This window comes from Nicotiana tomentosiformis, chromosome 11 (assembly GCF_000390325.3).
Source record: "Nicotiana tomentosiformis chromosome 11, ASM39032v3, whole genome shotgun sequence".
In the NCBI taxonomy this organism is placed as follows: Eukaryota; Viridiplantae; Streptophyta; class Magnoliopsida; order Solanales; family Solanaceae; genus Nicotiana; species Nicotiana tomentosiformis.
In genome coordinates this window covers 38551885-38623973 of record NC_090822.1, presented here as the reverse complement: position 1 = coordinate 38623973, position 72089 = coordinate 38551885, and positions in this window count along the sequence as shown.

Below are 72089 nucleotides of genomic sequence, written 5' to 3'. Positions count from 1 at the left end.
CCTAGCTGATCGGGTGGAGATCGGATACCATGTTGCACACATGGTGGTACTACTCTTGGTAATAACTTTCTTTCGCATCACCTGTCAAATCACATTGTTTATGGGGAGATGGCCTAGCCGTTCGGACGTGATCGGACTTCGTGCTAACAAAGAGGTGGTATATCGGTGCTAATGATCTCCCAACCAAAATTGTATATGAAGTTCGTATTTTGAAAAATTATTATGTTTTAACTGGACATTTAGATATTGTTGATTATGACTTGTTGTTTCTATGTGTTGCCTTTTCTTGTATAGGCGTTCTATTTTGAAAGAGAAATTTTAGCTATACATACTAGTGTTATTCGATAGTACTAACGTCCCTTTTGTCGGGGGCACTGCATCTTTAATGGATGCAGGTGATTCTAAAGCAGGCGGCATTGATCAGTGATAGCAGTACATTCTTTTCAACTGATTTGGTGAGCCCCACTTCATTTCGGGGTCATATATCTTTTGTTTCTCATGTACTTGTTTTTGAGGTATAGCCCGGACCTTGTTGCCGGCATTCACATATTACTCTTCTATTGTACTTAGAGGCTCCATAGACAGGTTGTGGGTTGTGGTTGATGTTGAGAATTGAATTAGAAATGTTGGTATTTGGAAATCATGTTTTTCATTAATTCTATAAACTCATAATATTTTGGAAATTATGAATGAAGCTGCTAATGGGAATGAAAAGGAAGTTTTTAATAAAATATTTTCAGTGTTAGATTAATGGAGTATCTCCTCTTTATTCATGGATGAGTTTGGGTAGATGAAAATCTAACAAGCTTGCTCGGCCGGGTTCTCTCGGTTAAGCGTCGGTCGCGCTCCCCGAGTTTGGGGCGTGACAAACTTGGTATCAGAGCCTAAGGTTTTAAAGTGTCCTAGAATGTCTCAGAGCCATGTCTAGTAGAGTCCTTCTTATCGGTGTGTTGTCGACCACATCTATAATGAGGAGGCTACATAGACATTTAGGAATTTCATACTTCTTTGATACGCCAGATCGTGCGATAGAGCTCAAGATAGGAAGCTAAATTCCTCGTCATGTCTCATTTTCCATATGAGTAACCCACAAGTTTGAGGCATCGAGGAGGAAATGAAAGAACCAGTTTCTAGGGGAAATGTCCCTATTCCTATTAATGTCACCACGCCACTAGATCATATGGTGAGATAACCTAAGAAACGAAAGAGGGTTATTTGTACCAATAAGCTGGAATGTTTGATATGAAATAATAGCCACTCGAGTTTATGTTGGATGATTCTTGAAATATGTTATGGCTGTGGATATAGGGGGCACAAGAAGAACAAATGCCCTAGGTTGGATACACCCATCCCAATCTACCCAATGTGCGGGAATAAACATTTGGCGTCATGTTGTGAGTATGCTCAGAAGCGTGTTAGGGGTGGTAGATTTGGGAAATTCCAAAGGTCCATACAATGAGCTATTGTAGAGATTGTTACTCCTGCCATGAAGGCTGGGAGGAAGACTAAGGGGAATGCTTATGATGTATGCAAAAAGGGTAAATATCAGGTAAGTGGGGCGAGTCAATTTAGTGTACCCCATCCTCGTTGTGTGAAGTGTATGAGACGTCATCCGGGGGTGTGTCACTATGGTACTAATGTATGTTTTGGATGTGGAATAGAGGGGCATCAATTAAGGTACTGCCCTGTCAATCTAAAGTCATCAAGTAAGTCACTCCTTAGTACATCATTATGAACACCGCATTATTTTCCTTGTTGTATATGTACATCCATATTGAGGAGGCCTACATAAATATGGTCTTAACCAAAATGTTGAATCACAAAATATTGCATGTACTTACTTTCTGGATGAGACGCATTATTCATGAAGCCACTCTTTCACAAATTCTCTTATTTACAACCTCCTGTGGAATTACGCTCTATAATTATGTCCTTCAAATTGAGTTATAACTCTAGGATTAATACTTCCCACTTGCTTCCCTAAATTCTCAACAAGGGACTATACCTGATGAATTTCTTATAGAATGTTTTGATTCAAATGGATAACATCGGCTCACTTGTGCTTATGCATGGACAGTCATAAAGTTTACTTATGTGGTATCAAATCCAATGTAAAGCAGCCTAGTGTTGAGATCCTTCTTGAGCCAATCTTTTTCTCTCCGGTGTATGTGGCTCCTATGGTTTGAACAATCACTTTGTTCCTTTGTGTATATTATCATGAATCCTTTTCACCGTCTAGTAACATAAGAGCATATCTCAGCACCTATCATATGTGTAGCTGTCAATTGAAAGGGGTAACTTGTCCGCATAAAAGTTTCTGGGAAATTTGAGATTTTCACAAATTCGTCGTATATCTAGTCCTCTCATATAGGATCAACTATTGGCAAAGGTTAAGTTGTGAGAATGATAATAATCTCACAAGTGTTCGACTTCTTTTTCATCCTCATGGGCTTGTTGCATAGATCCCTTGTGCTAGAACCTGTTAAGAGAATAATGCAATTTCATGTATTTTAAAACCCATATCACATTCAGGGTACCAGAATATTCTCATTTCGAGTTAAATTGATTTTTCCTACATTATCAATGCCTACAAGGCAACTCTATGCTTCATTTGTTGAATCGATGATTTTGTCATAATGATTAATCGTGGAAGCACTATTAGTGGCCACCCTTATGTCTCTTAGAATATAACCTCTTAAAATACCCTTTTCGGCATGTTAATGGATTTTGAATAATTCCAGCCCAATCTCAGACCTCGTTGTTCCTATTTATAGTAAGCTATGGGGGTTGAAGGTTCAAACATGTCAAAGAAGCATCATCATCCAGTGATCAAATATAATGGATAGGAAGTTTTCTGGTCATATTCAAGCTAAGCACATCTTAGAGTAAGTGCTGGAGGTCGCCATAGGTTTAGTTTGGGTGTTCGGCGTAGGGGTTTAGAGTTGAAGAAAGTGAACAGGTTATTCTCAAGATTTTCACTATGAATATGTTGGGTGAATTGTTAAGGAAGGTAAAGTATGTGTAGTCACATTAGGCTTTATGAAATCTTGAAGGAAATAGGCCAAGCTATGAGTATGATATTTCCCCTATTATTGTCCACCGTGTACACGGTGTATCATATGTCTATGTCTATTAAAGTAGTTGTAAATCCTTTGTCTATCATTCCGGTGAAAGCTAGTGAAGGTGAAGTTAAAGGATAATTGGATTGTGAGGGGTATCTATTTTCCATCCTTGTTAGATAAGTCCGAGAGTTGAGATTTCCTCCGTTAACAGGTTATGACGAAGTCTGTAAGTCTAGGATGCCACCTTGAGGTCCAAAAGTGTTAAGGAAAAAAAATGTTCTCACTTGAGTGTATAGTCAAATGATTGTGGATCGAAAGGCACTTTATATGTGTTATGATTTAAATATGTGCAGCTCATGTCCAGATATCACTTTTGTTAATATGATGCATGTAATATTGAGATTAATGTTGTTGATATATATTGTGATGCTTTGTGGAGTTGTGGATATGTTGTTAGGACTGGTTTTGGTAATTCTCTAACAGGTAGATAGGCTCGAATACAAAGGAAACTTTGTCGAAAATTTTGAAAAATTTGGGAGTTAGTCAAATTTGGGAGTTTGAGATGTGCGAAAGAGGAGATGTGTTAAATTAAGTGTCTGGGGACGGATTCTACTCCTCATTCGAGGACGAATGATCCTAAGCGGAGGAGAATGTAAGGCCCCGTTAAAAATTTACTGATGATTGAAGATTTTAAAGTGCGCCAACGGTATTTGGGAATAACGTGTTCGAGCATTAAACGAGACCCATGGGATAGAACCACATTATTTTGAAATGAAAAATATATGTTTAAGGTGTGTTGAAACATACTAAGGAGTTTTGTGAATGGCAAGAATTCGTGTGGATCAAGTTGGAAACATTAAGTGGAAAGGATGTCTCAATTCGCACAAGATACTACTTCAAACACATGCTGCTACCAGACTATAGCGACTTTGGAGGTGATCTACCTATAAAATTAAATCTCTTTGAGTCTAGTTTCTAACGCTTCAAACCGTTTATCATTTTGACACTCTTACAAGAAGTTATGTTCAAATTCAGAAAGACTGGAAGAATGTGACTGTGCTATAACCCTCGCGAAGCCAAGTCTGTAGTGTGCTAGACCGTGCTATAACCCTCGCGAAACCAGGTCTGTAGTGCGCTAGACCATGCTATATCGCTCGTGAATCCTGGTCTATAGCTCGCTATAGACCGTGCCTAGCCTGGTCTGTAGCCCGGTCCGGATGTTTTAGGGTCCGTTTTTCTAATTTCATAACCTGACCCTAGTTCCTATAGAACGATATTAGGGTCATTTTGGAGGGATAATCTAATTGTTTTAGAGAGGGGAAAGTTCCCTAGAGTGAGAGGAGTAATTCCTAAGCCCTTGTTTATCAAATCTTGCTCAGGCCTTGAAATCCAACAAGAAATCCCGCAAGTTCTTCATCTAAGAGGTAATGTTCCATACCCTAGTTTTTAATTTCGAATTTGGGTAGAAGATGGTTGATTAAGAGTATCATTCTTGGGTTTAAGAGTATTATTTATACATGCATGTACCAATAAGGTTTGTGGGAAGATTGTTGAGCTCAAATGGGTAAAGATTGGGTTGTGAAGTGAAGGAAGTCTTATGGAAGAACCTTATAACCAATTTGCACACATAGTTTTTGATAAAATGCTCAAATGAGCTGAAGCCACGAATATCTTCCTAACTATGGTTCAATTTTGTTATGTCTCAAACTAGATTGGGATTTCTAGGATTTTCGGAACGTCGTAGTAATTTAAGGAAAGATCAAAGCGAGGTATGTTGGCTAAACTTTCTCTCTTGGTATTGAATTACATGATGTTCCTGTAAGTTCCAAGTATGGTTGTCTCAAGTTCCTTATTCTATGTTCCGAGTTGTTCCCAATAAATTCGATTGTTCTAAATAAGCAAAGTGATGAGAATTGTGTAATCAAAACTTGTCCCGAATGTTCCTATCACATTATGTTATCCTTTGGGAATGTGTTCAAGAATGATATATGTATTAAAATGCTATATCTTTGAGTCGTGTTCCAAATGAAGGTTATGAAGCCAAATTGTGTGAGAAAATCTCAATATTCCTAAGACTCTTAATTGCTCATATGTGTACCTAAAGTCTTGATTTAGAATTGTTAATAATCTATAAAGATGGATGGAAGTGAAATACGTAAACTGGGGATATAAAGTGTGAGAAACGTGCCAAGAATTTAAGTTATGATTGTGGCTAGTAGTGCAAATGATTTGAGAGGATGCGATAAAGAATATGAAATGAGACTCGACTCAATTGTTTATAAACGATTTCGAAAATAGAATTGCCTAAAAGCTTTTGTACTCAATTCATGCCCAAAGTAGCTGCTTTAACTAATGCTTTGCTTTATAAATATATCCAGTGTGATTCGAGTTCTTACATACTCATATGTTGAAGTTGTACATTATTTTTTGGGGGGAAGAGTATTGCAAGAATAAATGGTGTATTGATTGTTTTTTATTTTGATGTGTGTTTCTATTGCTCGTTGGTATGCCCCATTCTTTGGGAAGAAATAATTTGTGTTTAAATTTCCATTACAAATGGATTTGAAGTATATAATTTCTGAAATATTCTATATGTTGGTATTTGATAGTGATCTTTGAAATTGAAAGAGGTGAAAGTGTGGAATATAAAATACGGCTATCGTGCCAGGAATAAAAACAAAATCTTGTGAATGGCCAAATGAGCCAAGGAAATATTGTCGTTGTGAATGACTAGAAATACTAATGAGAATTTATACAATGTCAAAGATGTTGAGGTGAGTACAATTGTATTTATGTTACCTCTATGTCCAAATCAAATCAAAAATATTTTTGGGATCATCATTAGCAAAACCGAGGAAGGGTGGGTCATAAGGCCCACACCTGAAACTACATGTGCCGGTGTAGCGGTGGATTGTGATTATTCCCCTTATTTGGGATGAAATTGAAATATTTGTAAAATTGTGATATTATTTCCCTTAATTGGGATGAAACTGGTAATAATTGTGGATTGAAAAAGTCAACCCACACGGCATATGCGGGAAAATGACCTAGCTGATCGGATAGAAATCGGATGCCATGTTGCGCACATAGTGGTACTACTCTTGGTAACAACTTTCTTTCGCATCACCTGTCAAACCCCATTGTTCGTGGGGAGATGGCCTAGCTGATTGGGTGTGATCGGACTCCGTGCTAACAAAGACGGTGGTATATCGGTGCTAATGATCTCCCAACCAAAATTATATATGAAGTTTGTATTTTGAAAAATTATTATGTTTTAACTGGACATTTGGATATTGTTGATTATGACTTGTTGTTTCCATGTGTTGTCTTTTCTTGTATGGGCATTCTATTTTGAAAGAGGACTTTTAGCTATACATACTAGTATTATTTGACAGCACTAACATCCCTTTTCCCGGGGGAACTGCATCTTTAATGAATGCAAGTAGTTCTACAGCAGGCAGCATTGATCAGTGATAGCAGTACACTCTTTTCAGCGGATTTGGTGAGCCTCACTTCATTTCGGGGTCGTGTATCTTTTGTTTCTCATGTACTGTATTTTGAGGTATAGCCGGGGCCTTGTTGCCCGCATTCACATATTACTCTTCTATTGTACTTAGAGGCTCTGTAGACAGGTTGTGGGTTGTGGTTGATGTTGGGAATTGAACTAGAAATATTGGTATTTGAAAATCCTGTTTTTCATTAATTCTATAAATTCATAATATTTTGAAAATTATGAATGAAGCTGCTAATGGGAATGAAAAGAAAGTTGTTAACAAAATATTTTTAGTGTTTGATTAATGGAGTATCTCCTCTTTATTCATGGATGAGTTTGGGTAGAAGGAAATCTAACAGGCTTGCTCGGCCGGGTTCTCTCGGTTGAGAGCCGGTCGTGCTCCCCTAGTTTGGGGCGTGACATTAACTACAGAACAAATTTAAGAACTCTCCAATACTTTATATGTCCAACTTTCGGAAAATGAGCTCAAAATCTTCTAAGAATCTCGAAATTCAAATCCGAAAATATGACTAAGTGTTCCAATTCACTCCCGAACCCTATGAAAGCCAAATTGCCCATCCCCGAAAGTCACAAATCATCAAATACATGTATGGGAAACATCAAATAGGGGAATGTGGTTCAAAAACTCAAAACGACCGGTCGAGTCGTTACATTCTCCGCCCCTTAAACAAATGTTCGTCCTCTGACGAGTTTAGAAATGTACCTGAACTGCTGAAAAGATGAGAAAATCTGCTCTGCATATATGATTCGGTCTCCCACGTAGCCTCCACGATATATTGGGATTTCCACTGAACCTTCACCAATGCAATATCTTTAGACCTCAACTTCTGAACCACTCTACAAAAATGACCACTTGTTCTTCTTAGTAAGCCAGACTCTCATCTAATTGCACTATGTTGAGTACATGCGACCTATCTTCATGATACCTCTGAAGAATAGAAACATGAAACACCTATAAACCCCTGAAATATTAGGAGGCAAAGCAAGTCTTTAAAAAACCTCGCCAACTCTCTCCAATATGCCAAATGGACCAATAAACCTCAGGCTCAACTCTCCCTTCTTCCCAAACCTCATCACATCCTTCATAGGTGAAACTCAAAGAAGAACCTTCTCACCTTCCATAAATGCCACATCGTGAACCTTCTAGTCACATAAATCTTCTGTCTGGATTGAGCTGTGTAAAGCCTCTCCTGAATCAACTTCATCTTATCCAAAGCATCAAACACCAAATCTGTCCCCAACAACTTAGCCTCCCTAGGGTCAAACCAACAAATAAAACAATGACACCGCCTTCCATATAAGGCCTCATATGGAGCCATTTGGATGCTACACTGGTAGATGTTGTTGTAGGCAAACTCCCCTAAAAGTAGAAACTGATCCCACTGGCTTCCGAAATCAACAACACATTCCCTAAATATATCTTCAATTATCTAATTGGTCCGCAAGGATTACCCATCTATCTAAGGGTGAAACGCAGTGTTGAGTTATGCCCGTGTGGCCAACTCACTCTGAAACGCTCTACAAAAGTGTGATCTAAACTGAGTGACGCGGTCTAAAATAATATAGATAGGTACACATGCAAGCGAGCAATCTATATGATGTAGGTCTGAGCCAACTTTTCTGAAATGTAAGAAGTTATAACCGGAATGAAATGCGCCAACTTGGTAAACAAAACAATAATGACCTAAATGGCATCAAACTTCCTCAAAGACTGTGTCAAACCTACCATAGATTCCATAGTAATACGCTCTCACTTTCACTCGGTATATCAATCTTTTAAAGCAAACCACCCAATTTTTGATGCTCGTACTTGACCTGTTGATAGTTCAAACACCGTGAAACATGCCCAATAATGTATATATGCATCCTCATCCACCAATAATGCTGCTTCAAATCACGATACATCTTCGTAACACCTGGGTTAATAGAATACTGTGAACTGTAAGCCTTCTCAAGAATCAACTCGCTTAAGCCAACAATGTTAGGAACACAAAATCCGACCCTGAATTCACAATACACCATCATTACCAATAGTCACCTCCTTAGCACCACTTTGATGCACCGTATCCATAAAGACAAGCAAATGGAGCATCATACTGGAAAGCCTTAATGCGCTCAAACAAGAACGACAACAACGACACAAGCAAGGACTCTACTAGGCTTAGAAACATCCAATATCACCAATCTATTGGCCAATGCTTGAACATCCATAGCTAAAGGCCTCTCCATAGCTGGAATAAATGCCAAACTCCCCATACTGTGCACCTTTCTACTTAAGGCATCTGCTACCACATTTTCCTTCCCCATATGATACAAGATGGTGATATCATAATCCTTTAACAACTCCAACCACCTCTGATGCCACAAATTCAAATCCTTTTGGTTGAAAAAATGTTTAAGACTCTAATGAAGATAGTGTAAACCTCACATGACACGCCATTTAAGTTATGCCTCCAAATCTTGAGCGTGTGCACAATAGTTGCTAACTCCAATTCATGAACCGCACGATTCTTCTCATGGGGCTTCAACTGGCGTGATGCATAGGCAATTACCTACAGTCTTCCATCAACACACAACCAAGGCCAACGTGTGAAGCATCTCAATAGATATTGTACGTCCCCAATATTGAAGGCAAAACCACACTAGAATTGTTGTCAAAATTGTTTTGAGCTTCTGAAAGCTCTCCTCACACTCGTCAGGCCATCTGAACGGAGAGCCCTTCTGAGCCAACTTGGTCCATGGAGCTATAATAGAAGAGAACCCCTCTAAAAAGCGATGATAGTAGCTAACCAAACCCAAGAAACTCTTAATCTCAAGAGTGGTATAAGGCCTAGGACAACTCTAAACTACCTCAATCTTCTTCATATCCACCTTGATCCTATCACTAGAAACCATGTGGCCAAGAATGCTAGTGAATCCAAAAATTTCATGATATGGAGATAAGCATGATATGGAGATAAGCAATCCATACCCAAGATTACCTCAAAATCCAGAATATCTAATAACAATAGATTCATCCTCGTCTCGTAACCACAAATAGTGACCACACAAGATCGATAAACTCGATCCACAATAATAGAATCTACCACCGATGTGGACGCATAAATAGGAATATCAAGATAATCATGTTGCATATCCAGACAAGAAGAAAAATATGTTGACATATAAGAATAAGTGAAACCAAGGTCAAATAATACCATGTATCCATATGGCACATGGAAACAATACATGTGATCACATCATCTGAAGCAACTACCTGTAGCCTATCCGAGAATGTATAAAAATGGGCATGACCTCAACTTGACTGACCTCCCCTTCTTGGATGACCTAGAATAGACTAGGCTCCACTCATAGATGGTTGCATGGGTGATGTATCTATTGGCGCCGGAATCATGGACTGGGTGCGCTGACGTGGTACACTGCTCAAAATCCTGGGACAATCCCTCTTGAGATGACTCAAGTCTCCACACTAGAAGTAACCCTTCCTCTAGCAAGGTCGTGGCTCTGTGACTGTCCCTAAGGACCCAAAGAACCTTAAACAAATGGAGCACGGTATGAACTCTATGCTGCCAGTGCACTAAAAGACGGCTAGCATGGGCGAGCACTATATGAACCATGGCTGACTGACGATGAACCTAATGGGCTGACTGAACATGCCTAAAAGGACAGCCACTACTGTGATGCCTCTGGCCTCCAGATGAGGCACCACCAAAACTACCGGACCTTTTGGCATCTCGCTCCTCTCTCTCCCATCTACGAGTATGCTCTAAGCGCCTGGAAATCTCCACAACTAATGAAAAGTAGTATCAGTCTCGACCTCTCGGGTACCAAATTTGTGGCCTTCAATGAACCTTCTTATCCTCTCCCTCTCAGTAGGGATCAAGAACATATCTTGACATGCCAGCTCTGTGTACATCATTTCATACTGAGTCACAGTTATACCATCTTGGCATAGATGCTCAAACTCACTGCGCAGCTCATCTCTACGAGTCTGTTGAATAAACTTCTTCACGGAAAAGAACTGAGAACTAAAACCATGTGAGTAGTGTTGCGCCAACTAGCCCACTCAGCTCATAAATCTGTCACCATCTGTAAGCTGGCCCTTGCTAGATGGAAAGTAACGAAATAAACTACGTTTGAGTCCATTAAACCCAAACTACGAAGAATTCGATGACACTTATCAAAAAATCATGTGCATCCTCATAAGGCTCTCCACTAAAGTGGAGAGGATGAAGTCTCTCAAATCACTCCATCCTCTTTTGCTCCTCTAAAGTCAAGACTGGCCTAATCTTGGCCTGAACTACAATTATTGGTTGCACCGACAGAACTCCCGGTATCTGGTAACCATGAGCCAGCTTCTCTTGTGTACGTTCAGCAAGAGTTTGGGCTCTTCCCCAGCCTGTGAAGTAGCTGGTGCAATCGGGATCATACCCGCCTGAGTCAAACTCTAGTACACACTCGGAATATGATCCAAAGTCTCCTGGAGTGCAGGTGTAGCAATAGGTTCCTTAGGTACTTGAGCTAGTCCCACTGGCTCAACATGATCAGGAATCCGCTCCTTAATGGGAGCTACTAGTGGCTCCATGGTGGCTACTATAGCAGGGCCACTAACTGAGCCGCTTGCTCAACCCCTGCCTCTACCTCGACCCCGGCATCTCCCGGCCTAAGGTACTAGCGCCTGCTCTACTACTCCAGAAGATCGTATCCATATCGTCTGCAAGATAATAGAAGAGCAAAGATTCAAACTTCGAAATAAACAAACTTGCACGATGGAAAATGAAAGAAAGAGAAGTTTTCCTAGCAGCCTAGTAGCTTCTCGAAGATAAGTACAGACGTATTCGTACCAATCCACAAGACTCTACTAGACATGCTCATGACTCATAAGACCTAAGCAATCCAGGGCTCTGATATCTAGCTATCACGACCTAAAACCATCACCGGCCATGATTGCGCCTAACCTACTTATTAGGAAAGCCAATCAAAATACATTTTCAAAAAATAATAACAAATACATAAAAATTGAGTCTGAAAGTCCAATAAACATGGATATATATCGATCAATACAACAAATCCTTATAAACTAGTAACATTTAGTCATGAGCTGTAAAATATGAATACAAGTCCACTAATATAGTATACTGTCTGTAACAATAACATTAGTGAAAGAATTAAAAAGAGACGCCACATAACAACACCAACTCTCGATACTCAGTTGAGTCCCACACCTGGATTTGCACAGTTAAGTGCAGAGTTTAGTATGAGCATAATCGACCTCATATACTCAGTAAGTATCATGATTAACCTCGACGAGGTAGTAGCGAGAGTTATCAATGATACTCACAATCAAACATGTACATACATATATGGGTTCCGATCATGACCCGGTCGGCTAGGTTGTCTTATTCGAGACATCAATCTTTTTATATCAATCATCGCATTTCATACTTCTTTCACATCTTTTTATTTCATTGGCACTAGTGGCCATAATTATAAAATCATTCTTGGCATATTGGCCGTATATAGTATTTCATGCTCACCTTTTCACTTTCTAACATCTTCACCATCAACAATAATTCAAATCAAGGTATGTAGTACTTAGGTGAACAATTAAGAGTCTAAGGCACATAGAGATTCTTCACAAAATTTGGCATAATAGCCTTCGTTTGAACTTGACTTGAAGTCGAATATTTTTAATGCACAACACATATTTTTAACACATTCTCAATTGATAACATAACATAAATAAAGCATTTGGGATACTTATTGAACATATATCTTTCAACCCAATCTTACTCGGAATAGCCAATTTTATAATGAACCACTCGGGACTTACATAAATTACATGAATATTGTGGGATTCAATTCTAAGAGAAGAGTTTAGCCAACATACCTCAATTGGGCTTCCTTAAACTCTAAAATGTTCCGTAATTCTTAGCAACTTCAATCTATTGTACAAATATAACAAGTTGAACTAAAATTAGGAAGATGATCATGGTTCTAGCTCATTTGAGCATTTTATCAAACACTAGGTGTGCATTAAAGTTTCAAGGTCCTTTTATGGAGGATTCCATCATCCCAAACCCATTATCTACCATTCTGTCACGACCTAAACTAATGGGCCGCGATGGGCACCCAGTACCTTACTCAACCGAGTACCAACGTAACATATCTTTCATATCATTCTATCATTCTATCATAGGTAAATGAACCAGAATAAAGTATGAGGGAATACAAACTTATACATATGACATACTGGCCTATAAGACCAAAATGATCACTCGTACACTGAACATAGGCCGACAAGGCCATACAATCTTTCATATACATGACATATGTATACAAGCCTCTAAGAGTACATAATCATCATAAGGCCGGGACAAGGTCCCGACGTACCAATCGATACGTGTCCAATGCATACTGACCAAATAGGCAACTCCGGAGCAAATGGAGCGTACCAACACCTTCCGCTGAGCTGATAACTTACTTGGAGGGCTCTCAACTTGTCTATCGGGACCTGCGAGCATGAAACGTAGAGTCCCCGGGCAAAAAGACTCAACATGTAAGTCTGAATAACTCTGTAAATCATTAATATTTATAATGTCATGCATATGTGTATAAATGTCATACCATGCATAGATATATGCGTACATAACATAATCAAGCCTCTGAGGGCATCCCATCATATCATCTCGACCACTGTGGGCAAAATCATCAATGTATACCAGCTAATCAGGTGGTGGTGCATATATAATACCGTAACCTTTTCCCACATTCCATATATATATATATATATATACATATATATACGCGTATATAACTCTATCTGGTCATGGGTCAATGTACATGTAGGAATGAATGCAATGCATGAGAAGTACGTCAATAAAATCTCTCAGAATATCATAAGACCATTATACCTTTGATTAATGTCATGAAGTAAACTTTATCAATTTACGTATTTTCTGAGACCCATGAACAGATGATAGAACAATAGGACACATGAGGAATCAAGAACATAGGCATCTCTAGTATTTCTATGAATAGAGTCATTTATGAAAGTTGTGCATTTGCTTATTTCGTTTGCATCGTATGGATTATGCCAAAAGGAATGAAGGGATAGCCTTAACATACCTGAGCTAATTCTATTTACAATCCCTCTAATACACGTCAATTGCGATAAAACACATAACGACGGATCGAAGTAGGGGAGAATCCGTATGATATTCTTGAGAAAGATTGCACCGTACTCCCTTAAAACTGCAAAATCTCACGTTGCTAAGATTCTAAGAATTTTCGTTTGAATTTTGTTTCAAGAGATCAGTTATTACCACATGAATTCTCATATGAATTGGCTAAAGCCTTCCTTTCCTCCTATTATAGAGATATCCATCTCCTTAAGTGATTTATTATAGGGGTGGACCTCACTTTGCAAGATGACTAAGCCACTAACTCACCAATTTTTGCCACCTTGAAATGTGACTTAAAAGTCACTAATTTGGAATGGTGGGCTGCCATGTTGGGGCCTTTTAGGCTTTATCCAAGATCTTGATTTATTATTCACTAATTCCTTAATTAATTAATTAATCTTCCATTAACCAATAATTAACCAATTACCCACATAATTAAGAATTATCTCAAATTACTTAAAATACTACTCACTTTTAACACGGTTTATGTACCCTACTATCGTGGTTATGGGGTACCTTGTATGGTACTAGTCCATAAATATCGGGTATTATAGCTCGGACTATATTTTATCCCAAATTGACAAACTTCGATGAAACTCACTTTCTTCGATTCGCTTACCCTCTCACCTTCACGAATTTACTTATCACTTGTTTGAAATCGCGTAATACTTATAATCTTAAAATAATCTCATTCCCGAGCTTACGTCGATTAACTTACGACGAAACTTTAACATACAAAAATGCGGGATATAACATCTCATTTTCGAGATTCCATCAATTTACTTATGGAGTACTTTCATGTATGAAAACATGAGGTGTAACACATTCTTAGCTCAACAATCTACATGCATGCAAGATGGACAACTCACATGCCCAAAATTTATCTTACAAATTACCCAATTCTAGATAAAATTTCAGATGGGGGGTTAGGGTGTAGAATCTTACCTCTGGGATGAAGACTTTGTGAGTTTTCCTTGTTAATCCTTCAAGATTTGAGCAAAGATTGATGATAATTTAGCCTAGGGTTTCCTCTCTCTCTAAGACACTCTCCCTTCTCTCTAAAACATCAGATTTTAGCTCAAAATGGTAAAAATCGCTTATTTAACGAAGTAGGGTTGGGTTATAAAAATCCAAAAATGTTGCCCCGAAACAGGATCTACGGTCGCATATGCGACCGCATAATGTTTATGTTATCCGCGAAATGGCCCTCCGGAACTAGGTTGGTCTGCCTCACTTTGCGGCCGTTATTCAGTCCGCAGACCAGTTCTGCGGTCGCATAATGCGCCGCAAACCTGTTTTGCGGTCGCATAACGCGCTGCAGAATCTCTTTCCGCAAAATCCCAAGGATGATTATGCGATCAAAGTGCGGCCCGTGAAATGGTTATGCGGTCGCATAATTGGCCGCAAAATTGACATCAAAATTAGCCCAAATAGTTGCCTCACTCTGCGGCCATTATGCGGTCCGCAGAGTGATTCTGCGGCCGCAGAGTGGGTCGTAGAAGTGCATTTCTTCTGCCCAAATTTTTCCTTTACTTTCCGGTGCATTGTTCAACCCAAAAAGTCCGAGTCGCGGTGAGCTTGCGAGACATTATTTTTCCTTTGCAAAATTTTACGGGGCCTTACATTCTTCCCACTTAAGATCATTCGTCCTCGAATGAGGGTCAAAATCTGCTATTAGCATCAAATGTGGCCTAACTGTTAATTCTCACTCATCATTATTTTTAAAATTTGGCTAACTCCCTAAATTTCCAAAAATTTCGCTAGAGTCTCCCCTGTAACTAGGCCTATCCACCTGTCAGAGAATTCCAAAAATCAATCCTAACAAAATATACATAATCCGATGAATATAACAAAAGAACAACACCAGCCGTGGCCTCAGAAGCAATATTTTACAAGAAATGGAACACCCTTAACATCAAGTGTACAATGATACATAATTCATAGGAAGTAACTCTTAGAATTTTCATAGATTACAACTTTGTAAATACATAGCTGTTCAAACAAGTAAGGATACTTTTTCTTCATTTCTTTCTCGGCCTCCCAAGTAGCCTCTTCAATCTGTTGGTTTCGCCATAGCACTTTCATGGATGTAATTTCTTTATTTCTCAACTTTCGGACTTGTCGATCAATAATAAAAACTGGAATCTCTTCATAAGTCAATTCCTCATTAACCTCAATAGTCTCAACCGGAATAATGAGTGTCGGGTCTCCAACTACTTTCTTCAACATAGACACATGAAACACCGGTGCACTAGTGACATCTCAGGTGGTAGCTCAAGCTTGTATGCCACCTCATCGATCCTTTGAATGATTCCGTACGGTCCGACATACCTCAAACTCAATTTTCCTTTCTTACCAATCGCATTACACCTTTCATGGGGGAAACCTTCAAGAATACCCAATCATCTTCTTTGAACTCTAAATCCCTACGACGAACATCTGAATAGGAATTCTAATGACTTTGAGCAGTCTTCAACCACTCTTTAATGATTTTAACTTTTTTCCATAGCCTGATGTATGAGGTCTGGCCCTATCAACTCTGCTTCTCCAATTTCGAACCACCCAATGGGAGATCTACATCTCCTTCCATATAAAGTCTCGAACAGTACCATCTGAATTCTAGCATAATAACTATTGTTGTAGGCAAATTCTATGAGTGAAAAATTATCATCCCAGCTACCTTTGAAGTCTAGAACACAAGCACGCAATATATCCTCGAGCATTTGAATAGTCCACTCTGCATGCCCGTCTGTCTGTGGGTGAAAGACTGTACTAAGATTCACCTGAGTACCCAAACCTTGCTGAAATTTCTTCCAAAACTTAGCAGTGAATTGTGCTCCCTGATCAGAAATGATGAAAACTGGAGTGCCATGCAACCTGACTATTTCTTTGATATACAACTGGGCATATTGTTCTGCTGTGTCAGTAGACTTAACCGGCAAAAAGTATGCTGATTTCGTGAGTCGATCCACAATCACCCAAATTGAGTCAAACTTGTGCGGAGTGCGCGGCAGTCCTACCACAAAGTCTATATTAATCATTTCCCACTTTCATATTGGAATTTTTATGTTCTGTTCCAACCTACCGGGCCTTTAGTGTTCAGCCTTTACTTGCTGGCAATTTGGACATCACGCCACAAAGTCCGCTACATTTCTCTTTATATCATTCCACCAATAGACTTCCTTAAGATCATGATACATTTTTGTAGAACCCGGGTGCACGGAATACCTAGAAGTGTGAGCTTCAGTCATAATTCTTTCCCAGAGACCATCCATGTTTGGAACACATAGTCGTCCTTAGTACCTTAGTGTACCATCATCCATGTCAAGAGAAAAGGCCATGGTCATATGTTTATGAATCCCCTCTTTCAATTGTGCCAGCAATGGTTCGTTGTATTGTTTCTCTTTGACTTCCACAACAAGTGACGATTCAGCCCTATTTTGCACAATCACCCCTCCTTCACTAGAGTCTACAAGACGAACTCCCATACTAGCCAATCGGTGAACTTCCTTGGCCAATGGACTTTGATATGCCTCAAGTGTGCTAAACTGCCCATAGATTTCTGGCTAAGAGCATCCGCCATAACATTAGTCTTCCCCGGATGATATAGAATATCAATGTCGTAGTCCTTGAGTAACTCAAGCCATTTTCCCTGCCTCAGATTCAATTCCTACTGTTTGAAAATATACTGAAGGCTCTTATGGTCCGTGAATATATCCACATGGACCCCCATATAGATAATGACACCAAAATTTCAATGCAAGTACCACCGCCGCAAGTTCTAAGTCATGTGTTGGATAGTTTTTTTCATGTTTCTTGAGTTGCCTAGAAGCATAAGCTATCACCTTGCCCTGTTGCATTAATACCCAAGCCCAATTCATGAAACATCACAATATATCACAAATCCATCTGCACCCTCTGGCAAGGTCAACCCTCTGGCACAGGTGTCGTAGTCAACAGGGCAACAGATCAAAGTGCGGCCCGCGAAATGGTTATGCGGTCGCATAATTGGCCGCGAAATTAACATTAAAATTGGCCCAAATAGCTGCCTCACTCTGCGGCCATTATGCGGTCCGCAGAGTGGACCGCAAAAGTGCATTTCTTCTGCCTAAATTTTTCCTTTACTTTTTGGTGCATTGTTCAATCCAAAATATCCGAGCCACGGCGAGCAAGCTCGCCGCGAAGAATTTATACAATCCTCAAATACGTAAGCCAATTCGGTACCACGAAACATTATTTTTCCTTTGTGAAATTTTACAGGGCCTTACAATCATATAGAAAAAATATGCAAAAAGGCATGTATAAATTCTGAGACACATCGAAGGAGCTTGCATATAGATAAGATACACAAATTCCAAAAATTGTTCAATTTCTATAATCCACGTGCACGTCATCAAGGAAAAATACGAGAGGACGGCCCTAGGGGAGATGGATCCTTATCCACACGCTGTACGGAAAAATCACGTGGCATAATCATAACAACCGCATTGAAAACTCACGTGCTATCAATTCAGTCCGTCGCACATAAGGCACATACAAGACCACATGTACACGAACAATGGATATCAATACACCCATGGACTGAGGAAAATAGCATGCTAAGGTGTATGCATGTACGAAGTGTATAACTACAACTCAGATCAGATGGGTATGTTAAATAATAATGAGTATCATGCTAAAATAGGAAATGAAGCCTACACATAGCCTCTAGCATGATTCAAGAAACTCATGTAGTCATACAAAATATCAAAACATAAATCATAGGAAGCACACAATCTGAAAAAGGTATAATAGAAGCTTAAAGTCTAATTCAGTCGAAATCATGCATAGCACCTGCATATATGCTCGTCAACTCGCATATACATTACTTTTTATACATTTCAATTAGCGAAATAAGATTACATCATAAGGGTTATTCCCTCACAAAATGATTAGACAAGATACATACCTCAAACGAGCAAAGTCAATACTCCAAGAACGCCTTCCCTTGCAAATCGGCCTCCGAATGGCTCAAATCTAGTCAATTACAACTGAATAATGTCAAACAAAGTCATAAGAAATAATTAATAATGATAAAGCTTCAATATTTAATTAAATCCCTAAAAGTCAACAAAAATCAACTCGTCTTACATGGTCAAAACCCGAGTCAAGGAGTAGATCCCGACTACCTATAACCCCACGAGTCCAAATATGTATTTGGTTTTTTAATCTAAGACCAAATCAAAGCACACAATCTCAAATTTTACTCTACTAAGTTGTAGGAAAAACCCCCAAATTTATCTCAAAATTTCATATTTTAGGTATTCATAATCTATGTAAATTCTTGAAAAAATACCATAAATGGATAGAAATCACTTACCCCAAAGTCTTGTATAAAAATCTCCTTGCAAAATTGCCCCTCTCCAAGTGTAGGATTCAAAATATGCGATAATGGGCGAAATTCCTGAAATACAATATTTAAATATTCTGCCAAGACAAATCCTTCGCGAACACGGCTCATGCCTCGTGTTCGTGAAGCAAAAAGTATGCTTCTGCGAAAATAACTCTCTGCGAACGTGACATCATCCCCCATGAATGCGATGTTTTCCGCCCAGACTCCTTCGCAAACGAGAAGATACCCATTGCGAACGCAAACACTCACCTGCCCAGCCATTCTGCCAATGCGACCAGCCTTACGCGAACGTGAAGACTTCCTCTAGTTCCCAGCTCCTTCTTTGTGAACGCGAGACCACTTCCGTGAACGCGAAGAGTAACTGCCCCATCTCCAAAATACACTCCACGATCGCGATACTACCTTCGTGATCGCAATGAAGAACCTAACACCAGCAAAAATCTTCGACATCAAAAATTCTTCGGGTGATCCGAAACTCACCCGAACTACCCTGGTACTCACCCAATCATACCAACAAGTCCATAAACACCACCTGGACCTATCCAAAGCATTCAAACATATACAATAATATCACATCTACAAATCAAATATCAAATCACAAGTTGCATCTCTCTTAAGTTCAAGAACTACCAAGCTTCCAATCAAGCGTCCAGTTCAAACCTAAACAATTTGGATCACCACCAAACTTTGTACGCAAGCTCCATACAACAAAATGAACCTATACTAAGTTCTGGAGCAACAATCAAAATCCGATATCATCAGTGTCAACTATAGAACAAACTTAAGAACTCTCTGATACTTCAAATTGCCAACTTTTGATAAATAAGCTCAAAATTATTAGGAACCTCAAAATCCGGACATACTCCTAAGTCCAAAATCACCATATGAACCTATTGGAACCATCAAATCACCAATCTGTGGTCGTTCACCCAAAAGACAAACCTTGGTCAACTCTTCCAACTTAAAGTTTCAAAAATAAAATTAAGCATTCCAATTCACTCCCGAACCCCATGAAAATCAAACCACCAATTCCCACAAGTCACAAATTATCAAATACACGTATGGAAAATATTAAATAAGAAAACAGGGTTCAAATACTCAAATACACGTAATGAGCGTAAAATGCATTAATAACCATGCAAACCTCAATACTTATACACAAGATATGAGGCGAAAATATGCTAAAAATATGTAATTCTAGCCGAATATGAGCAATAGTTTAACTTAGTTTTAAATCCAATATCTCAATATTGGAATTCGTGAATAAGGATTGTCTGGCTGGATAGTTGGACTAGAAAATATCATCTTTTACCGGATCTTTTTAAACGGGGGGTCGATCAGATTATGACTAAAGACTATTTTTTATTTAGATCCACGTTGGACTGTTGGAGTGTGGAGGCTTTGCGTGGGATAATTTTCAAAAGATAAAAATGAAAAAATAAAATAAATCAACAAAACAAAAGAAAGATAATATAAACAAAGGCAGGGAAACAAAAAGAATTGAAACACACGTTTTGGCTAAAATTGAAAGGGGATAAGAGAATCAGTGTATTTTTTGAGGCTATGTTACAGATTAACTAAACTTTTAATGCTACAATATGTTTCTAGGAAATTTTAGTCAAAGGTAAAACTTCCCAATTTGTCAATCATGTCAAACAAAATGGGATGTAGGTGAACAACATCAAGAATTCTATACTCCAGATTTGAGGTTATCACTTTTCACTTTTCAGGGGAAAACATTAAGGAGCGTAAAGCTACGTAATAAAATTGAAAGTTGATAATGTTACATTATATTTGCCTCGTCTTTATTGTAAGAACGTAGACTTAAGAACAAAGTGTTCATTTAGGAGAAACAAACTTCTTGAAGTTCGCAAGCAAATCCCTCCCTCCTTCCCTCCGGTTCTTCCAAAGAGTTAAAGAAGGAAAAGGAAAAAGGGTAAAGAAATAGTGTGCGACTTTCAAGTCAAAATCAGAAATAACTTATTATCTCAGGCAAAAGCGATTATAGATTGAGAATAACGAAATAGTCACTAACTATTTTTTTTGGTCATTTACAGCTTATCATTGGTGTCTTCATAAGAAAAATAGCTCACATCTCCAAGTAAATGATAAAGGGAAAAAAAAAAAAAAAAAGAGTATGCGAGTCCAGAACCCATTTGTGATTTTTTTGGACAAGTGTGACGAAAATATGTGTTTAAAAAAAAAGTGACATTTTTATATATAGCGCTCTTTTAAAGAGCGTTATACTTTAACGGAGTTTGGCCGTTAAAGTATAGCGCTCTTTAAAAGAGCGCTATATATATATATATATATATATATATATATATATATATATATAACGCTCTTTTAAACCGCGCTATACAGGGCTGATAAGACAGTTATGCATAGCGCGGTATATAACCGCGCTATATATGTATAACGCAGTTATATACCACGCTATACATACATAAATAAACGGTCCCCCTCCTTCTTCCCCACACTCGAACCAGAGCCCCCCATTTTTAAACCCCCCCCCCCCCCCCCCCAAATTTTCTTCTAAAAAAATTATAGTGGACCCCACCCGTCACACAAAAAGAAAAGATTGTAGGTCCCACATCCTAGCCAAACCTTCTATTGTTGTGATTTCCTCGTTTCGGACTCAAATTTTCAATTCATCGACTTTCCGAAAAACATAAATCGAGGTATTCCGATTTAGTTTATGTCGAAACTCGTATAATAATTCATATTAGTTGTTTTGAATGTGGTTCCATGTTGTTTTGTGTTTTTTTTTTTTTTTGCAATTAAACTAGTGTGTTATTTTTATCCGGACTAAGATATTAGTGTTTTGTGTTTGTTTTGTGATTAAAATGTATTTGTTGTTTTTATCTAGTTTAGATTATTTATTTGCTTAAAGACTAGTGTCCTTTTAGCGTAGTAAAATGTAGAGCCTTTTAGCGTAGAATCCCTGTAGTTTAAGTATCTTTTATACTGATAGATACAAAACAAATATACAAAATTATGAAAATATTAAAATTGACACACACAAGAACACAGGATAGCTTGGTGCTACTGGGCCTCAAATATCGAGCCTGGAACCCATAGGTATATACTCTGTCTAATTAAATATGATAAAAATTAATTATTTAATTTACAAAACAAACATAAAAAATTATAAAAATATTAAAATTGACACACACAAGAATTAAGGATAGCTTGGTGCTACTGGGCCTCAAATATCGAGCTTCGAACCCATAGATATATACTCTGTCCAATTAAATATGATAAAAATTAATTATTTAATTTACAAAACAAACATACAAAATTATGAAAATATTAAAATTGACACATACAAGAACACATGATAGCTTGGTGCAACTGGGCCTCAAATATCGAGTCTCGAACCCATAGGTATATACTTTGTCTAATTAAAGATGATAAAAATTAATTATTTAATTTATAAAACAAACATACAAAATTATGAAAATATTAAAATTGACACACATAAGAACATAGAATAGCTTGGTGCTACTGGGCCTCAAGTATCGAGCTTGGAACCCATAGGCATATACTCTATCCAATTAAATATGATAAAAATTAATTATTTAATTTATAAAATAAACATACAAAATTATGAAAGTATTAAAATTGACACACACAAGAACACACAATAGCTTGGTGCTACTGGGATTCAAATATCGAGCTTGGAACCCATACGTATATGCTCTGTCCAATTAAAAATGATAAAAATTAATTATTTAATTTACAAAACAAACATACAAAATTATGAAAATATTAAAATTGACAACACAAGAACACAGGATAGCTTGGTGCTACTAAGCCACAAATATCGAGCCCGAACCCATAGGTATATACTCTGTCCAATTAAATATGATAAAAATTAATTATTTAATTTACAAAACAAACATACAAAATTATGAAAATATTAAAATTGACACACACAAGAACACAGGATAGCTTGGTGCTACTGGGCCTCAAATATTGAGCCTGGAACCCACAGGTATATACTCTGTCCAGTTAAATATGATAAAAATTAATTATTTAATTTACAAAACAAACATACAAAATTATAAAAATATTAAAATTGACACACACAAGAACACATGATAGCTTGGTGCTACTGGGCCTCAAATATTGAGCCTGGAACCCATAGGTATATACTCTGTCCAATTAAATATGATAAAAATTAATTATTTAATTTACAAAATAAACATACAAAATTATGAAAATATTAAAATTGACACACACAAGAACACAGGATAGCTTGTTGCCACTGGACCTCAAATATTGAGCCTGGAACCCATAGGTATATACTCTGTCCAGTTAAATATGATAAAAATTAATTATTTAATTTACAAAAATAACATACAAACTTATAAAAATATTAAAATTGACACACACAAGAACACAGGAGAGCTTGGTGCTACTAGGCCTCAAATATTGAGCCTGAAACCCATAGGTATATACTCTGTCCAATTAAATATGATAAAAATTAATTATTTAATTTATAAAACAAACATACAAAATTATGAAAATATTAAAATTGACACATACAAGAACACATGATAGCTTGTTGCAACTGGGCCTCAAATATCGAGCCTCGAACCCATAGGTATATACTCTGTCTAATTAAATATGATAAAAATAAATTATTTAATTTATAAAACAAACATACAAAATTATGAAAATACTAAAATTGACACACACAAGAATACAGGATAGCTTGGTGCTACTGGGCCTCATGTATCGAGCCTGAAACCCATAGGTATATACTCTGTCCAATTAAATATGATAAAAATTAATTATTTAATTTACATAACAAACATACAAAATTATGAAAATATTAAAATTGACACACACAAGAACACAGGATAGCTTGTTGCTACTGGGCCTCAAATATTGAGCCTAGAACCCATAGGTATATACTTTGTCTAGTTAAATATGATAAAAATTATTTATTTAATTTACAAAACAAACATACAAAATTATAAAAATATTAAAATTGACACACACAAGAATTCAGGATAGCTTGGTGCTACTGGGCCTCAAATATCGAGCTTCGAACCCATAGGTATATACTCTGTCCAATTAAATATGATAAAAATTAATTATTTAATTTACAAAACAAACATACAAAATTATGAAAATATTAAAATTGACACATACAAGAACACATGATAGCTTGGTGCAACTGGGCCTCAAATATCGAGCCTCGAACCCATAGGTATATACTTTGTCTAATTAAAGATGATAAAAATTAATTATTTAATTTAGAAAACAAACATAAAAAATTATAAAAATATTAAAATTGACACACACAAGAATTCAGGATAGCTTGGTGCTACTGGGCCTCAAATATCGAGCTTCGAACCCATAGGGATATACTCTGTCCAATTAAATATGATAAAAATTAATTATTTAATTTACAAAACAAACATACAAAATTATAAAAATATTAAAATTGACCCACACAAGAACACAGGATTGCTTGGTCCTACTGTGCCTCAAATATCGAGCCTAGAACCCATAGGTATATACTCTGTCCAGTTAAATATGATAGAAATTAATTATTTAATTTACAAAACAAACATACAAAATTATGAAAATATTAAAATTGACACACACAAGAACACACGATAGCTTGGTGCTACTGGGCCTCAAATATCGAGCCTGGAACCCATATGTATATACTCCGTCCAATTAAATATGATAAAAATTAAATATTTGATTTACAAAATAAACATACAAAATTATGAAAATTTTAAAATTGACGCACACAAGAACACATGATAGCTTGGTGCTACTGGGCCTCAAATATCGAGTCTGGAACCCATAGGTATATACTCTGTCCAGTTAAATATGATAAAAATTAATTATTTAATTTACAAAACAAACATACAAAATTATGAAAATATTAAAATTGACACACACAAGAACCCAAGATAGCTTGGTGCTACTGAACCTCAAATATCGAGCCTGGAATCCATAGGTATATAGTCTGTCCAATTAAATATGATAAAAATTAATTATTTAATTTACAAAACAAACATACAAAATTATGAAAATATTAAAATTGACACACACAAGAACACAGGATAGCTTGGTGCTACTGGGCCTCTAGTATCGAGCCTGAAACCCATAGGTATATACTCCGTCCAATTAAATATGATAAAAATTAATTATTTGATTTACAAAATAAACATACAAAATTATGAAAATATTAAAATTGACGCACATAAGAACACAGGATAGCTTGGTGCTACTGGGCCTCAAATATCGAGTCTGGAACCCATAGGTATATACTCTGTCAAATTAAAAATAAAAAAAATTAATTATTTAATTTACAAAATAAACATACAAAATTATGAAAATATTAAAATTGACACATACAAGAACACATGATAGCTTGGTGCAACTGGGCCTCAAATATCGAGTCTCGAACCCATAGGTATATACTTTGTCTAATTAAATATGATAAAAATTAATTATTTAATTTATAAAATAAACATACAAAATTATGAAAATATTAAAATTGACACACATAAGAACATAGAATAGCTTGGTGCTACTGGGCCTCAAGTATCGAGCTTGGAACCCATAGGCATATACTCTGTCCCATTAAATATCATAAAAATTAACTATTTAATTTACAAAATAAACATACAAAATTATGAAAGTATTAAAATTGACACACACAAGAACACACAATAGCTTGGTGCTACTTGGATTCAAATATCGAGCCTGGAACCCATAGGTATATACTCTGTCCAATTAAATATGATAAAAATTAATTATTTAATTTATAAAACAAACATACAAAATTATGAAAATATTAAAATTGACACACACAAGAACACAGGATAGCTTGGTGCTACTAAGCCACAAATATCGAGCCCGAACCCATAGGTATATAATCTGTCCAATTAAATATGATAAAAATTAATTATTTAATTTACAAAACAAACATACAAAATTATGAAAATATTAAAATTGACACGCACAAGAATTCAGGATAGCTTGGTGCTACTGTGCCTCAAATATCGAGCATGGAACCCATAAGTATATACTCTGTCCAATTAAATATAATAAAAATTAATTATTTCATTCACAAAACAAACATACACAATTATAAAAATATTAAAATTGACACACACAAGAACACATGATAGTTTGGTGCTACTGGGCCTCAAATATCGAGCCTGGAACCCATATGTATATACTCTGTCTAATTAAGTATGATAAAAATTAATTATTTAATTTACAAAACAAACATAGAAAATTATGAAAATTTTAAAGCTGACACACACAAGAACACAGGATAGCTTGGTGCTACTGGGCCTCAAATATCGAGCCTGAAACCATAGGTATATACTCTGTCCAATTAAATATAATAAAAATTAATTATTTAATTTAAAAAATAAACATACAAAATTATGAAATTATTAAAATTGACACACACAAGAACACACGATAGCTTGGTACTACTGTGCCTCAAATATCGAGCCTAGAACCCATAGTTATATACTCTGTCCAGTTAAATATGATAAAAATTAATTATTTAATTTACAAAACAAACATACAAAATTATAAAAATATTAAAATTGACACACACAAGAATACAGGATAGCTTGGTGCTACTGGGCCTCAAATATCGAGCCTGGAACCCATAGGTATATACTCTGTCCAATTAAATATGATAAAAATTAATTATTTAATTTACAAACCAAACATACAAAATTATGAAAATATTAAAATTGACACACACAAGAACACAGGATAGCTTGGTACTACTGGGCCTCAATTATCGAGCCTGAAACCCATAGGTATTTACTCTGTCCAATTAAATATGATAAAAATTAATTATTTAATTTACAAAACAAACATACAAAATTATGAAAATATTAAAATTGACACACACAAGAACACAAGATAGCTTGGTGCTACTGAACCTCAAATATCGAGCCTGGAATCCATAGGTATATAGTCTGTCCAATTAAATATGATAAAAATTAATTATTTAATTTACAAAACAAACATACAAAATTATAAAAATATTAAAATTGACACACACAAGAATTCAGGATAGCTTGGTGCTACTGTGCCTCAAATATCGAGCATGGAAAACATAAGTATATACTCTGTCCAATTAAATATAATAAAAATTAATTATTTCATTCACAAAACAAACATACACAATTATAAAAATATTAAAATTGACACACACAAGAATTCAGGATAGCTTGGTGCTACTGGGCCTCAAATATCGAGCTTCGAACCCATAGGTATATACTCTGTCCAATTAAATATGATAAAAATTAATTATTTAATTTACAAAACAAACATACAAAATTATGAAAATATTAAAATTGACACATACAAGAACACATGATAGCTTGGTGCAACTGGGCCTCAAATATCGAGCCTCGAACCCATAGGTATATACTTTGTCTAATTAAAGATGATAAAAATTAATTATTTAATTTAGAAAACAAACATAAAAAATTATAAAAATATTAAAATTGACACACACAAGAATTCAGGATAGCTTGGTGCTACTGGGCCTCAAATATCGAGCTTCGAACCCATAGGGATATACTCTGTCCAATTAAATATGATAAAAATTAATTATTTAATTTACAAAACAAACATACAAAATTATAAAAATATTAAAATTGACCCACACAAGAACACAGGATTGCTTGGTCCTACTGTGCCTCAAATATCGAGCCTAGAACCCATAGTTATATACTCTGTCCAGTTAAATATGATAAAAATTAATTATTTAATTTACAAAACAAACATACAAAATTATGAAAATATTAAAATTGACACACACAAGAACACAGGATAGCTTGGTGCTACTGGGCCTCAAATATCGAGCCTGGAACCCATAGGTATATACTCTGTCCAATTAAATAAGATAAAAATTAATTATTTAATTTACAAAATAAACATACACAATTATGAAAATTTTAAAATTGACGCACACAAGAACACATGATAGCTTGGTGCTACTGGGCCTCAAATATCGAGTCTGGAACCCATAGGTATATACTCTGTCCAGTTAAATATGATAAAAATTAATTATTTAATTTACAAAACAAACATACAAAATTATGAAAATATTAAAATTGACGCACACAAGAACACAGGATAGCTTGGTGCTACTGAACCTCTAGTATCGAGCCTGGAATCCATAGGTATATACTCCGTCCAATTAAATATGATAAAAATTAATTATTTGATTTACAAAACAAACATACAAAATTATAAAAATATTAAAATTGACGCACACAAGAACACAGGATAGCTTGGTGCTACTGGGCCTCAAATATCGAGTCTGAAACCCATCAGTATATACTCTGTCCAATTAAAAATGAAAAACATTAATTATTTAATTTACAAAACAAATATACAAAATTATTAAAATATTAAAATTGACACATACAAGAACATAGGATAGCTTGGTGCTACTGGGCCTCAAATATCGAGTCTGGAACCCATAGGTATATACTCTGTCCAATTAAAAATGAAAAAAATTAATTATTTAATTTACAAAACAAACATACAAAATTATGAAAATATTAAAATTGACACATACAAAAACACATGATAGCTTGGTGCAACTGGGCCTCAAATATCGAGCCTAGAACCCATAGGTATGTACTTTGTCTAATTAAATATGATAAAAATTAATTATTTAATTGATAAAACAAACATACAAAATTATGAAAATATTAAAATTGACACACATAAGAACATAGAATAGCTTGGTTCTACTGGGCCTCAAGTATCGAGCTTGGAACCCATAGGCATATACTCTATCCAATTAAATATGATAAAAATTAATTATTTAATTTACAAAATAAACATACAAAATTATGAAAGTATTAAAATTGACCCACACAAGAACACACAATAGCTTGGTGCTACTGGGATTCAAATATCGAGCCTGGAACCCATAGGTATATACTCTGTCCAATTAAATATGATAAAAATTAATTATTTAATTTACAAAACAAACATACAAAATAATGAAAATATTAAAATTGACAACACAAGAACACATGATAGCTTGGTGCTACTAAGCAACAAATATCGAGTCTGGAACCCATAGGTATATACTCTGTCCAATTAAATATGATAAAAATTAATTATTTAATTTACAAAACAAACATACAAATTATGAAAATATTAAAATTGACACACACAAGAATTCAGGATAGCTTACAAACATACACAATTATAAAAATATTTAAATTGACACACACAAGAACACATGATAGTTTGGTGCTACTGGGCCTCAAATATCGAGCCTGGAACCCATATATATATACTCTGTCTAATTAAGTATGATAAAAATTAATTATTTAATTTACAAAACAAACATACAAAATTATGAAAATATTAAAATTGACACACACAAGAACACAGGATAGCTTGGTGCTACTGGGCCTCAAATATCGAGCCTGAAACCCATAGGTATTTACTCTGTCCAATTAAATATGATAAAAATTAATTATTTAATTTACAAAACAAACATACAAAATTATGAAAATATTAAAATTGACACACACAAGAACACAAGATATCTTGGTGCTACTGAACCTCAAATATCGAGCCTGGAATCCATAGGTATATAGTCTGTCCAATTAAATATGATAAAAATTAATTATTTAATTTACAAAACAAACATACAAAATTATGAAAATATTAAAATTGACACACACAAGAACACAGGATAGCTTGGTGCTACTGGACCTCTAGTATCGAGCCTGAAACCCATAGGTATATACTCCGTCCAATTAAATATGATAAAAATTAATTATTTGATTTAAAAAACAAACATACAAAATTATGAAAATATTAAAATTGACGCACACAAGAACACAGGATAGCTTGGTGCTACTGGGCCTCTAGTATCGAGCCTGAAACCCATAGGTATATACTCCGTCCAATTAAATATGATAAAAATTAATTATTTGATTTACAAAACAAACATACAAAATTATGAAAATATTAAAATTGACGCACACAAGAACACAGGATAGCTTGGTGCTACTGGGCCTCAAATATCGAGTCTGGAACCCATAGGTATATACTCTGTCCAATTAAAAATGAAAAAAATTAATTATTTAATTTACAAAACAAACATACAAAATTATGAAAATATTAAAATTGACACATACAAGAACACAGGATAGCTTGGTGCTACTGGGCCTCAAATATCGAGTCTGGAACCCATAGGTATATACTCTGTCCAATTAAAAATGAAAAAAATTAATTATTTAATTTACAAAACAAACATACAAAATTATTAAAATATTAAAATTGACACATACAAGAACACATGATAGCTTGGTGCAACTGGGCCACAAATATCGAGCCTAGAACCCATAGGTATATACTTTGTCTAATTAAATATGATAAAAATTAATTATTTAATTGATAAAACAAACATACAAAATTATGAAAATATTAAAATTGACACACATAAGAACAGAGAATAGCTTGGGGCTACTGGGCCTCAAGTATCGAGCTTGGAACCCATAGGCATATACTCTATCCAATTAAATATGATAAAAATTAATTATTTAATTTACAAAATAAACATACAAAATTATGAAAGTATTAAAATTGACACACACAAGAATACACAATAGCTTGGTGCTACTGGGATTCAAATATCGAGCCTGGAACCCATAGGTATATACTCTGTCCAATTAAATATGATAAAAATTAATTATTTAATTTACAAAATAAACATACAAAATAATAAAAATATTAAAATTGACAACACAAGAACACAGGATAGCTTGGTGCTACTAAGCCACAAATATCGAGCCCGAACCCATAGGTATATACTCTGCCCAATTAAATATGATAAAAATTAATTATTTAATTTACAAAACAAACATACAAAATTATGAAAATATTAAAATTAACACACACAAGAACACAGGATAGCTTGGTGCTACTGGGCCTCAAATATTGAGCCTGGAAACCACAGGTATATACTCTGTCCAGTTAAATATGATAAAAATTAATTATTTAATTTACAAAACAAACATACAAAATTATAAAAATATTAAAATTGACACACACAAGAACACAAGAGAGCTTGGTGCTACTGGGCCTCAAATATTGAGCCTGGAACCTATAGGTATATACTCTGTCCAATTAAATATGATATAAATTAATTATTTAATTTACAAAATAAACATACAAAATTATGAAAATATTAAAATTGACACACACAAGAACACAGGATAGCTTGTTGCCACTGGACCTCAAATATTGAGCCTGGAACCCATAGGTATATACTCTGTCAAGTTAAATATGATAAAAATTAATTATTTAATTTACAAAAATAACATACAAAATTATAAAAATATAAAAATTGACACACACAAGAACACAGGAGAGCTTGGTGCTACTAGGCCTCAAATATTGAGCCTGGAACCCATAGGTATATACTCTGTCCAATTAAATATGATAAAAATTAATTATTTAATTTACATAACAATCATACAAAATTATGAAAATATTAAAATTGACACACACAAGAACACAGGATAGCTTGTTGCTACTGGGCCTCAAATATTGAGCCTAGAACCCATAGGTATTTACTCTGTCCAATTAAATATGATAAAAATTAATTATTTAATTTACAAAACAAACATACAAAATTATGAAAATATTAAATTTGACACACACAAGAACACAAGATAGCTTGGTGCTACTGGGCCTCTAGTATCGAGCCTGAAACCCATAGGTATATGCTCCGTCCAATTAAATATGATAAAAATTAAATATTTGATTTATAAAATAAACATACAAAATTATGAAAATATTAAAATTGACGCACACAAGAACACATGATAGCTTGGTGCTACTGGGCCTCAAATATCGAGTCTGGAACCCATAGGTATATACTCTGTCCAATTAAAAATGAAAAAAATTAATTATTTAATTTACAAAACAAACATACAAAATTATGAAAATATTAAAATTGACACATACAAGAACACATGATAGCTTGGTGCAACTGGGCCTCAAATATCGAGCCTGGAACCCATAGGTATATACTCTGTCCAATTAAATATGATAAAAATTAATTATTTAATTTACAAAGCAAACATACAAAATTATGAAAATATTAAAATTGACACATACAAGAACACATGATAGCTTGGTGTTACTGGGCCTCAAATATCGAGCATCGAACCCATAGGTATATACTCTGTCCAATTAGATATAATAAAAATTAATTATTTAATTTACAAAACAAACATACAAAATTATAAAAATATTAAAATTGACACACACAAGAATACAGGATGGCTTGGTGCTACTGGGCCTCAAATATCGAGCCTGGAACCCATAGGTATATACTCTGTCCAATTAAATATGATAAAAATTAATTATTTAATTTACAAAGCAAACATACAAAATTATGAAAATATTAAAATTGACACACACAAGAACACAGGATAGCTTGGTGCTACTGGGCCTCAAATATCAAGCCTGGAACCCATAGGTATATACTCTGTCCAGTTAAATATGATAAAAATTAATTATTTAATTTACAAAACAAACATACAAAATTATGAAAATATTAAAATTGACACACACAAGAACACAAGATAGCTTGGTGCTACTGAACCTCAAATATCAAGCCTGGAATCCATAGGTATATAGTCTGTCCAATTAAATATGATAAAAATTAATTATTTAATTTACAAAACAAACATACAAAATTATGAAAATATTAAAATTGATACACACAAGAACACACGATAGCTTGGTGCTACTGGGCCTCAAATATCGAGCCTGGAACCCATATGTATATACTCCGTCCAATTAAATATGATAAAAATTAATTATTTAATTTACAAAAAAAACATAGAAAATTATGAAAATTTTAAAGCTGACACACACAAGAACACAGGATAGCTTGGTGCTACTAGGCCTCAAATATCGAGCCTGAAACCATAGGTATATACTCTGTCCAATTAAATATGATAAAAATTAATTATTTAATTTAAAAAATAAACATACAAAATTATGAAATTATTAAAATTGACACACACAAGAACACACGATAGCTTGGTACTAATGTGCCTCAAATATCGAGCCTAGAACCCATAGTTATATACTCTGTCCAGTTAAATATGATAAAAATTAATTATTTAATTTACAAAACAAACATACAAAATTATAAAAATATTAAAATTGACACACACAAGAATACAGGATAGCTTGGTGCTACTGGGCCTCAAATATCGAGCCTGGAATCCATAGGTATATACTCTGTCAAATTAAATATGATAAAAATTAATTATTTAATTTACAAAACAAACATACAAAATTATGAAAATATTAAAATTGACACACACAAGAACACAGGATTGCTTGGTGCTACTGTGCCTCAATTATCGAGCCTGAAACCCATAGGTATTTACTCTGTCCAATTAAATATGATAAAAATTAATTATTTAATTTACAAAACAAACATACAAAATTATGAAAATATTAAAATTGACACACACAAGAACACAAGATAGCTTGGTGCTACTGAACCTCAAATATCGAGCCTGGAATCCATAGGTATATAGTCTGTCCAATTAAATATGATAAAAATTAATTATTTAATTTATAAAACAAACATACAAAATTATAAAAATATTAAAATTGACACACACAAGAATTCAGGATAGCTTGGTGCTACTGTGCCTCAAATATCGAGCATGGAAAACATAAGTATATACTCTGTCCAATTAAATATAATAAAAATTAATTATTTCATTCACAAAACAAACATACACAATTATAAAAATATTAAAATTGACACACACAAGAACACATGATAGCTTGGTGCTACTGGGCCTCTAGTATCGAGCCTGAAACCCATAGGTATATACTCCGTCCAATTAAATATGATAAAAATTAATTATTTGATTTACAAAACAAACATAAAAAATTATAAAAATATTAAAATTGACGCACACAAGAACACAGGATAGCTTGGTGCTACTGGGCCTCTAGTATCGAGCCTGAAACCCATAGGTATATACTCCGTCCAATTAAATATGATAAAAATTAATTATTTGATTTACAAAACAAACATACAAAATTATAAAAATATTAATATTGACGCACACAAGAACACAGGATAGCTTGGTGCTACTGGGCCTCAAATATCGAGTCTGAAACCCATAGGTATATACTCTGTCCAATTAAAAATGAAAAACATTAATTATTTAATTTACAAAACAAATATACAAAATTATTAAAATATTAAAATTGACACATACAAGAACACAGGATAGCTTGGTGCTACTGGGCCTCAAATATCGAGTCTGGAACCCATAGGTATATACTCTGTCCAATTAAAAATGAAAAAAATTAATTATTTAATTTACAAAACAAACATACAAAATTATAAAAATATTAAAATTGACACATACAAAAACACATGATAGCTTGGTGCAACGGGGCCTCAAATATCGAGCCTAGAACCCATAGGTATGTACTTTGTCTAATTAAATATGATAAAAATTAATTATTTAATTGATAAAACAAACATACAAAATTATGAAAATATTAAAATTAACACACATAAGAACATAGAATAGCTTGGTTCTACTGGGCCTCAAGTATCGAGCTTGGAACCCATAGGCATATACTCTATCCAATTAAATATGATAAAAATTAATTATTTAATTTACAAAATAAACATACAAAATTATGAAAGTATTAAAATTGACCCACACAAGAACACACAATAGCTTGGTGCTACTGGGATTCAAATATCGAGCCTGGAACCCATAGGTATATACTCTGTCCAATTAAATATGATAAAAATTAATTATTTAATTTACAAAACAAACATACAAAATAATGAAAATATTAAAATTGACAACACAAGAACACATGATAGCTTGGTGCTACTAAGCAACAAATATCGAGTCTGGAACCCATAGGTATATACTCTGTCCAATTAAATATGATAAAAATTAATTATTTAATTTACAAAACAAACATACAAATTATGAAAATATTAAAATTGACACACACAAGAATTCAGGATAGCTTACAAACATACACAATTATAAAAATATTTAAATTGACACACACAAGAACACATGATAGTTTGGTGCTACTGGGCCTCAAATATCGAGCCTGGAACCCATATATATATACTCTGTCTAATTAAGTATGATAAAAATTAATTATTTAATTTACAAAACAAACATACAAAATTATGAAAATATTAAAATTGACACACACAAGAACACAGGATAGCTTGGTGCTACTGGGCCTCAAATATCGAGCCTGAAACCCATAGGTATTTACTCTGTCCAATTAAATATGATAAAAATTAATTATTTAATTTACAAAACAAACATACAAAATTATGAAAATATTAAAATTGACACACACAAGAACACAAGATATCTTGGTGCTACTGAACCTCAAATATCGAGCCTGGAATCCATAGGTATATAGTCTGTCCAATTAAATATGATAAAAATTAATTATTTAATTTACAAAACAAACATACAAAATTATGAAAATATTAAAATTGACACACACAAGAACACAGGATAGCTTGGTGCTACTGGACCTCTAGTATCGAGCCTGAAACCCATAGGTATATACTCCGTCCAATTAAATATGATAAAAATTAATTATTTGATTTAAAAAACAAACATACAAAATTATGAAAATATTAAAATTGACGCACACAAGAACACAGGATAGCTTGGTGCTACTGGGCCTCTAGTATCGAGCCTGAAACCCATAGGTATATACTCCGTCCAATTAAATATGATAAAAATTAATTATTTGATTTACAAAACAAACATACAAAATTATGAAAATATTAAAATTGACGCACACAAGAACACAGGATAGCTTGGTGCTACTAGGCCTCAAATATCGAGTCTGGAACCCATAGGTATATACTCTGTCCAATTAAAAATGAAAAAAATTAATTATTTAATTTACAAAACAAACATACAAAATAATGAAAATATTAAAATTGACACACACAAGAATTCAGGATAGCTTGGTGCTACTGTGCCTCAAATATCGAGCATGGAACCCATAAGTATATACTCTGTCCAATTAAATATAATAAAAATTAATTATTTCATTCACAAAACAAACATACACAATTATAAAAATATTAAAATTGACACACACAAGAACACATGATAGTTTGGTGCTACTGGGCCTCAAATATTGAGCCTGGAACCCATATGTATATACTCTGTCTAATTAAGTATGATAAAAATTAATTATTTAATTTACAAAACAAACATAGAAAATTATGAAAATTTTAAAGCTGACACACACAAGAACACAGGATAGCTTGGTGCTACTGGGCCTCAAATATCGAGCCTGAAACCATAGGTATATATTCTGTCCAATTAAATATGATAAAAATTAATTATTTAATTTACAAAATAAACATACAAAATTATGAAATTATTAAAATTGACACACACAAGAAGACACGATAGCTTGGTGCTACTGGGCCTCAAGTATCGAGCTTGGAACCCATAGGCATATACTCTATCCAATTAAATATGATAAAAATTAATTATTTAATTTACAAAATAAACATACAAAATTATGAAAGTATTAAAATTGACACATACAAGAATACACAATAGCTTGGTGCTACTGGGCCTCAAATATCGAGCCTGGAACCCATAGGTATATACTCTGTCCAATTAAATATAGTAAAAATTAATTATTTAATTTATAAAACAAACATACAAAATAATTAAAATATTAAAATTGATAACACAAGAACACAGGATAGCTTGGTGCTAGTAAGCCACAAATATCGAGCCCGAACCCATAGGTATATACTCTGCCCAATTAAATATGATATAAATTAATTATTTAATTTACAAAACAAACATACAAAATTATGAAAATATTAAAATTGACACACACAAGAACACATGATAGCTTGGTGCTACTGGGCCTCAAATATCGAGCCTGGAATCCATAGGTATATAGTCTGTCCAATTAAATATGATAAAAATTAATTATTTAATTTACAAAACAAACATACAAAATTATGAAAATATTAAAATTGACACATACAAGAACACAGGATAGCTTGGTGCTACTGGGCCTCTAGTATCGAGCCTGAAACCCATAGGTATATACTCCGTCCAATTAAATATGATAAAAATTAATTATTTGATTTACAAAACAAACATACAAAATTATGAAAATATTAAAATTGACGCACACAAGAACACAGGATAGCTTGGTGCTACTGGGCCTCTAGTATCGAGCCTGAAACCCATAGGTATATACTCCGTCCAATTAAATATGATAAAAATTAATTATTTGATTTACAAAACAAACATACAAAATTATGAAAATATTAAAATTGACGCACACAAGAACACAGGATAGCTTGGTGCTACTGGGCCTCAAATATCGAGTCTGGAACCCATAGGTATATACTCTGTCCAATTAAAAATGAAAAAAATTAATTATTTAATTTACAAAACAAACATACAAAATTATGAAAATATTAAAATTGACACATACAAGAACACAGGATAGCTTGGTGCTACTGGGCCTCAAATATCGAGTCTGGAACCCATAGGTATATACTCTGTCCAATTAAAAATGAAAAAAATTAATTATTTAATTTACAAAACAAACATACAAAATTATTAAAATATTAAAATTGACACATACAAGAACACATGATAGCTTGGTGCAACTGGGCCACAAATATCGAGCCTAGAACCCATAGGTATATACTTTGTCTAATTAAATATGATAAAAATTAATTATTTAATTGATAAAACAAACATACAAAATTATGAAAATATTAAAATTGACACACATAAGAACAGAGAATAGCTTGGTGCTACTGGGCCTCAAGTATCGAGCTTGGAACCCATAGGCATATACTCTATCCAATTAAATATGATAAAAATTAATTATTTAATTTACAAAATAAACATACAAAATTATGAAAGTATTAAAATTGACACACACAAGAATACACAATAGCTTGGTGCTACTGGGATTCAAATATCGAGCCTGGAACCCATAGGTATATACTCTGTCCAATTAAATATGATAAAAATTAATTATTTAATTTACAAAACAAACATACAAAATAATAAAAATATTAAAATTGACAACACAAGAACACAGGATAGCTTGGTGCTACTAAGCCACAAATATCGAGTCCGAACCCATAGGTATATACTCTGCCCAATTAAATATGATAAAAATTAATTATTTAATTTACAAAACAAACATACAAAATTATGAAAATATTAAAATTAACACACACAAGAACACAGGATAGCTTGGTGCTACTGGGCCTCAAATATTGAGCCTGGAAACCACAGGTATATACTCTGTCCAGTTAAATATGATAAAAATTAATTATTTAATTTACAAAACAAACATACAAAATTATAAAAATATTAAAATTGACACACACAAGAACACAAGAGAGCTTGGTGCTACTGGGCCTCAAATATTGAGCCTCGAACCTATAGGTATATACTCTGTCCAATTAAATATGATATAAATTAATTATTTAATTTACAAAATAAACATACAAAATTATGAAAATATTAAAATTGACACACACAAGAACACAGGATAGCTTGTTGCCACTGGACCTCAAATATTGAGCTTGGAACCCATAGGTATATACTCTGTCCAGTTAAATATGATAAAAATTAATTATTTAATTTACAAAAATAACATACAAAATTATAAAAATATAAAAATTGACACACACAAGAACACAGGAGAGCTTGGTGCTACTAGGCCTCAAATATTGAGCCTGGAACCCATAGGTATATACTTTGTCCAATTAAATATGATAAAAATTAATTATTTAATTTACATAACAATCATACAAAATTATGAAAATATTAAAATTGACACACACAAGAACACAAGATAGCTTGTTGCTACTGGGCCTCAAATATTGAGCCTAGAACCCATAGGTATTTACTCTGTCCAATTAAATATGATAAAAATTAATTATTTAATTTACAAAACAAACATACAAAATTATGAAAATATTAAAATTGACACACACAAGAACACAAGATAGTTTGGTGCTACTGGGCCTCTAGTATCGAGCCTGAAACCCATAGGTATATGCTCCGTCCAATTAAATATGATAAAAATTAAATATTTGATTTACAAAATAAACATACAAAATTATGAAAATATTAAAATTGACGCACACAAGAACACATGATAGCTTGGTGCTACTGGGCCTCAAATATCGAGTCTGGAACCCATAGGTATATACTCTGTCCAATTAAAAATGAAAAAAATTAATTATTTAATTTACAAAACAAACATACAAAATTATGAAAATATTAAAATTGACACATACAAGAACACATGATAGCTTGGTGCAACTGGGCCTCAAATATCGAGCCTGGAACCCATAGGTATATACTCTGTCCAATTAAATATGATAAAAATTAATTATTTAATTTACAAAGCAAACATACAAAATTATAAAAATATTAAAATTGACACATACAAGAACACATGATAGCTTGGTGCTACTGGGCCTCAAATATCGAGCATCGAACCCATAGGTATATACTCTGTCCAATTAAATATGATAAAAATTAATTATTTAATTTACAAAACAAACATACAAAATTAAGAAAATATTAAAATTGACACACACAAGAACACACGATAGCTTGGTGCTACTGGGCCTCAAATATCGAGCCTGGAACCCATAGGTATATACTCTGTCCAATTAAATATGATAAAAATTAATTATTTAATTTACAAAGCAAACATACAAAATTATGAAAATATTAAAATTGACACATACAAGAACACATGATAGCTTGGTGCTACTGGGCCTCAAATATCGAGCATCGAACCCATAGGTATATACTCTGTCCAATTAGATATAATAAAAATTAATTATTTAATTTACAAAACAAACATACAAAATTATAAAAATATTAAAATTGACACACACAAGAATACAGGATGGCTTGGTGCTACTGGGCCTCAAATATCGAGCCTGGAACCCATAGGTATATACTCTGTCCAATTAAATATGATAAAAATTAATTATTTAATTTACAAAGCAAACATACAAAATTATGAAAATATTAAAATTGACACACACAAGAACACAGGATAGCTTGGTGCTACTGGGCCTCAAATATCAAGCCTGGAACCCATAGGTATATACTCTGTCCAGTTAAATATGATAAAAATTAATTATTTAATTTACAAAACAAACATACAAAATTATGAAAATATTAAAATTGACACACACAAGAACACAAGATAGCTTGGTGCTACTGAACCTCAAATATCGAGCCTGGAATCCATAGATATATAGTCTGTCCAATTAAATATGATAAAAATTAATTATTTAATTTACAAAACAAACATACAAAATTATGAAAATATTAAAATTGACACACACAAGAACACACGATAGCTTGGTGCTACTGGGCCTCAAATATCGAGCCTGGAACCCATATGGATATACTCCGTCCAATTAAATATGATAAAAATTAAATATTTGATTTACAAAATAAATATACAAAATTATGAAAATTTTAAAATTGACGCACACAAGAACACATGATAGCTTGGTGCTACTGGGCCTCAAATATCGAGTCTGGAACCCATAGGTATATACTCTGTCCAATTAAATATGATAAAAATTAATTATTTAATTTACAAAATAAACATACAAAATTATGAAAATATTAAAATTGACACATACAAGAACACAGGATAGCTTGGTGCTACTGGGCCTCAATTATCGAGCCTGAAACCATAGGTATATACTCTGTCCAATTAAATATGATAAAAATTAATTATTTAATTTACAAAATAAACATACAAAATTATGAAAATATTAAAATTGACACACACAAGAACACACGATAGCTTGGTACTACTGTGCCTCAAATATCGAGCCTAGAACCCATAGGTATATACTCTGTCCAGTTAAATATGATAAAACTTAATTATTTAATTTACAAAACAAACATACAAAATTATAAAAATATTAAAATTGACACACACAAGAACACAGGATAGCTTGGTGCTACTGGGCCTCAAATATCGAGCCTGGAACCCATAGGTGTATACTCTGTCCAATTAAATATGATAAAAATTAATTATTTAATTTACAAAATAAACATACAAAATTATGAAAATATTAAAATTGACACACACAAGAACACAAGATAGCTTGGTGCTACTGAACCTCAAATATCGAGCCTGGAATCTATAGGTATATAGTCTGTCCAATTAAATATGATAAAAATTAATTATTTAATTTACAAAACAAACATACAAAATTATAAAAATATTAAAATTGACACACACAAGAATTCAGGATAGCTTGGTGCTTGGAAAACATAAGTATATACTCTGTCCAATTAAATATAATAAAAATTAATTATTTCATTCACAAAACAAACATACACAATTATAAAAATATTAAAATTGACACACACAAGAACACATGATAGCTTGGTGCTACTGGGCCTCTAGTATCGAGCCTGAAACCCATAGGTATATACTCCGTCCAATTAAATATGATAAAACTTAATTATTTGATTTACAAAACAAACATACAAAATTATGAAAATATTAAAATTGACGCACACAAGAATACAGGATAGCTTGGTGCTACTGGGCCTCTTGTATCGAGCCTGAAACCCATAGGTATATACTCCGTCCAATTAAATATGATAAAAATTAATTATTTGATTTACAAAACAAACATACAAAATTATGAAAATATTAATATTGACGCACACAAGAACACAGGATAGCTTGGTGCTACTGGGCCTCAAATATCGAGTCTGAAACCCATAGGTATATACTCTGTCCAATTAAAAATGAAAAAAATTAATTATTTAATTTACAAAACAAACATACAAAATTATGAAAATATTAAAATTGACACATACAAGAACACAAGATAGCTTGGTCCTACTGGGCCTCAAATATCGAGTCTGGAACCCATAGGTATATACTCTGTCCAATTAAAAATGAAAAAAATTAATTATTTAATTTACAAAACAAACATACAAAATTATGAAAATATTAAAATTGACACACACAAGAACACAGGATAGCTTGGTGCTACTGGGCCTCAAATATCGAGCCTGAAACCCATAGGTATTTACTCTGTCCAATTAAATATGATAAAAATTAATTATTTAATTTACAAAACAAACATACAAAATTATGAAAATTTTAAAACTGACAAACATAAGAACACAGGATAGCTTGGTGCTACTGGGCCTCAATTATCGAGCCTGAAACCATAGGTATATACTCTGTCCAATTAAATATGATAAAAATTAATTATTTAATTTACAAAATAAACATACAAAATTTTGAAAATATTAAAATTGACACACACAAGAACACACGATAGCTTGGTGCTACTGGGCCTCTAGTATCGAGCCTGAAACCCATAGGTATATACTCCGTCCAATTAAATATGATAAAAATTAAATATTTAATTTACAAAATAAACATACAAAATTATGAAAATATTAAAATTGACGCACACAAGAACACATGATAGTTTGGTGCTACTGGGCCTCAAATATCGAGTCTGGAACCCATAGGTATATACTCTGTCCAATTAAAAATGAAAAAAATTAATTATTTAATTTACAAAACAAACATACAAAATTATGAAAATATTAAAATTGACACATACAAGAACACATGATAGCTTGGTGCAACTGGGCCTCAAATATCGAGCCTGGAACCCATAGGTATATACTCTGTCCAATTAAATATGATAAAAATTAATTATTTAATTTACAAAGCAAACATACAAAATTATGAAAATATTAAAATTGACACATACAAGAACACATGATAGCTTGGTGCTACTGGGCCTCAAATATCGAGCCTAGAACCCATAGGTATATACTCTGTCCAGTTAAATATGATAAAAATTAATTATTTAATTTACAAAATAAACATACAAAATTATAAAAATATTAAAATTGACACACACAAGAATACAGGATGGCTTGGTGCTACTGGGCCTCAAATATCGAGCCTGGAACCCATAGGTATAGACTCTGTCCAATTAAATATGATAAAAATTAATTATTTAATTTACAAAGCAAACATACAAAATTATGAAAATATTAAAATTGACACACACAAGAACACACGATAGCTTGGTGCTACTGGGCCTCAAATATCGAGCCTGGAACCCATATGTATATACTCCGTCCAATTAAATATGATAAAAATTAAATATTTGATTTACAAAATAAATATACAAAATTATGAAAATTTTAAAATTGACGCACACAAGAACACATGATAGCTTGGTGCTACTGGGCCTCAAATATCGAGTCTGGAACCCATAGGTATATACTCTGTCCAATTAAATATGATAAAAATTAATTATTTAATTTACAAAATAAACATACAAAATTATGAAAATATTAAAATTGACACATACAAGAACACAGGATAGCTTGGTGCTACTGGGCCTCAATTATCGAGCCTGAAACCATAGGTATATACTCTGTCCAATTAAATATGATAAAAATTAATTATTTAATTTACAAAATAAACATACAAAATTATGAAAATATTAAAATTGACACACACAAGAACACACGATAGCTTGGTACTACTGTGCCTCAAATATCGAGCCTAGAACCCATAGGTATATACTCTGTCCAGTTAAATATGATAAAACTTAATTATTTAATTTACAAAACAAACATACAAAATTATAAAAATATTAAAATTGACACACACAAGAACACAGGATAGCTTGGTGCTACTGGGCCTCAAATATCGAGCCTGGAACCCATAGGTGTATACTCTGTCCAATTAAATATGATAAAAAATAATTATTTAATTTACAAAATAAACATACAAAATTATGAAAATATTAAAATTGACACACACAAGAACACAAGATAGCTTGGTGCTACTGAACCTCAAATATCGAGCCTGGAATCTATAGGTATATAGTCTGTCCAATTAAATATGATAAAAATTAATTATTTAATTTACAAAACAAACATACAAAATTATAAAAATATTAAAATTGACACACACAAGAATTCAGGATAGCTTGGTGCTACTGTGCCTCAAATATCGAGCATGGAAAACATAAGTATATACTCTGTCCAATTAAATATAATAAAAATTAATTATTTCATTCACAAAACAAACATACACAATTATAAAAATATTAAAATTGACACACACAAGAACACATGATAGCTTGGTGCTACTGGGCCTCTAGTATCGAGCCTGAAACCCATAGGTATATACTCCGTCCAATTAAATATGATAAAACTTAATTATTTGATTTACAAAACAAACATACAAAATTATGAAAATATTAAAATTGACGCACACAAGAATACAGGATAGCTTGGTGCTACTGGGCCTCTTGTATCGAGCCTGAAACCCATAGGTATATACTCCGTCCAATTAAATATGATAAAAATTAATTATTTGATTTGCAAAACAAACATACAAAATTATGAAAATATTAATATTGACGCACACAAGAACACAGGATAGCTTGGTGCTACTGGGCCTCAAATATCGAGTCTGAAACCCATAGGTATATACTCTGTCCAATTAAAAATGAAAAAAATTAATTATTTAATTTACAAAACAAACATACAAAATTATGAAAATATTAAAATTGACACATACAAGAACACAAGATAGCTTGGTCCTACTGAGCCTCAAATATCGAGTATGGAACCCATAGGTATATACTCTGTCCAATTAAAAATGAAAAAAATTAATTATTTAATTTACAAAACAAACATACAAAATTATGAAAATATTAAAATTGACACACACAAGAACACAGGATAGCTTGGTGCTACTGGGCCTCAAATATCGAGCCTGAAACCCATAGGTATTTACTCTGTCCAATTAAATATGATAAAAATTAATTATTTAATTTACAAAACAAACATACAAAATTATGAAAATTTTAAAACTGACAAACATAAGAACACAGGATAGCTTGGTGCTACTGGGCCTCAATTATCGAGCCTGAAACCATAGGTATATACTCTGTCCAATTAAATATGATAAAAATTAATTATTTAATTTACAAAATAAACATACAAAATTTTGAAAATATTAAAATTGACACACACAAGAACACACGAAAGCTTGGTGCTACTGGGCCTCAAATATCGAGTCTGAAACCCATAGGTATATACTCTGTCCAATTAAAAATGAAAAAAATTAATTATTTAATTTACAAAACAAACATACAAAATTATGAAAATATTAAAATTGACACATACAAGAACACAAGATAGCTTGGTCCTACTGGGCCTCAAATATCGAGTCTGGAACCCATAGGTATATACTCTGTCCAATTAAAAATGAAAAAAATTAATTATTTAATTTACAAAACAAACATACAAAATTATGAAAATATTAAAATTGACACACACAAGAACACAGGATAGCTTGGTGCTACTGGGCCTCAAATATCGAGCCTGAAACCCATAGGTATTTACTCTGTCCAATTAAATATGATAAAAATTAATTATTTAATTTACAAAACAAACATACAAAATTATGAAAATTTTAAAACTGACAAACATAAGAACACAGGATAGCTTGGTGCTACTGGGCCTCAATTATCGAGCCTGAAACCATAGGTATATACTCTGTCCAATTAAATATGATAAAAATTAATTATTTAATTTACAAAATAAACATACAAAATTTTGAAAATATTAAAATTGACACACACAAGAACACACGATAGCTTGGTGCTACTGGGCCTCTAGTATCGAGCCTGAAACCCATAGGTATATACTCCGTCCAATTAAATATGATAAAAATTAAATATTTAATTTACAAAATAAACATACAAAATTATGAAAATATTAAAATTGACGCACACAAGAACACATGATAGTTTGGTGCTACTGGGCCTCAAATATCGAGTCTGGAACCCATAGGTATATACTCTGTCCAATTAAAAATGAAAAAAATTAATTATTTAATTTACAAAACAAACATACAAAATTATGAAAATATTAAAATTGACACATACAAGAACACATGATAGCTTGGTGCAACTGGGCCTCAAATATCGAGCCTGGAACCCATAGGTATATACTCTGTCCAATTAAATATGATAAAAATTAATTATTTAATTTACAAAGCAAACATACAAAATTATGAAAATTTTAAAATTGACACATACAAGAACACATGATAGCTTGGTGCTACTGGGCCTCAAATATCGAGCCTAGAACCCATAGGTATATACTCTGTCCAGTTAAATATGATAAAAATTAATTATTTAATTTACAAAATAAACATACAAAATTATAAAAATATTAAAATTGACACACACAAGAATACAGGATGGCTTGGTGCTACTGGGCCTCAAATATCGAGTCTGGAACCCATAGGTATATACTCTGTCCAATTAAATATGATAAAAATTAATTATTTAATTTACAAAGCAAACATACAAAATTATGAAAATATTAAAATTGACACACACAAGAACACACGATAGCTTGGTGCTACTGGGCCTCAAATATCGAGCCTGGAACCCATATGTATATACTCCGTCCAATTAAATATGATAAAAATTAAATATTTGATTTACAAAATAAATATACAAAATTATGAAAATTTTAAAATTGACGCACACAAGAACACATGATAGCTTGGTGCTACTGGGCCTCAAATATCGAGTCTGGAACCCATAGGTATATACTCTGTCCAATTAAATATGATAAAAATTAATTATTTAATTTACAAAATAAACATACAAAATTATGAAAATATTAAAATTGACACATACAAGAACACAGGATAGCTTGGTGCTACTGGGCCTCAATTATCGAGCCTGAAACCATAGGTATATACTCTGTCCAATTAAATATGATAAAAATTTATTATTTAATTTACAAAATAAACATACAAAATTATAAAAATATTAAAATTGACACACACAAGAACACACGATAGCTTGGTACTACTGTGCCTCAAATATCGAGCCTAGAACCCATAGGTATATACTCTGTCCAGTTAAATATGATAAAACTTAATTATTTAATTTACAAAACAAACATACAAAATTATAAAAATATTAAAATTGACACACACAAGAACACAGGATAGCTTGGTGCTACTGGGCCTCAAATATCGAGCCTGGAACCCATAGGTGTATACTCTGTCCAATTAAATATGATAAAAAATAATTATTTAATTTACAAAATAAACATACAAAATTATGAAAATATTAAAATTGACACACACAAGAACACAAGATAGCTTGGTGCTACTGAACCTCAAATATCGAGCCTGGAATCTATAGGTATATAGTCTGTCCAATTAAATATGATAAAAATTAATTATTTAATTTACAAAACAAACATACAAAATTATAAAAATATTAAAATTGACACACACAAGAATTCAGGATAGCTTGGTGCTACTGTGCCTCAAATATCGAGCATGGAAAACATAAGTATATACTCTGTCCAATTAAATATAATAAAAATTAATTATTTCATTCACAAAACAAACATACACAATTATAAAAATATTAAAATTGACACACACAAGAACACATGATAGCTTGGTGCTACTGGGCCTCTAGTATCGAGCCTGAAACCCATAGGTATATACTCCGTCCAATTAAATATGATAAAACTTAATTATTTGATTTACAAAACAAACATACAAAATTATGAAAATATTAAAATTGACGCACACAAGAATACAGGATAGCTTGGTGCTACTGGGCCTCTTGTATCGAGCCTGAAACCCATAGGTATATACTCCGTCCAATTAAATATGATAAAAATTAATTATTTGATTTGCAAAACAAACATACAAAATTATGAAAATATTAATATTGACGCACACAAGAACACAGGATAGCTTGGTGCTACTGGGCCTCAAATATCGAGTCTGAAACCCATAGGTATATACTCTGTCCAATTAAAAATGAAAAAAATTAATTATTTAATTTACAAAACAAACATACAAAATTATGAAAATATTAAAATTGACACATACAAGAACACAAGATAGCTTGGTCCTACTGGGCCTCAAATATCGAGTCTGGAACCCATAGGTATATACTCTGTCCAATTAAAAATGAAAAAAATTAATTATTTAATTTACAAAACAAACATACAAAATTATGAAAATATTAAAATTGACACACACAAGAACACAGGATAGCTTGGTGCTACTGGGCCTCAAATATCGAGCCTGAAACCCATAGGTATTTACTCTGTCCAATTAAATATGATAAAAATTAATTATTTAATTTACAAAACAAACATACAAAATTATGAAAATTTTAAAACTGACAAACATAAGAACACAGGATAGCTTGGTGCTACTGGGCCTCAATTATCGAGCCTGAAACCATAGGTATATACTCTGTCCAATTAAATATGATAAAAATTAATTATTTAATTTACAAAATAAACATACAAAATTTTGAAAATATTAAAATTGACACACACAAGAACACACGAAAGCTTGGTGCTACTGGGCCTCTAGTATCGAGCCTGAAACCCATAGGTATATACTCCGTCCAATTAAATATGATAAAAATTAAATATTTAATTTACAAAATAAACATACAAAATTATAAAAATATTAAAATTGACGCACACAAGAACACATGATAGCTTGGTGCTACTGGGCCTCAAATATCGAGTCTGGAACCCATAGGTATATACTCTGTCCAATTAAAAATGAAAAAAATTAATTATTTAATTTACAAAACAAACATACAAAATTATGAAAATATTAAAATTGACACATACAAGAACACATGATAGCTTGGTGCAACTGGGCCTCAAATATCGAGCCTGGAACCCATATGTATATACTCTGTCCAATTAAATAAGATAAAAATTAATTATTTAATTTACAAAGCAAACATACAAAATTATGAAAATATTAAAATTGACACATACAAGAACACATGATAGCTTGGTGCTACTGGGCCTCAAATATCGAGCCTAGAACCCATAGGTATATACTCTGTCCAGTTAAATATGATAAAAATTAATTATTTAATTTACAAAACAAACATACAAAATTATAAAAATATTAAAATTGACACACACAAGAATACAGGATGGCTTGGTGCTACTGGGCCTCAAATATCGAGCCTGGAACCCATAGGTATATACTCTGTCCAATTAAATATGATAAAAATTAATTATTTAATTTACAAAGCAAACATACAAAATTATGAAAATATTAAAATTGACACACACAAGAACACAGGATAGCTTGGTGCTACTGGGCCTCAAATATCAAGCCTGGAACCCATAGGTATATACTCTGTCCAGTTAAATATGATAAAAATTAATTATTTAATTTACAAAACAAACATACAAAATTATGAAAATATTAAAATTGACACACACAAGAACACAAGATAGCTTGGTGCTACTGAACCTCAAATATCGAGCCTGGAATCCATAGGTATATAGTCTGTCCAATTAAATATGATAAAAATTAATTATTTAATTTATAAAACAAACATACAAAATTATGAAAATATTAAAATTAACACACACAAGAACACACGATAGCTTGGTGCTACTAGGCCTCTAGTATCGAGCCTGAAACCCATAGGTATATACTCCGTCCAATTAAATATGATAAAAATTAAATAATTGATTTACAAAATAAACATACAAAATTATGAAAATATTAAAATTGACGCACACAAGAACACATGATAGCTTGGTGCTACTGGGCCTCAAATATCGAGTCTGGAACCCATAGGTATATACTCTGTCCAATTAAAAATGAAAAAAATTAATTATTTAATTTACAAAACAAACATACAAAATTATGAAAATATTAAAATTGACACATACAAGAACACATGATAGCTTGGTGCAACTGGGCCTCAAATATCGAGCCTAGAACCCATAGGTATATACTTTGTCTAATTAAATATGATAAAAATTAATTAATTAATTTATAAAACAAACATACAAAATTATGAAAATATTAAAATTGACACACATAAGAACATAGAATAGCTTGGTGCTACTGGGCCTCAAGTATCGAGCTTGGAACCCATAGGCATATACTCTGTCCCATTAAATATGATAAAAATTAATTATTTAATTTACAAAATAAACATACAAAATTATGAAAGTATTAAAATTGACACACACAAGAACACACAATAGCTTGGTGCTACTGGGATTCAAATATCGAGCCTGGAACCCATAGGTAAATACTCTGTCCAATTAAATATGATAAAAATTAATTATTTAATTTATAAAACAAACATACAAAATTATGAAAATATTAAAATTGACACACACAAGAACACAGGATAGCTTGGTGCTACTAAGCCACAAATATCGAGCCCGAACCCATAGGTATATAATCTGTCCAATTAAATATGATAAAAATTAATTATTTAATTTATAAAACAAACATACAAATTATGAAAATATTAAAATTGACACACACAAGAATTCAGGATAGCTTGGTGGTACTGTGCCTCAAATATCGAGCATGGGACCCATAAGTATATACTCTGTCCAATTAAATATAATAAAAATTAATTATTTCATTCACAAAACAAACATACACAATTATAAAAATATTAAAATTGACACACACAAGAACACATGATAGTTTGGTGCTACTGGGCCTCAAATATCGAGCCTGGAACCCATATGTATATACTCTGTCTAATTAAGTATGATAAAAATTAATTATTTAATTTACAAAACAAACATAAAAAATTATGAAAATTTTAAAGCTGACACACACAAGAACACAGGATAGCTTGGTGCTACTGGGCCTCAAATATCGAGCCTGAAACCATAGGTATATACTCTGTCCAATTAAATATGATAAAAATTAATAATTTAATTTACAAAATAAACATACAAAATTATGAAATTATTAAAATTGACACACACAAGAACACACGATAGCTTGGTACTACTATGCCTCAAATATCGAGCCTAGAACCCATAGGTATATACTCTGTCCAGTTAAATATGATAAAAATTAATTATTTAATTTACAAAACAAATATACAAAATTATAAAAATATTAAAATTGACACACACAAGAATACAGGATGGCTTGGTGCTACTGGGCCTCAAATATCGAGCCTGGAACCCATAGGTATATACTCTGTCCAATTAAATATGATAAAAATTAATTATTTAATTTACAAAGCAAACATACAAAATTATGAAAATATTAAAATTGACACACACAAGAACACAGGATAGCTTGGTGCTACTGGGCCTCAAATATCGAGCCTGAAACACATAGGTATTTACTCTGTCCAATTAAATATGATAAAAATTAATTATTTAATTTACAAAAAAAACATACAAAATTATGAAAATTTTAAAACTGACAAACATAAGAACACAGGATAGCTTGGTGCTACTAGGCCTCAATTATCGAGCCTGAAACCATAGGTATATACTCTGTCCAATTAAATATGATAAAAATTAATTATTTAATTTACAAAATAAACATACAAAATTATGAAAATATTAAAATTGACACACACAAGAACACACGATAGTTTGGTACTACTGTGCCTCAAATATCGAGCCTAGAACCCATAGGTATATACTCTGTCCAGTTAAATATGATAAAACTTAATTATTTAATTTACAAAACAAACATACAAAATTATAAAAATATTAAAATTGACACACACAAGAACACAGGATAGCTTGGTGCTACTGGGCCTCAAATATCGAGCCTGGAACCCATAGGTGTATACTCTGTCCAATTAAATATGATAAAAATTAATTATTTAATTTACAAAATAAACATACAAAATTATGAAAATATTAAAATTGACACACACAAGAACACACGATAGCTTGGTGCTACTGTGCCTCAAATATCGAGCCTAGAACCCATAGGTATATACTCTATCCAGTTAAATATGATAAAAATTAATTATTTAATTTACAAAACAAACATACAAAATTATAAAAATATTAAAATTGACACACACAAGAACACACGATAGCTTGTTACTACTGTGCCTCAAATATCGAGCCTGGAACCCATAGGTATATACTCTGTCCAATTAAATATTATAAAAATTAATTATTTAATTTACAAAATAAACATACAAAATGATGAAAATATTAAAATTGACACACACAAGAACACAGGATAGCTTGGTGCTACTGGGCCTCAAATATCGAGCCTGAAACCCATAGGTATTTACTCTGTCAAATTAAATATGATAAAAATTAATTATTTAATTTACAAAACAAACATACAAAATTATGTAAATTTTAAAACTGACAAACATAAGAACACAGGATAGCTTGGTGCTACTGGGCCTCAATTATCGAGCCTGAAACCATAGGTATATACTCTGTCCAATTAAATATGATAAAAATTAATTATTTAATTTACAAAAAAAACATACAAAATTATGAAAATTTTAAAGCTGACACACACAAGAACACAGGATAGCTTGGTGCTACTGGGCCTTAATTATCGAGCCTGAAACCATAGGTATATACTCTGTCCAATTAAATATGATAAAAATTAATTATTTAATTTACAAAATAAACATACAAAATTATGAAAATATTAAAATTGACACACACAAGAACACATGATAGCTTGGTACTACTGTGCCTCAAATATCGAGCCTAGAACCCATAGGTATGTACTCTGTCCAGTTAAATATGATAAAACTTAATTATTTAATTTACAAAACAAACATACAAAATTATAAAAATATTAAAATTGACACACACAAGAACACAGGATAGCTTGAGGCTACTGGGCCTCAAATATCGAGCCTGGAACCCATAGGTATATACTCTGTCCAATTAAATATGATAAAAATTAATTATTTAATTTACAAAATAAACATACAAAATGATGAAAATATTAAAATTGACACACACAAGAATTCAGGATAGCTTGGTGCTACTGGGCCTCAAATATCGAGCCTCGAACCCATAGGTATATACTCTGTCTAATTAAATATGATAAAAATTAATTATTTAATTTATAAAACAAACATACAAAATTATGAAAATATTAAAATTGACACACACAAGAACACAGGATAGCTTGGTGCTACTAAGCCACAAATATCGAGCCCGAACCCATAGGTATATACTCTGTCCAATTAAATATGATAAAAATTAATCATTTAATTTACTAAATAAACATACAAAATTATGAAAATATTAAAATTGACACACACAAGAATTCAGGATAGCTTGGTGCTACTGTGCCTCAAATATCGAGCATGGAACCTATAAGTATATACTTTGTCCAACTACATATAATAAAAATTAATTATTTCATTTACAAAATAAACATACAAAATTATGAAAGTATTAAAATTGACACACACAAGAACACACAATAACTTGGTGCTACTCGGATTCAAATATCGAGCCTGGAACCCATAGGTATATACTCTGTCCAATTAAATATGATAAAAATAAATTATTTAATTTACAAAACAAACATACAAAATTATGAAAATATTAAAATTGACACACACAAGAACGCAGGATAGCTTGGTGCTACTGGGCCTCAAATATCGAGCCTGAAACCCATAGGTATTTACTCTGTCCAATTAAATATAATAAAAATTAATTATTTAATTCACAAAACAAACATACAAAATTATGAAAATTTTAAAACTGACAAACATAAGAACACAGGATAGCTTGGTGCTACTGGGCCTCAATTATCGAGCCTGAAACCATAGGTATATACTCTGTCCAATTAAATATGATAAAAATTAATTATTTAATTTACAAAAAAAACATACAAAATTATGAAAATTTTAAAGCTGACACACACAAGAACACAGGATAGCTTGGTGCTACTGGGCCTTAATTATCGAACCTGAAACCATAGGTATATACTCTGTCCAATTAAATATGATAAAAATTAATTATTTAATTTACAAAATAAACATACAAAATTATGAAAATATTAAAATTGACACACACAAGAACACATGATAGCTTGGTACTACTGTGCCTCAAATATCGAGCCTAGAACCCATAGATATATACTCTGTCCAGTTAAATATGATAAAACTTAATTATTTAATTTACAAAACAAACATACAAAATAATAAAAATATTAAAATTGACACACACAAGAACACAGGATAGCTTGAGGCTACTGGGCCTCAAATATCGAGCCTGGAACCCATAGGTATATACTTTGTCCAATTAAATATGATAAAAATTAATTATTTAATTTACAAAATAAACATACAAAATGATGAAAATATTAAAATTGACACACACAAGAATTCAGGATAGCTTGGTGCTACTGGGCCTCAAATATCGAGCCTCGAACCCATAGGTATATACTCTGTCTAATTAAATATGATAAAAATTAATTATTTAATTTATAAAACAAACATACAAAATTATGAAAATATTAAAATTGACACACACAAGAACACAGGATAGCTTGGTGCTACTAAGCCACAAATATCGAGCCCGAACCCATAGGTATATACTCTGTCCAATTAAATATGATAAAAATTAATCATTTAATTTACTAAATAAACATACAAAATTATGAAAATATTAAAATTGACACACACAAGAATTCAGGATAGCTTGGTGCTACTGTGCCTCAAATATCGAGCATGGAACCTATAAGTATATACTTTGTCAAATTACATATAATAAAAATTAATTATTTCATTTACAAAATAAAGATACAAAATTATGAAAGTATTAAAATTGACACACACAAGAACACACAATAACTTGGTGCTACTCGGATTCAAATATCGAGCCTGGAACCCATAGGTATATACTCTGTCCAATTAAATATGATAAAAACTAATTATTTAATTTACAAAACAAACATACAAAATTATGAAAATATTAAAATTGACACACACAAGAACACAGGATAGCTTGGTGCTACTAAGCCACAAATATCGAGCCCGAACCCATAGATATATACTCTGTCCAATTAAATATGGTAAAAATTATTTATTTAATTTACAAAACAAACATACAAAATTATGAAAATATTAAAATTGACACACACAAGAATTCAGGATAGCTTGGTGCTACTGTGCCTCAAATATCGAGCATGGAATCTATAAGTATATACTCTATCCAATTACATATAATAAAAATTAATTATTTGATTTACAAAACAAACATACACAATTATAAAAATATTAAAATTGACACACACAAGAACACATGATAGTTTGGTGCTACTGGGCCTCAAATATCGAGCCTGGAACTCATAGGTATATACTCTGTCTAATCAAGTATGATAAAAATTAATTATTTAATTTACAAAACAAACATACAAAATTATGAAAATTTTAAAACTGACACACACAAGAACACAGGATAGCTTGGTGCTACTGGGCCTCAAATATCGAGCCTGAAATCATAGGTATATACTCTGTCTAATTAAATATGATAAAAATTAATTATTTAATTTACAAAATAAACATACAAAATTATAAATTTATTAAAATTGACACACACAAGAACACACGATAGCTTGGTACTACTGTGCCTCAAATATCGAGCCTAGAACCCATAGGTATATACTCTGTCCAGTTAAATATGATAAAAATTAATTATTTAATTTACAAAACAAAAATACAAAATTATGAAAATATTAAAATTGACACACACAAGAACACAGGATAGCTTGGTGCTACTAAGCCACAAATATCGAGCCCGAACCCATTGGTATATACTCTGTCCAATTAAATATGATAAAAATTAATCATTTAATTTACAAAACAAACATACAAAATTATGAAAATATTAAAATTGACACACACAAGAATTCAGGATAGCTTGGTGCTACTGTGCCTCAAATATCGAGCATGGAACCTATAACTATATACTCTGTCCAATTACATATAATAAAAATTAATTATTTCATTTACAAAATAAACATACAAAATTCTGATAGTATTAAAATTGACACACACAAGAACACACAATAGCTTGGTGCTACTCGGATTCAAATATCGAGCCTGGAACCCATAGGTATATACTCTGTCCAATTAAATATGATAAAAATTAATTATTTAATTTACAAAACAAAAATACAAAATTATGAAAATATTAAAATTGACACACACAAGAACATAGGATAGCTTGGTGCTACTAAGCCACAAATATCGAGCCCGAACCCATTGGTATATACTCTGTCCAATTTAATATGATAAAAATTAATCATTTAATTTACAAAACAAACATACAAAATTATGAAAATATTAAAATTGACACACACAAGAATTCAGGATAGCTTGGTGCTACTGTGCCTCAAATATCGAGCATGGAACCTATAACTATATACACTGTCCAATTACATATAATAAAAATTAATTATTTCATTTACAAAATAAACATACAAAATTATGAAAGTATTAAAATTGACACACACAAGAACACACAATAGCTTGGTGCTACTCGGATTCAAATATCGAGCCTGGAACCCATAGGTATATACTCTGTCCAATTAAATATGATAAAAATTAATTATTTAATTTACAAAACAAACATACAAAATTATGAAAATATTAAAATTGACACACACAAGAATTCAGGATAGCTTGGTGCTACTGTGCCTCAAATATCGAGCATGGAACCCATAAGTATATACTCTGTCCAATTAAATATAATAAAAATTAATTATTTCATTTACAAAACAAACATACACAATTATAAAAATATTAAAATTGACACACACAAGAACACATGTTAGTTTGGTGCTACTGGGCCTCAAATATCGAGCCTGGAACCCATAGGTATATACTCTGTCCAATTAAATATGATAAAAATTAATTATTTAATTTACAAAATAAACATACAAAATTATGAAAATATTAAAATTGACACACACAAGAACACACGATAGCTTGGTGCTACTGTGCCTCAAATATCGAGCCTAGAACCCATAGGTATATACTCTATCCAGTTAAATATGATAAAAATTAATTATTTAATTTACAAAACAAACATACAAAATTATAAAAATAATTAAATTGACACACACAAGAACACACGATAGCTTGTTACTACTGTGCCTCAAATATGGAGCCTAGAACCCATATGTATATACTCTGTCCAGTTAAATATGATAAAAATTAATTATTTAATTTACAAAACAAACATACAAAATTATAAAAATATTAAAACTGACAAACACAAGAACACAGGATAGCTTGGTGCTACTGTGCCTCAAATATCGAGCCTGGAACCCATAGGTATATACTCTGTCCAATTAAATATGATAAAAATTAATTATTTAATTTACAAAACAAACATACAAAATTATGAAAATATTAAAATTGACACACACAAGAACACATGTTAGCTTGGTGCTACTGGGCCTCAAATATCGAGCCTGGAACCCATAGGTATATACTCTGTCTAATTAAGTACGATAAAAATTAATTATTTAATTTACAAAACAAACATACAAAATTATGAAAATTTTAAAGCTGACACACACAAGAACACAGGATAGCTTGGTGCTACTGGGCCTCAATTATCGAGCCTGAAACCATAGGTATATACTCTGTCCAATTAAATATGATAAAAATTAATTATTTAATTTACAAAATAAACATACAAAATTATAAAATTATTAAAATTGACACACACAAGAACACACGATAGCTTGGTACTACTGTGCCTCAAATATCGAGCCTAGAACCCATAGGTATATACTCTGTCCAGTTAAATATGATAAAAATTAATTATTTAATTTACAAAACAAACATACAAAATTATAAAAATATTAAAATTGACACAGACAAGAATACAGGATAGCTTGGTGCTACTGGGCCTCAAATATCGAGCCTGGAACCCATAGGTATATACTCTGTCCAGTTAAATATGATAAAAATTAATTATTTAATTTACAAAACAAACATACAAAATTATAAAAATATTAAAATTGACACACACAAGAATACAGGATAGCTTGGTGCTGCTGGGCCTCAAATATCGAGCCTGGAACCCATAGGTATATACTTTGTCCAATTAAATATGATAAAAATTAATTATTTAATTTACAAAACAAACATACAAAATTATGAAAATATTAAAATTGACACACACAAGAACACAAGATAGCTTGGTGCTACTAGGCCTCAAATATCGAGCCTGAAACCCATAGGTATTTACACTGTCCAATTAAATATGATAAAAATTAATTATTTAATTTACAAAAAAAACATACAAAATTATGAAAATTTTAAAGCTGACACACACAAGAACACAGGATAGCTTGGTGCTACTGGGCCTTAATTATCGAACCTGAAACCATAGGTATATACTCTGTCCAATTAAATATGATAAAAATTAATTATTTAATTTACAAAATAAACATACAAAATTATGAAAATATTAAAATTGACACACACAAGAACACATGATAGCTTGGTACTACTGTGCCTCAAATATCGAGCCTAGAACCCATAGATATATACTCTGTCCAGTTAAATATGATAAAACTTAATTATTTAATTTACAAAACAAACATACAAAATAATAAAAATATTAAAATTGACACACACAAGAACACAGGATAGCTTGAGGCTACTGGGCCTCAAATATCGAGCCTGGAACCCATAGGTATATACTTTGTCCAATTAAATATGATAAAAATTAATTATTTAATTTACAAAATAAACATACAAAATGATGAAAATATTAAAATTGACACACACAAGAATTCAGGATAGCTTGGTGCTACTGGGCCTCAAATATCGAGCCTCGAACCCATAGGTATATACTCTGTCTAATTAAATATGATAAAAATTAATTATTTAATTTATAAAACAAACATACAAAATTATGAAAATATTAAAATTGACACACACAAGAACACAGGATAGCTTGGTGCTACTAAGCCACAAATATCGAGCCCGAACCCATAGGTATATACTCTGTCCAATTAAATATGATAAAAATTAATCATTTAATTTACTAAATAAACATACAAAATTATGAAAATATTAAAATTGACACACACAAGAATTCAGGATAGCTTGGTGCTACTGTGCCTCAAATATCGAGCATGGAACCTATAAGTATATACTTTGTCAAATTACATATAATAAAAATTAATTATTTCATTTACAAAATAAAGATACAAAATTATGAAAGTATTAAAATTGACACACACAAGAACACACAATAACTTGGTGCTACTCGGATTCAAATATCGAGCCTGGAACCCATAGGTATATACTCTGTCCAATTAAATATGATAAAAACTAATTATTTAATTTACAAAACAAACATACAAAATTATGAAAATATTAAAATTGACACACACAAGAACACAGGATAGCTTGGTGCTACTAAGCCACAAATATCGAGCCCGAACCCATAGATATATACTCTGTCCAATTAAATATGGTAAAAATTATTTATTTAATTTACAAAACAAACATACAAAATTATGAAAATATTAAAATTGACACACACAAGAATTCAGGATAGCTTGGTGCTACTGTGCCTCAAATATCGAGCATGGAATCTATAAGTATATACTCTATCCAATTACATATAATAAAAATTAATTATTTGATTTACAAAACAAACATACACAATTATAAAAATATTAAAATTGACACACACAAGAACACATGATAGTTTGGTGCTACTGGGCCTCAAATATCGAGCCTGGAACTCATAGGTATATACTCTGTCTAATCAAGTATGATAAAAATTAATTATTTAATTTACAAAACAAACATACAAAATTATGAAAATTTTAAAACTGACACACACAAGAACACAGGATAGCTTGGTGCTACTGGGCCTCAAATATCGAGCCTGAAATCATAGGTATATACTCTGTCTAATTAAATATGATAAAAATTAATTATTTAATTTACAAAATAAACATACAAAATTATAAATTTATTAAAATTGACACACACAAGAACACACGATAGCTTGGTACTACTGTGCCTCAAATATCGAGCCTAGAACCCATAGGTATATACTCTGTCCAGTTAAATATGATAAAAATTAATTATTTAATTTACAAAACAAAAATACAAAATTATGAAAATATTAAAATTGACACACACAAGAACACAGGATAGCTTGGTGCTACTAAGCCACAAATATCGAGCCCGAACCCATTGGTATATACTCTGTCCAATTAAATATGATAAAAATTAATCATTTAATTTACAAAACAAACATACAAAATTATGAAAATATTAAAATTGACACACACAAGAATTCAGGATAGCTTGGTGCTACTGTGCCTCAAATATCGAGCATGGAACCTATAACTATATACTCTGTCCAATTACATATAATAAAAATTAATTATTTCATTTACAAAATAAACATACAAAATTCTGATAGTATTAAAATTGACACACACAAGAACACACAATAGCTTGGTGCTACTCGGATTCAAATATCGAGCCTGGAACCCATAGGTATATACTCTGTCCAATTAAATATGATAAAAATTAATTATTTAATTTACAAAACAAAAATACAAAATTATGAAAATATTAAAATTGACACACACAAGAACATAGGATAGCTTGGTGCTACTAAGCCACAAATATCGAGCCCGAACCCATTGGTATATACTCTGTCCAATTTAATATGATAAAAATTAATCATTTAATTTACAAAACAAACATACAAAATTATGAAAATATTAAAATTGACACACACAAGAATTCAGGATAGCTTGGTGCTACTGTGCCTCAAATATCGAGCATGGAACCTATAACTATATACACTGTCCAATTACATATAATAAAAATTAATTATTTCATTTACAAAATAAACATACAAAATTATGAAAGTATTAAAATTGACACACACAAGAACACACAATAGCTTGGTGCTACTCGGATTCAAATATCGAGCCTGGAACCCATAGGTATATACTCTGTCCAATTAAATATGATAAAAATTAATTATTTAATTTACAAAACAAACATACAAAATTATGAAAATATTAAAATTGACACACACAAGAATTCAGGATAGCTTGGTGCTACTGTGCCTCAAATATCGAGCATGGAACCCATAAGTATATACTCTGTCCAATTAAATATAATAAAAATTAATTATTTCATTTACAAAACAAACATACACAATTATAAAAATATTAAAATTGACACACACAAGAACACATGTTAGTTTGGTGCTACTGGGCCTCAAATATCGAGCCTGGAACCCATAGGTATATACTCTGTCCAATTAAATATGATAAAAATTAATTATTTAATTTACAAAATAAACATACAAAATTATGAAAATATTAAAATTGACACACACAAGAACACACGATAGCTTGGTGCTACTGTGCCTCAAATATCGAGCATAGAACCCATAGGTATATACTCTATCCAGTTAAATATGATAAAAATTAATTATTTAATTTACAAAACAAACATACAAAATTATAAAAATAATTAAATTGACACACACAAGAACACACGATAGCTTGTTACTACTGTGCCTCAAATATGGAGCCTAGAACCCATATGTATATACTCTGTCCAGTTAAATATGATAAAAATTAATTATTTAATTTACAAAACAAACATACAAAATTATAAAAATATTAAAACTGACAAACACAAGAACACAGGATAGCTTGGTGCTACTGTGCCTCAAATATCGAGCCTGGAACCCATAGGTATATACTCTGTCCAATTAAATATGATAAAAATTAATTATTTAATTTACAAAACAAACATACAAAATTATGAAAATATTAAAATTGACACACACAAGAACACATGTTAGCTTGGTGCTACTGGGCCTCAAATATCGAGCCTGGAACCCATAGGTATATACTCTGTCTAATTAAGTACGATAAAAATTAATTATTTAATTTACAAAACAAACATACAAAATTATGAAAATTTTAAAGCTGACACACACAAGAACACAGGATAGCTTGGTGCTACTGGGCCTCAATTATCGAGCCTGAAACCATAGGTATATACTCTGTCCAATTAAATATGATAAAAATTAATTATTTAATTTACAAAATAAACATACAAAATTATAAAATTATTAAAATTGACACACACAAGAACACACGATAGCTTGGTACTACTGTGCCTCAAATATCGAGCCTAGAACCCATAGGTATATACTCTGTCCAGTTAAATATGATAAAAATTAATTATTTAATTTACAAAACAAACATACAAAATTATAAAAATATTAAAATTGACACAGACAAGAATACAGGATAGCTTGGTGCTACTGGGCCTCAAATATCGAGCCTGGAACCCATAGGTATATACTCTGTCCAGTTAAATATGATAAAAATTAATTATTTAATTTACAAAACAAACATACAAAATTATAAAAATATTAAAATTGACACACACAAGAATACAGGATAGCTTGGTGCTGCTGGGCCTCAAATATCGAGCCTGGAACCCATAGGTATATACTTTGTCCAATTAAATATGATAAAAATTAATTATTTAATTTACAAAACAAACATACAAAATTATGAAAATATTAAAATTGACACACACAAGAACACAAGATAGCTTGGTGCTACTAGGCCTCAAATATCGAGCCTGAAACCCATAGGTATTTACTCTGTCCAATTAAATATGATAAAAATTAATTATTTAATTTACAAAACAAACATACAAAATTATGAAAATTTTAAAACTAACAAACATAAGAACACAGGATAGCTTGGTGCTACTGGGCCTCAATTATCGAGCCTGAAACCATAGGTATATACTCTGTCCAATTAAATATGATAAAAATTAATTATTTAATTTACAAAATAAACATACAAAATTATGAAAATATTAAAATTGACACACACAAGAACACACGATAGCTTGGTACTACTGTGCCTCAAATATCGAACCTAGAACCCATAGGTATATACTCGGTCTAGTTAAATATGATAAAAATTAATTATTTAAATTACAAAACAAACATACAAAATTATAAAAATATTAAAATTGACACACACAAGAACACAAGATAGCTTGGTGCTACTGGGCCTTAAATATCGAGCCTGAAACCCATAGGTATATACTCTGTCCAGTTAAATATGTTAAAAATTAATTATTTAATTTACAAAATAAACATACAAAATTATGAAAATATTAAAATTGACACACACAAGAACACAAGATAGCTTGGTGCTACTGGGACTCAAATATCGAGCCTCGAACCCATAGGTATATACTCTGTCTAATTAAATATGATAAAAATTAATTATTTAATTTATAAAACAAACATACAAAATTATGAAAATATTAAAATTGACACACACAAGAACACAGGATAGCTTGGTGCTACTAAGCCACAAATATCGAGCCCGAACCCATAGGTATATACTCTGTCCAATTAAATATGATAAAAATTAATCATTTAATTTACAAAACAAACATACAAAATTATGAAAATATTAAATTGACACACACAAGAATTCAGGATAGCTTGGTGCTACTGTGCCTCAAATATCGAGCATGGAACCTATAAGTATATACTCTGTCCAATTACATATAATAAAAATTAATTATTTCATTTACAAAATAAACATACAAAATTATGAAAGTATTAAAATTGACACACACAAGAACACACAATAGCTTGGTGCTACTGGGATTCAAATATCGAGCCTGGAACCCATAGGTATATACTCTGTCCAATTAAATATGATAAAAATTAATTATTTAATTTACAAAACAAACATACAAAATTATGAAAATATTAAAATTGACACACACAAGAACACATGATAGCTTGGTGCTACTAAGCCACAAATATCGAGCCCGAACCCATAGGTATATACTCTGTCCAATTAAATATGATAAAAATTAATTATTTAATTTACAAAACAAACATACAAAATTATGAAAATATTAATATTGACACACATAGAATTCAGGATAGCTTGGTGCTACTGTGCCTCAAATATCGAGCATGGAACCTATAAGTATATACTCTGTCCAATTACATATAATAAAAATTAATTATTTTATTTACAAAACAAACATACACAATTATAAAAATATTAAGATTGACACACACAAGAACACATGATAGTTTGGTGCTACTGGGCCTCAAATATCGAGCCTGGAACCCATAGGTATATACTCTGTCTAATCAAGTATGATAAAAATTAATTATTTAATTTACAAAACAAACATACAAAATTATGAAAATTTTAAAACTGACACACACAAGAACACATGATAGCTTGGTGCTACTGGGCCTCAAATATCGAGCCTGAAACCCATAGGTATATACTCTGTCCAATTAAATATGATAAAAATTAATTATTTAATTTACAAAACAAACATACAAAATTATGAAAATATTAAAATTGACACACACAAGAACACAGGATAGCTTGGTGCAACTGGGCCTCAAATATCGAGCCTCGAACCCATAGGTATATACTCTGTCTAATTAAATATGATAAAAATTAATTATTTAATTTATAAAACAAACATACAAAATTATGAAAATATTAAAATTGACACACACAAGAATACATGATAGCTTAGTGCTGCTGGGCCTCAAATATCGAGCCTGGAACCCATAGGTATATACTCTGTCTAATCAAGTATGATAAAAATTAATTATTTAATTTACAAAACAAACATAAAAAATTATGAAAATTTTAAAACTGACACACACAAGAACACATGATAGCTTGGTGCTACTTGGCCTCAAATATCGAGCTTGAAATCATAGGTATATACTCTGTCTAATTAAATATGATAAAAATTAATTATTTAATTTACAAAATAAACATACAAAATTATAAATTTATTAAAATTGACACACACAAGAACACAGGATAGCTTGGTGCTACTAAGCCACAAATATCGAGCCCGAACCCATTGGTATATACTCTGTCCAATTAAATATGATAAAAATTAATCATTTAATTTACAAAACAAACATACAAAATTATGAAAATATTAAAATTGACACACACAAGAATTCAGGATAGCTTGGTGCTACTGTGCCTCAAATATCGAGCATGGAACCTATAACTATATACTCTGTCCAATTACATATAATAAAAATTAATTATTTCATTTGCAAAATAAACATACAAAATTCTGATAGTATTAAAATTGACACACACAAGAACACACAATAGCTTGGTGCTACTCGGATTCAAATATCGAGCCTGGAACCCATAGGTATATACTCTGTCCAATTAAATATGATAAAAATTAATTATTTAATTTATAAAACAAAAATACAAAATTATGAAAATATTAAAATTTACACACACAAGAACACAGGATAGCTTGGTGCTACTAAGCCACAAATATCGAGCCCGAACCCATTGGTATATACTCTGTCCAATTAAATATGATAAAAATTAATCATTTAATTTACAAAACAAACATACAAAATTATGAAAATATTAAAATTGACACACACAAGAATTCAGGATAGCTTAGTGCTACTGTGCCTCAAATATCGAGCATGGAACATATAACTATATACTCTGTCCAATTACATATAATAAAAATTAATTATTTCATTTACAAAATAAACATACAAAATTATGAAAGTATTAAAATTGAAACACACAAGAACACACAATAGCTTGGTGCTACTCGGATTCAAATATCGAGTCTAGAACCCATAGGTATATACTCTGTCCAATTAAATATGATAAAAATTAATTATTTAATTTACAAAACAAACATACAAAATTATGAATATATTAAAATTGACACACACAAGAACACAGGATAGCTTGGTGCTACTAAGCCACAAATATCGAGCCCGAACCCATAGGTATATACTCTGTCCAATTAAATATGATAAAAATTAATTATTTAATTTACAAAACAAACATACAAAATTATGAAAATATTAAAATTGACACACACAAGAATTCAGGATAGCTTGGTGCTACTGTGCCTCAAATATCAAGCATGGAACCTATAAGTCTATACTCTGTCCAATTACATATAATAAAAATTAATTATTTCATTTACAAAACAAACATACACAATTATAAAAATATTAAAATTGACACACACAAGAACACATGATAGTTTGGTGCTACTGGGCCTCAAATATCGAGCCTGGAACCCATAGGTATATACTCTGTCTAATCAAGTATGATAAAAATTAATTATTTAATTTACAAAACAAACATATAAAATTATAAAAATTTTAAAACTGACACACACAAGAACACAGGATAGCTTGGTGCTACTGAGCCTCAAATATCGAGCCTGAAACCATAGGTATATACTCTGTCCAATTAAATATGATAAAAATTAATTATTTAATTTACAAAATAAACATACAAAATTATAAATTTATTAAAATTGACACACACAAGAACACACGATAGCTTGGTACTACTGTGCCTCAAATATCGAGCCTAAAACCCATAGGTATATACTCTGTCTAGTTAAATATGATAAAAATTAATTATTTAATTTGCAAAACAAACATACAAAATTATAAAAATATTAAAATTGACACACACAAGAATACAGGATAGCTTGGTGCTACTGGGTCTCAAATATCGAGCATGGGACCCATAGGTATATACTCTGTCCAATTAAATATGATAAAAATTAATTATTTAATTTACAAAACAAACATATAAAATTATGAAAATATTAAAATTGACACACACAAGAACACAGGATAGCTTGGTGCTACTGAGCCTCAAATATTGAGCCTTGAACCCATAGGTATATACTCTGTCCAATTAAATATGATAAAAATTAATTATTTAATTTACAAAACAAACATACAAAATTATGAAAATTTTAAAACTGACACACACAAGAACACAGGATAGCTTGGTGCTACTGGGCCTCAAATATCGAGCCTGAAACCATAGGTATATACTCTGTCCAATTAAATATGATAAAAATTAATTATTTAATTTACAAAATAAACATACAAAATTATGAAAATATTAAAATTGACACACACAAGAACACACGATAGCTTGGTACTACTGTGCCTCAAATATCGAGCCTAGAACCCATAGGTATATACTCTGTCTAGTTAAATATGATAAAAATTAATTATTTAATTTACAAAACAAACATACAAAATTATAAAAATATTAAAATTGACACACACAAGAATACAGGATAGCTTGGTGCTACTGGGCCTCAAATATCGAGCCTGAAACCCATAGGTATATACTCTGTCCAATTAAATATGATAAAAATTAATTATTTAATTTACAAAACAAACATACAAAATTATGAAAATATTAAAATTGACACACACAAGAACACAGGATAGCTTGGTGCAACTGGGCCTCAAATATCGAGCCTCGAACCCATAGGTATATACTCTGTCTAATTAAATATGATAAAAATTAATTATTTAATTTATAAAACAAACATACAAAATTATGAAAATATTAAAATTGACACATACAAGAATACATGATAGCTTAGTGCTGCTGGGCCTCAAATATCGAGCCTGGAACCCATAGGTATATACTCTGTCTAATCAAGTATGATAAAAATTAATTATTTAATTTACAAAACAAACATACAAAATTATGAAAATTTTAAAACTGACACACACAAGAACACATGATAGCTTGGTGCTACTGGGCCTCAAATATCGAGCCTGAAATCATAGGTATATACTCTGTCTAATTAAATATGATAAAAATTAATTATTTAATTTACAAAATAAACATACAAAATTATAAATTTATTAAAATTGACACACACAAGAACACACGATAGCTTGGTACTACTGTGCCTCAAATATCGAGCCTAGAACCCATAGGTATATACTCTGTCCAGTTAAATATGATAAAAATTAATCATTTAATTTACAAAACAAACATACAAAATTATGAAAATATTAAAATTGACACACACAAGAATTCAGGATAGCTTGGTGCTACTGTGCCTCAAATATCGAGCATGGAACCTATAACTATATACTCTGTCCAATTACATATAATAAAAATTAATTATTTCATTTGCAAAATAAACATACAAAATTCTGATAGTATTAAAATTGACACACACAAGAACACACAATAGCTTGGTGCTACTCGGATTCAAATATCGAGCCTGGAACCCATAGGTATATACTCTGTCCAATTAAATATGATAAAAATTAATTATTTAATTTATAAAACAAAAATACAAAATTATGAAAATATTAAAATTTACACACACAAGAACACAGGATAGCTTGGTGCTACTAAGCCACAAATATCGAGCCCGAACCCATTGGTATATACTCTGTCCAATTAAATATGATAAAAATTAATCATTTAATTTACAAAACAAACATACAAAATTATGAAAATATTAAAATTGACACACACAAGAATTCAGGATAGCTTAGTGCTACTGTGCCTCAAATATCGAGCATGGAACATATAACTATATACTCTGTCCAATTACATATAATAAAAATTAATTATTTCATTTACAAAATAAACATACAAAATTATGAAAGTATTAAAATTGAAACACACAAGAACACACAATAGCTTGGTGCTACTCGGATTCAAATATCGAGTCTAGAACCCATAGGTATATACTCTGTCCAATTAAATATGATAAAAATTAATTATTTAATTTACAAAACAAACATACAAAATTATGAATATATTAAAATTGACACACACAAGAACACAGGATAGCTTGGTGCTACTAAGCCACAAATATCGAGCCCGAACCCATAGGTATATACTCTGTCCAATTAAATATGATAAAAATTAATTATTTAATTTACAAAACAAACATACAAAATTATGAAAATATTAAAATTGACACACACAAGAATTCAGGATAGCTTGGTGCTACTGTGCCTCAAATATCAAGCATGGAACCTATAAGTCTATACTCTGTCCAATTACATATAATAAAAATTAATTATTTCATTTACAAAACAAACATACACAATTATAAAAATATTAAAATTGACACACACAAGAACACATGATAGTTTGGTGCTACTGGGCCTCAAATATCGAGCCTGGAACCCATAGGTATATACTCTGTCTAATCAAGTATGATAAAAATTAATTATTTAATTTACAAAACAAACATATAAAATTATAAAAATTTTAAAACTGACACACACAAGAACACAGGATAGCTTGGTGCTACTGGGCCTCAAATATCGAGCCTGAAACCATAGGTATATACTCTGTCCAATTAAATATGATAAAAATTAATTATTTAATTTACAAAATAAACATACAAAATTATAAATTTATTAAAATTGACACACACAAGAACACACGATAGCTTGGTACTACTGTGCCTCAAATATCGAGCCTAAAACCCATAGGTATATACTCTGTCTAGTTAAATATGATAAAAATTAATTATTTAATTTGCAAAACAAACATACAAAATTATAAAAATATTAAAATTGACACACACAAGAATACAGGATAGCTTGGTGCTACTGGGTCTCAAATATCGAGCATGGGACCCATAGGTATATACTCTGTCCAATTAAATATGATAAAAATTAATTATTTAATTTACAAAACAAACATACAAAATTATGAAAATATTAAAATTGACACACACAAGAACACAGGATAGCTTGGTGCTACTGAGCCTCAAATATTGAGCCTTGAACCCATAGGTATATACTCTGTCCAATTAAATATGATAAAAATTAATTATTTAATTTACAAAACAAACATACAAAATTATGAAAATTTTAAAACTGACACACACAAGAACACAGGATAGCTTGGTGCTACTGGGCCTCAAATATCGAGCCTGAAACCATAGGTATATACTCTGTCCAATTAAATATGATAAAAATTAATTATTTAATTTACAAAATAAACATACAAAATTATGAAAATATTAAAATTGACACACACAAGAACACACGATAGCTTGGTACTACTGTGCCTCAAATATCGAGCCTAGAACCCATAGGTATATACTCTGTCTAGTTAAATATGATAAAAATTAATTATTTAATTTACAAAATAAACATATAAAATTATAAAAATATTAAAATTGACACACACAAGAATACAGGATAGCTTGGTGCTACTGGGCCTCAAATATCGAGCCTGAAACCCATAGGTATATACTCTGTCCAATTAAATATGATAAAAATTAATTATTTAATTTACAAAACAAACATACAAAATTATGAAAATATTAAAATTGACACACACAAGAACACAGGATAGCTTGGTGCAACTGGGCCTCAAATATCGAGCCTCGAACCCATAGGTATATACTCTGTCTAATTAAATATGATAAAAATTAATTATTTAATTTATAAAACAAACATACAAAATTATGAAAATATTAAAATTGACACACACAAGAATACATGATAGCTTAGTGCTGCTGGGCCTCAAATATCGAGCCTGGAACCCATAGGTATATACTCTGTCTAATCAAGTATGATAAAAATTAATTATTTAATTTACAAAACAAACATACAAAATTATGAAAATTTTAAAACTGACACACACAAGAACACATGATAGCTTGGTGCTACTGGGCCTCAAATATCGAGCCTGAAATCATAGGTATATATTCTGTCTAATTAAATATGATAAAAATTAATTATTTAATTTACAAAATAAACATACAAAATTATAAATTTATTAAAATTGACACACACAAGAACACACGATAGCTTGGTACTACTGTGCCTCAAATATCGAGCCTAGAACCCATAGGTATATACTCTGTCCAGTTAAATATGATAAAAATTAATTATTTAATTTACAAAACAAAAATACAAAATTATTAAAATATTAAAATTGACACACACAAGAACACAGGATAGCTTGGTGCTACTAAGCCACAAATATCGAGCCCGAACCCATTGGTACATACTCTGTCCAATTAAATATGATAAAAATTAATCATTTAATTTACAAAACAAACATACAAAATTATAAAAATATTAAAATTGACACACACAAGAATTCAGGATAGCTTGGTGCTACTGTGCCTCAAATATCGAGCATGGAACCCATAACTATATACTCTGTCCAATTACATATAATAAAAATTAATTATTTCATTTACAAAATAAACATACAAAATTCTGATAGTATTAAAATTGACACACACAAGAACACACAATAGCTTGGTGCTACTCGGATTCAAATATCGAGCCTGGAACCCATAGGTATATACTCTGTCCAATTAAATATGATAAAAATTAATTATTTAATTTATAAAACAAAAATACAAAATTATGAAAATATTAAAATTGACACACACAAGAACACAGGATAGCTTGGTGCTACTAAGCCACAAATATCGAGCCCGAACCCATTGGTATATACTCTGTCCAATTAAATATGATAAAAATTAATCATTTAATTTACAAAACAAACATACAAAATTATGAAAATATTAAAATTGACACACACAAGAATTCAGGATAGCTTGGTGCTACTGTGCCTCAAATATCGAGCATGGAACATATAACTATATACTCTGTCCAATTACATATAATAAAAATTAAGTATTTCATTTACAAAATAAACATATAAAATTATGAAAGTATTAAAATTGAAACACACAAGAACACACAATAGCTTGGTGCTACTCGGATTCAAATATCGAGTCTAGAACCCATAGGTATATACTCTGTCCAATTAAATATGATAAAAATTAATTATTTAATTTACAAAACAAACATACAAAATTATGAATATATTAAAATTGACACACACAAGAACACATGATAGCTTGGTGCTACTAAGCCACAAATATCGAGCCCGAACCCATAGGTATATACTCTGTCCAATTAAATATGATAAAAATTAATTATTTAATTTACAAAACAAACATACAAAATTATGAAAATATTAAAATTGACACACACAAG